The sequence below is a fragment of the Gobius niger genome (genome assembly GCF_951799975.1).
Source record: "Gobius niger genome assembly, chromosome: 15".
Classification (NCBI taxonomy): Eukaryota; Metazoa; Chordata; class Actinopteri; order Gobiiformes; family Gobiidae; genus Gobius; species Gobius niger.
The window spans coordinates 15142483-15214571 of record NC_136866.1 but is presented as its reverse complement, the minus strand read 5'-3'; the positions used below and the strand labels follow the sequence as shown (position 1 = coordinate 15214571).

Here is a 72089-nt window from a genome sequence, read left to right as displayed (position 1 = left end):
TCCATCCATCCATCCATCCATTTTCTTCCACTTTTCCGTTGTCGGGTCGTGGGGGCAGCTGTTGGAGCTGCCCAAATCACATTGCACTAGCCCCTATGGCTCCCCCTGCAGGTGGTGGGTCCACAGAAGGACGGCCTCATGGTTCTAACCGGGCCTGTTGGTCACTCATGAGGGGCTTCTGAACCGCTCTTTGTCTGACCCGTCACCGAGGACCTGATTGCCATGGGAGACCCTACCAGGGGCACGAAGCCCCCGACAACAGAGCTCCCAGGATCATTCGGGCGCTCAAACCCCTCCACCACGTTAAGGTGGCGGTTCCTGGAGGGGTACCTAAATAGCATTAAACTTAAAAGTATTAAAGACCAGACAGGTACGTATCAACTCGTCTAAGCTCAGGTAAGAACATATCTCAGTATGTAAAAAACGGTGGCCTGTTCCTTTAAAGATAATAAGTTTCCTTTACTAGCCACTTCTAATAAAGGCTGTGGATGTTCCTTGGTCTTTCCTCAATACCAATTATCTTACAAAAACATACAACAACATAAAAGTAACATAAAAGAATGTTTCCAAGATGAAATGTCCGGTCCATCCAGTGCTTTTCTTCAGGTTATCCGAGGTCGGGTTGCGGAGAGAGCAGTCTGAGCATGACTCCCAAACTTCCCACACACTTTCTGAGCCAATCAATGAATACGTCTCATAAAGTTAACTTGTGCTTTGTCAAAACTGTAAACAAACTCAGATCCTCATCAGTGGAAAGTACTTATCTGGATAGCCCATGTTGCGGTGAAACTTGACTTCCTGTTTGACACATCTGCCCATGCTAACAAAGCCTGAAGAGCCGTTTATCCGCTGTTATGTAATCAGGCTAAGTCCTGATGAGTGGAATCCACTAAAGACGGATAACACAAAGCAGATGCTCAGCCCAAAAACACCAGGAGACAATGGTGAACTTGGAGCTGGGGAGGTGTGGAGGCTGACACTTCTGCTGCTGCGGTGGACACAAGCAGTTCAAATGGCAGGATGATGGGTTGAGGTAGAGCGGGTGCATTTATATGTACAACTACTTGTGGTAGTACGCACTTCCGCTGGCAAACCAATCACCGCTACACCCGACGCTATATTAGGGGCGCAACGCACCTTCTGCCCTCCCTTTCGCCTCTGACGTCGCATAGCTTAGCCTGGGGACGGAGCTGCTGCGTTTGGCCGGCGTCTCGTGCCAAACACACGATTCAGTTGTACAAGGCGTAAGGCCGCGCAACTGAACTACGCTTTCGCCGTATGCGTCTTTGGTAAGTTTTCGTGTGGTTTTCATTCATTAAATCTAGTTCGATCTGTCCTAAAACCGTGCTGTTTGTAGCATGTTGGCGTTTCTCGAGCTCACGCCTCTGCCGTGCGCGTGCTCTACCTGCCGTCCCCGTGGGCTGTGGCGTTGGGGCTTTTCCTCGCCGTGCGTATGCTGTGCAACGCGGTCGTATTGAGAGGACCGGGCGAATCGTGTGCGGAGTGCTTCAATTGACGGTATGTTTTCACAGCGCTTCCAGGAAACAAATGTATGCGTGCTTCTCCTTCTAAAACAAGTCATATTCTCATAGGATCCTGTTCCTACCCTTCTTCTTTTGCCATATGGTCGTGATCGCTTCGAATTGCTGGTCGCTTGGTCAAAGTAAGCGCCCACCCGGCGCACAAAGTTAAAGCTGCGTACGAACTGAACTGAACTCAATTGACCAGGGCGCGAGGGCTCCCGCACCTGCGTGCGCTCCCCGCTGGTCTCACGAACTACTCCTCCACAAACAAGGTAACAAGGCTATCGCCATCTGCGTGGCCCTGATACGCAACGGCTGCTGTAAGACTTCGTTCCTATCCTGGTCTCCAAGTTGTGGAGCTTGGCCCTGAGCGCCACACTGCAATAGGATTATTAGGTTTTGTTTTGTTTTATTCATTGTTTGAGTGGATGTGGATACGAATGAGTGTGAATGCGGTTGCGTGTGTTAAATGCTTTTAAAATAGACTTACAAATTTAACAAAACAATGCTTTTCTTATAAAACTAAAATAAAGTATTTTGTATAATAACTTGTGCTGTCTGTCCATTTTCACGCTCCTCTCGAACCTGTGACCTTGTAAACAAATAATTGTGGTTCCTTGGGCCCAGAATCCAAGGTGGCGTTGTTGGTAATTCTTAAAGTAGATACACTTTTGATTTAAGTTAAGCCTCGGCTGCTACATTCTTGGCGCTGCAGGCAGGATGGACTGAAAATGGACAAAGGCAAAACGTTTCTTTTGGTGGGTTTAATCAGGGTATTTAGGATTTTGCTAATACTTGGTACTAGATAGTTGTAGCCAGTAGGAGGTCTATACAAAAGTAATTAATTCCTGTGCTAAGCATTTTTGTTTACTGCTTGAGTTAAAGCATTATTTTTGTGCATGTTTTGTGGTTTTTCATTTGATTATTTGCATGTTTTAGTTTTGCTGTGTTTCTTTTTGTGTGTAAACTATTGCTTGCAGATAGTTTTTTTTTGCTTTGTTAACACCTTTAGGTTACTACTGTCGCGGCTACCGGGATTAGCTGGTCCGTGCCAACATTCTGATACATTTTTTTGTATAGTGAACAGGATTACAGCAGTTTGTTTTGCCTTTTCATCTAAATTATGGAGGAAGCTTTACAGGAGTTGCGTGAACAGTTAGCTCAGTTGAGGGCTGACAATGAGCAATTGCGTAACGAACGTACACAACCTGTGCCGACTACTGTTGGTGATACAGCCTCAACATCAGGTGCGTCGTCAATCGCTGCTTCTACATCTAACCCAATTAATACGGATCGACTAGTTTTTGTGCCGCGGGACAGAAAATGTCCAATGTTCAAAGGTAGGTCTGGTACTAGTCTAGGTGAGTGGCTAGAAGAAGCTCAGGCGTGTATACGTGCTAGGCACTTATCTGCCGCAGATCAGGCGTTCTTTTTATATGACCATTTGGAAGGGGAGGCTAGAGAAGAAATTAAGTATCGTTCAAGTGCGGAGCGATCGGATCCCAATCGGATAATTTCCATTTTGCAGGACCTTTATGGATGCGTTGAGTCTTATGTTTCACTGCAGGAGGCGTTTTTCTCCCGACGGCAGCAAGAGGGCGAAAGTTTGCTAGAGTATTCCCTTGCGCTTATGGCTTTAATGGAGAGGGTAAAACAGCGCGCTCCCAATAACATGACCAACGCGGAAACATTGCTTCGCGATCAATTCGTCGAACAAGTCTTAGATGGCGCTCTCCGTCGCGAGCTAAAGCAATATGTCCGTAATACTCCCGCCGCCACTTTGCCCGACGTCAGAGGTGAAGCATTAAGGTGGGAGCGTGAGGGGTTGCCAGCGGGGGTGCGTGCCCGCAGTAATTCTGTCCCCTCCGCCTTTGGTATCCAGTACGCCGTTCAGGGTGGTTACCAGCGTACCACTACTGCTCCTCCGGGGGCCGAGGTAAACGAAATGAAGGAAATGTTGCGGCGACAACAAGAGCAACTTGATCGTCTGACACAAAGCATTGCCCGCTTGGAGGAATCTCACAATCCTCGTCAGCGTAACCGCTCCCCGCGCTTTGGCCCTATTATCTGTAGGCGATGTCAACAGCCTGGACACATTTCCCGGGACTGTGACAGACAACGTGACCCTCATCGTTCGCAGCTGCCGATGCAGGGGCAATCTCGGTCACATCCGGAAAACTAGTGCCCACCGGGTTGCAGGGCCACGGCTCAGGTGGGGCACTCACTGGCTCGGACAATGTTTCGAATGGTTTGGAAGACGCGCCGAAGCTCATTTCCTCCTGTCCACATATCAAGGTTTGTATGAGTGGTGTTTCGGTGCCATGTCTGGTGGACACAGGATCGATGGTGTCGACCATCACGGAACGCTGCTTTATGGAACACTTCGCACCTCTGGGAGAAGACCGACTTAAGGCCTGCCACTGGCTTAAGCTTAAGGCTGCTAACGGCTTATCCATCCCCTACATTGGTTACTTAGAGCTTGATGTTGTTCTATGTGGTAAACAGATGCCTCACTGTGGTGTTCTGGTTGTGCGGGACCCCCCTGGAAGTACATCTACACAGGCACCCGGTGTTCTAGGAATGAATATAATTCGAAAGTGTTATCAAGAGCTGTTTGGCGAGTATGGCCCCTCACTCTTTCAGATGACTCCAGATTCCTGTCCTACTTTTCTTATGGACGCCATGCAAAAGTGCCACACAGCTAGCCTGCAGGCTCCATTAGTCCATCCGGGTAAGGTGAGGGTGCGCGGAAAGCGAGCCTGTCGCATTCCTGGTGGCTCCATGAAGATCATAACGGCCACCTGTTCTGAACAGTTTTCGAACTCTCCGGTGTTGTTTGAGCCTCCTGAATTCGGCTTGCCAGCTGGGTTGCTAGCATCACCAGCCTTGGTTCATGTTGTGCGTGGTACAGCCTATATTCCTGTCGTTAATGTAGGGACTACAGAGTTGTTGCTCCATCCCCATACTGTAATGGGCACTCTTGACCATGTCAACGTGATCAGCATGCCAGCAGGAGTGGACGAGGTTCCACCTTTTTCTGCACATGTAGCATCTCAAACCGCGTCCACCGTGGCAGATCAAGTTGATGCCGTCGATTTGTCAAGCTTGCCTCAGGAGGAGCAAGCTGCAGCTAGGACCCTTCTCCGGCAGTATGAGTCTGTCTTTGCAGCGTCAGATCAGGATTTAGGTTGCACCACTTTGATTTCGCATGACATCCCTTTGTTAGACGAGGCCCCTGTACGTCAACGACATAGACGAATCCCGCCGTCCGAATACGAACTGGTGAAGGAACACATAAACAATCTGTTAGAGGCCCGGATCATTCGCGAGAGCTCGAGCCCCTATGCGTCGCCGATTGTGTTAGTTCGGAAAAAGGATGGTAGTCTCCGGCTCTGCGTGGACTACCGGCAGTTAAACCTTAAAACCCGTAAGGACGCTTTTCCGCTCCCCAGGATTGAGGAAACCCTAGACAGCCTCACTGGTGCCTGCTGGTTCTCAACCATGGACCTGGCGAGTGGTTATAACCAGGTGCCGGTTACTGAAGCCGACAGGCCAAAGACGGCATTCTGCACTCCGTTCGGTCTTTTTGAGTGGAACCGGATGCCCTTCGGTCTGTGCAACGCGCCCAGCACCTTCCAAAGGCTTATGCAGAGGATTTTTGGGGCTCAGCAGGGACAGTCACTGTTGCTGTACCTGGATGATATCGTGGTCTTTTCATCTAGTGTTCAGCAGCATCTGCAGCGGCTGGAGGGGGTGCTGGGGCGTTTGCAACAGGAAAACTTGAAGGTCAAGCTCTCGAAGTGCAGCTTTTTCAGGCGGGAGGTTCGCTATCTGGGTCACGTTATTTCCGATCAGGGCGTGTCTACTGATCCAGATAAGATCGCGGCGGTAGCCGATTGGCAGGTTCCCACCACAGTCTCGGAGCTCCGCTCTTTCTTAGGATTTGCGAGCTATTATCGCAGATTTGTGGAGGGTTTTGCCAAATTAGCTGCACCATTACATCGACGGGTCGCGGAGTTGTCCGGTCAGGCAAAGAGGAAAGCTGCTAAATGGGGGACAGAGTTTTGGGATGAGGAGTGTCAGGAGAGTTTCAGCGCTCTGAAAGCAAAGCTCTGCGCCGCACCGGTGCTCGCTTATGCCGATTTTTCGTTGCCGTTCGTGCTTGAGGTCGACGCTAGTCATAGTGGCTTAGGCGCAGTGCTCTCACAAGAGCAGGGCGGGAAAGTGCGGCCTATAGCGTATGCTAGTCGAGGCTTGCGGCCCACTGAGAGAAATATGTCCAACTACAGCTCCATGAAGCTGGAGCTACTGGCTCTAAAATGGGCCTTGACCGAAAAGTTTCGAGAATACCTGTTAGGTCATCAATGCGTCGTCTTTACCGATAACAACCCGTTGAGCCACCTCAATACAGCAAAATTAGGCGCCGTTGAACAACGTTGGGCAGCCCAACTGGCCTCTTTCGATTTCGAATTGCGGTATAGGTCAGGGAAGAGCAACCGCAATGCCGATGCATTGTCGCGCCAGCATGGCCCTAGTGTAGACCAACTGGCAGCTCTTGTACCAGGGACTTTGATGCCACCGTCTCTCCGGGAAGCTGTGTGCCAGCCGCAGGTGGAGGTAGTCCAGGCAGTAGTGGCAGCCTTTCCTGGACACCCACCATCCGACGTTCGTGCTCTCCAGGAGAGTGACCTGGTTATTCAGGAAGTGGTGTCCTTTTGGAAGCAGAGGAGACATCCTAGTTATGCAGAGCGACAGCAAATGTCTCTGCCCGCCCAGGGGTTACTCCGTCAGTGGGATCGTTTGGTCGAGAAGGATGGGCTGTTTTACAGGCAGGTGCTCCGCCCTGATGGTGGCGAAAGGGTGTTACAACTGCTCCTGCCAAACTCCCTAATCAAGGATGTTTTAAATCAGGTCCACCAGGAGCACGGCCATCAAGGCGTTGAGCGAACCTTGGCCCTTCTCAGACCTCGTTGTTACTGGCCAGGGATGGCCAGGGATGTGGCACTGTGGTGTCGTGAATGTGAAAGGTGTCAGGTTGCGAAAGATTCTCGCCCTCCGGCGCGCGCCCCCATGGGTCATCTCTTGGCGTCGAGGCCCAACGAAATTATAGCACTTGACTTTACCCTGTTGGAACCGTCCCGAAACGGAATTGAAAATGTATTAGTCATCACTGATGTTTTCAGCAAATACACACTAGCTGTCCCGACTCGTGACCAGCGCGCCACCACTGTGGCTCATGTTTTAGTTACAGAATGGTTCTCAAAATTCGGGGTCCCCATTCGGATCCATTCAGATCAGGGACGTTGTTTTGAGAGTAGTTTGATTCAACAGCTTTGCGGTTTCTATGGGGTTGCTAAATCGCGAACCACTCCCTACCATCCTATGGGGAATGGCCAGTGTGAAAGGTTCAATAGAACACTGCACAACCTGCTTCGTACACTGCCCGAATCTAGGAAGCGCGATTGGTGCTCCAGCTTACCTCAGCTATTGTACGCATACAACACAACTCCTCACCAGTCTACCGGCGAATCTCCATTCTTTTTGTTGTTCGGCCAAGAGCCAAGGCTCCCTGTAGACTTTTTGTTGGGAAGAGTTGAAGATCCTGTGGGCGGAGAACCACACGAGTGGATTGTCGAACATCAGACCCGGTTGCAACTAGCATTTGAGAGGGCTAGGGTACGCTCAAAGGGAGCTGCGGATCGCAGGAAGGTGCAACATGACCAGCGTGTGCGAGATGCACCCTTAGGAGAAGGCCAGCTAGTGTTGTTGAGAAATTTGGGTGTCCGGGGTCGGTGTAAGACTCGTGATATGTGGCGGTCCGAGCCTTATGTAGTCTTGCAGGCCCCCTCTCAGGGTGGAGCTGTTTATACAATTGCTCCGGTGAAGAATCAAACATTGGTGAAACGAGTTCATCGCTCAGTAGTGAAGCCGCTACATGGGGCGGATCCTTTACAGTTGGCTCCTTGCGATGTACCAGCGATGGTACCGCGACGTCCGTCGGATGAGTTGTCTTGTGATGGAGACTTGTTGCTTTCTGTGCCAGCTCAAGCTGCACCACAATCACTTCCAGTTCAAATAGTTGCGACACAGGCTCCGCCTGTCCAGTTACCTTCAGTTGTTTCAGACGAGCCCGTGGCTGGCCCGTCAGTGCAGGGCCCTCTTGATCCTCCTTTCATTCTTCCCGTTGACAACACAGGAGTGCGTAGGTCCACACGTCCCACGGCCGGTCGCCATCCAAACCCACATAATTTGCCGCGATCTGCCCATCCTATGTCTAGTGCAGTGTCTTTTGTTCGAGCAAGGAGCCCGCATTAGTCGTTTGGTAAGGTCGATCGTCGGGGCGACGATCCAGGGAGAAGGGGTGGAATGTGGTAGTACGCACTTCCGCTGGCAAACCAATCACCGCTACACCCGACGCTATATTAGGGGCGCAACGCACCTTCTGCCCTCCCTTTCGCCTCTGACGTCGCATAGCTTAGCCTGGGGACGGAGCTGCTGCGTTTGGCCGGCGTCTCGTGCCAAACACACGATTCAGTTGTACAAGGCGTAAGGCCGCGCAACTGAACTACGCTTTCGCCGTATGCGTCTTTGGTAAGTTTTCGTGTGGTTTTCATTCATTAAATCTAGTTCGATCTGTCCTAAAACCGTGCTGTTTGTAGCATGTTGGCGTTTCTCGAGCTCACGCCTCTGCCGTGCGCGTGCTCTACCTGCCGTCCCCGTGGGCTGTGGCGTTGGGGCTTTTCCTCGCCGTGCGTATGCTGTGCAACGCGGTCGTATTGAGAGGACCGGGCGAATCGTGTGCGGAGTGCTTCAATTGACGGTATGTTTTCACAGCGCTTCCAGGAAACAAATGTATGCGTGCTTCTCCTTCTAAAACAAGTCATATTCTCATAGGATCCTGTTCCTACCCTTCTTCTTTTGCCATATGGTCGTGATCGCTTCGAATTGCTGGTCGCTTGGTCAAAGTAAGCGCCCACCCGGCGCACAAAGTTAAAGCTGCGTACGAACTGAACTGAACTCAATTGACCAGGGCGCGAGGGCTCCCGCACCTGCGTGCGCTCCCCGCTGGTCTCACGAACTACTCCTCCACAAACAAGGTAACAAGGCTATCGCCATCTGCGTGGCCCTGATACGCAACGGCTGCTGTAAGACTTCGTTCCTATCCTGGTCTCCAAGTTGTGGAGCTTGGCCCTGAGCGCCACACTGCAATAGGATTATTAGGTTTTGTTTTGTTTTATTCATTGTTTGAGTGGATGTGGATACGAATGAGTGTGAATGCGGTTGCGTGTGTTAAATGCTTTTAAAATAGACTTACAAATTTAACAAAACAATGCTTTTCTTATAAAACTAAAATAAAGTATTTTGTATAATAACTTGTGCTGTCTGTCCATTTTCACGCTCCTCTCGAACCTGTGACCTTGTAAACAAATAATTGTGGTTCCTTGGGCCCAGAATCCAAGGTGGCGTTGTTGGTAATTCTTAAAGTAGATACACTTTTGATTTAAGTTAAGCCTCGGCTGCTACATACTCATTACACTGTGAGCAAGTCCAAGTTGAAAAAGCTTCAGGTGACTAACCCTAAATCGATATAGTTTGTGTTCTGTGGACATATATTTCTTTAAGCATGTATAAATAGTATAATCTGTTCCTTCAACCAAAGCGGGAAAGCAACTGCCTGGTGTTACGATAACCACCTTTTAGCCACGTGTGATCCTGTGTCACCCCATGTGGAGACTATATAGTCTTCCCAAATAAGAATAGAGTTAAGCCAGACAACTGCAGCCGTAAAGCTGTTGCTAATATATACATCGCATCTGTGAATGCCATCCATCTGGTACAAATGTTTATGCTAATAAACCCAGTCTCTTTGACTATTCTGTCAAACTCTCCTGCGACACGTCATCACTCTGTCCTTTTGAGTTAATAAAGGCTTTAAGAACTACTTTGCTTCTTATAACATTTTTGTGAGCAAAACATTGACAGTTTCATGTATTTTCTTCTTTTTCTATATTTGAATGGCATTTTCACATTATGTCATGAGTTGTTTCTCATAATTGATATGACAACTGAAACATAAATCAAACTTTAATGCTTCAGTCTGAAGTATAAACGTGAGCTTCATGTTCGCTGGAGTTGGAGAAAAGACGAGTCTCAAGGTCTCACTGGGGTTTAATCTGCAAAAATATCTCCATTTCAGCTGACTCTCTTGGTAAAGACATCTTCATTCTCCATTGAGAACTACAATCTCTGAATATTTTTATCAAACAGTAACTCAGTACTCACATGGTTAAGTTTATTTATATAGGACATTCACAAACAGAACTGGTCCAAACTTCTGCACACAGTACTATTTTCTCCAAGAACTTTACTACTAGGGTTATGGAGGTTGTAAATACAAAGAGCTCTTACTTGAGTAATTATTGGGGCCTTTTTACTTCAACTTAATTCAAAAATGATTGTAAAGTAACGTAAGTCTCATTTGTGTGAATCTTTTTGCTACTGTACACACCTGCCTAACTATGAGATCTTCCTATTTGTTAAAAACTTTTTAAATTTCTATCTATTGTATTATTTAAAGGTAATCAGTATAGCGTTATTCCCATTAGAAGAGCATTGATATTGGTTAAGGTGCTACTTAATAAAATGGATGTAAATAAAAATGTCTGAAAACTGTACCCCATGGCACTGCGGATGGAAATGAGCTCTGAGCTAAATCTGGCATATTTACAGTTGTCCGTTCATCACTATGCATTGTCCCATTCAAATAAATAATCAATACATGAGTGCGGTTTATGTTAAAGTTCGGGTGTACTTTGTCCTGTCAGGTGCCGTGTCACGCCCGTCCTCCATCTCCAGGTCTCAGGCACTAACCTTGAACTGACCTGCAAAATTCTTTCTTATATTACACACACAAAAAAACATTACATTTCACAGATGTACCTACCCCATCTCTAAACCCTCCTCTCATCTTCCTCTGTAGTTTCTCTTTGAGCAGATCCCGGCTTAGCCCCAACATGGCCGCCTTTATGAAGCGGCTTTAGTCTTTCATAAAATGTGCCCGTGTCCTTCGCCCCGGTGCCCGACTCCGGCTCAGACTTCCACATTCCGCGCTTTGAAGTGGGAACAACACGGAGAGGAGGAAGAGCGGCTGCGGGGCCGGTGCGATTATGGCACCCAGCTCATTTGGGTGGCTTCCTGTTATGGAGGTAGTAAACACAAGGGGCCATTATCAGACGCTTTAATGGAGTTTCCGCTAACACTGAGCGTTGGAGTTAAGGAGAGTGAAGAACAAAATGCAGCCTTTTCTGGCTTTCTCATACAATGTTACTTGTTTATTGCTTCCTTTGCTTCTAAACCTAAAGCTATAGATAAATGCACTCTCTCTCCCCTCCACCATTCATTTGATTTTGATATTAGAGCCAGTATTAAAATATCAAAGTTATGGTGTACTTTATTGATCCCATAGGGATATTTGTCCTCATGCATTTGAACCATCCCGTCCTCCGCTGGAGCGACCCATCAGGAGCAGTTGGCGACCGCAGTGCCACACCCAGGGACCCATCTGCTGATGTGGAGCCAGGCTGTGGGTCAGAATCACCTGGTTGGAGGATTTACCTAATGTATATGTTTTTAGTAGTAGAGGAAACCGGAGAATGAGACCTTCTAGCACTGAAGTACTAACCGCTGTGCCACTGTGTCATCAAGTCATGTAACTGTCAATACTTACATTTCTTTAACATGATGAGTTATTGATGATGTCTGATTGAATGTTCGTTTTGGTGACTTCTCACTCATCAAGGACAGGACGGGAGGAGCTGGGAGCAGAGCCGCTGCTCCTTCTGAGGTAGCTCGGGCATCTGTTTCGAAGGCCCCCATGAAGACCCAGGACCCGCTGGAGGGACCAGGTCTCTGAGCTGGCCACCTCTTTCTCTTGGTTAAAGGTGCATTATGCAACTTTTTATGCAAGATTTTTTTTTTTTATTTGTGTGTATTTGACCATGTAGTGACCCAGAAGCCGTCTGAGTGGTCAGCATATAGCGCCTTTACTTTCGATCATGGTGGTTTCTACAGTGCTCCAGAATCAGTTGTTTTGTAGGTTTTCTGATGAGAGTCAGCTATTTCAAAGACATATAGTCTGGGAGTAAGCATGATCTCAACGACGGCACCAACCAATCAGAGCAACGCTAGATACGTCACAGCAACAAGCGGCAGGAAGCCTTTCCAAAAACGTCCTTATTTACGAGGAACGCTTCAAACGCTGTTTCTTGCGCCGGTTTAGGGGATTACATTTTTTTTCAAATGATTTAAAACAGACCAAAGAGCAGAAGAAAACATCGTATCAATCGCCGTGCACCCCATCTCTATTGTTTTGGTAGAGTCAGAGTGTGGTGACGGCTTCCACCTCTTGGGGGAATGAAGTCCCGCCTCTCAGTGCGTGATTGGACCGATGTGGGTAAAATCGTGAAATGATAGGCTGCGAGGAGCTGTCCAGACGGTTCTTCTTTTGAACAGAAAGGAGGAGTGTCTTGCAGGCCAGGCAAGTGAAACCCAACAAACAATTGATCCTGGAGCGTCTACTGTGATTGAAAGTAAAGGTGCCATGCGGACCACTCATACAGCTGCTGGGTACACATGGTCAAATACGCAAGAAAATCTACTTTTTTTTTTCAACATTAAAAGTTGCATAATGCACCTTTAAAGATATTATCATTCTCCATTCATAACTATAATCATTTATAATATCTTCAATATTTGTTTGATGTTTTGAAATGTCTATAAACCTTACAAGAAATAAAGCTCTTTTTCTACCTCTGGAAATAGCGTGTAGTGTCACCAAAATTAGCACATACAAACTCCATCTGGAAATCTGTGCGAGGCTGTAATGGAAAATAATCCAAGACATGGGTTTTAAGGAGAAAGCCGCGCATAATATTTACATCTCCCCCCGTACTGATATGTTTGTGTGGTCGCTTTCTCTGCAGCTTGTGGCTTCTTGGTTTTCCCCCCAAGTCAAAACTGAAGCGATGATCCAATACAGCAGCGGCACGCAAGCAGTAATTTCAATACAAACACAATTAGGGCGACTCTATGATTAAGCGGTGGAGGTCAGTGTTCATTCTGGGAGCCTGGTTTATACCGTGGCTCTGGATAACATCACACTATCACTGAATGTGCAGGATGACTCAAACTTGCATGAATTAACGGTATATGCAAATGTCCACCTTTTTTAAACCTCATGTGTTTGTCACATCTCCAAACTATGAGCCCGAGGCAAATCTCACCCTAATCAGACCACTGTGTTTTACGACCAGCATCAGAAAACCTCAAAGAAAACAGAAGGTGGTGATGGATGACAAGTCGTAAATCAAAGTATTGTGTGTCAAAGATTTGCGCCATAGAGACCACAACTAACCTACAAACATGAAGCACTGGGGAGGTTTTTATTAATATGTACAAGCCAGAGCTCCCGTATCCTCTGAACCTCGTATTGTAACTCAGCACTGGTTTGAACGGATGCATTTCACACGACATGAGCTGAGTTGAGCCAGGGTATTTATGTGACGGGCCTGAGAACCGACATGAGTCATGGAGCGCAGTTGAAAGAGAGCAGCCATTTGCGTGTAAGTGCTGCTAAATTAGCTGTGCAGAATAAGCTGGTGGAAGTGGCCGGTCACAAGGCCCAGGACGTGAAGGCTGCAGTCAGTGTGCTGCTCTATGGATCACATCAGAGAACAGGAAATTAAAGGAACAGGCCACGCTTTTCCATGCTGAGATGAGTTCTAACCTGAGCTTAGACGAGTTGATGCATACCTGTCTGGTCTTTGTGGGTGCGCTCAGTCACGCAAAAAGACCAAACATGTTGTTAGCCTTTAGCCTCTCCTCCTCTCCTCTATGGGGTCAAACGGGTGTGAAGTTAGAAGCAACCAAGCTCTTCTGCATTTTCACTTTTTAAATACGGTTATGTGAGTAGTTACACAATCCAAGTCCAGTTACACAAAATGAAGCATGTCGATTTTCTAAGCGGATAAAAAGGGGCACTACACTGCGTTCCAAATTATTATGCAAATGACATTTTTCTAAGATTTTCTAAATTGTCAACTCAAATGAGAGTCAGAATAATTTTCAAGTCTTTAACTGGTAGAGGATCATTTAAATGTGGTGGAAAAAATTTCCTAGTGATAACAGTATTTTTTTCAAAAATAAATATAGTAAAAACCTCAAAATCCACTGTTCCAAATTATTATGCAACTCATCGTTTCAATACATTTTAAAGCTTGTAATTAACTGAAAATGGTCATTTGTTGTATTTGTAGCATTAGGAGGTCATATTTACTGAAATCAAAAGCTATTTCAATCAAAAAAATATTAACTGGTCAAGTTATATTTTACCAAAGGAGCCCTTGTGTGATAGCAGCTTCAAAATTCTTGTGAGTTTTTGTAGAGTTTCTGCTTGGATTTCTTTGCAGGATGTTAGAATAACCTCCCAGAGCAGCTGTTTGGATGAAAACTGACTCCTACCCTCATAGAAGTTTTTTTTGTTGAGGCTCCAAAGGCTCTCAATAGGGTTGAAGTCAGGGGAGGAGGGGGTCCACATCATGAGTTTCTCTCCTTTAATGCCCATAGCAGCCAGTGATGCAGAGGTATTCTTTACAGCAGCACATGGTGCGTTGTCATGCCTGAAGAGGATTTTGTTCGGGAAAACACGGCTCTTCTTTTTGCAGCATAAAGACAGTGGTCAGTCAGAAACTCCACATATTTTTCAAAGGTCATTTTCATACCTTCACGGAGCCTAAAAGGGCCATAAGGGGCCGACCAGCTCTCTCCCTTATGATTTTGGTCCAAAACATCACTCCGCCACCTCTTTACTGACGTCACAGCCTTGTTGGGACATTGTGGCCATTCACCAACTATCCACTACTCCATTGATCTGACCATCCAGGGTTACACGGCCTCATCAGTGAACAAGACTGTTTGAAAATGAGTCCTCATGTATTTCTGAGCCACTGCAGCCGTTTCTGTTCATGAACATTCAATTAACAGTTTAGGGGAGGCCCGGATGGAAGGTTTATGCACAACTGCAGCCTCTGGAGGGTCCTACACCTTGATGTTCTGGAGACTCCAGAGGCACCAGCAGCTTCAAATACTTGTATGCTGCTTTGTAGCATCTGTTCTCTTAATCTAATGTGTTTGTCTGGCAGAAACCGTCCATATTGTGCCTTTATCTGCACAAACCGGAGTGTGCTCTGAATCATCCACAAATCTCTTATCAGTATGATGATTATGCTTCATCTTTCATGAAATATCGAAGGTTTTCATACCTAGACCAAGGCATTCAACTATTTCACGCTTTTCATCAGCAGAGAGACCCTTTTTCTTTCCCATATTGCTTGAAAATGATGATCTGCATAATAAAGTGGAACACCCTTTTTCAGTAGTTTTTCCCTTAACTGGGCTTAACCTGAAAACTAATCATCCCAGGTCTCTGAGATTAATGTCAGTGATTCATAGAGCCCCAAGACACGATACCATCCATGAGTTTCATTATTATTGTTGTTTTTTTTTACCTTTTTCATAATAATTTGGAACGCAGTGTATATTGTATATTGTACAGGTACACTGCACGATTTTGGCCGTCTACTATGTACGATCACTAGTCGTGAGAAGAATCTTAGGTCATAGCGGAGAATCGCAGATCTTGGGTCGTACAGTGAGACAGGAACAAATATCTTAAAATAGAACCCTCGTACGACCAAAGACAAGCTACGACCCACATCAGGCAGTGTCTGATATTTTGGAACACTAGTCGAAGAGTGAGCCATCCTCTTGCTGTCAGTGTCCCGTCAGGGTCATCGCCAGAGTCACAGCCACAGAGGCTAGGCATGAGCTAGACTACACATTCTTTTTTTTTTTTTCATTCTTTTTATTGCCATTTTAGATTTAGTAAGACAAAACAAGACAGTGCCTATACCAGGCACCAAACAAAACAAAACAACAGCTCTGAATATATATATATATACAAATTATAGGAGGTGGTGGATGAAATTTACAGTGTATATAATACAACTCAATTGTACAAGAATCCTTTTAAAAGGATAGATGAAAGGTCAGGTCCAATATAGTCCAAGTACGGGCGCCACACTCTGTAGAACCGGTCTATGCTGGTGTGTATGATACTTGTCAGGTATTCCAAGGGGATAAGTTCCGAAATAATTTTGCGCCAACCACCGACAGATGGGACTTTGTCAGTAATCCAGAGTAAAAGGATATTTTTCCTGGCAGCAAATGTTAAAATATTGAACAGTCTTTTTCCAACTGCTGTTTTCACTTGTTTAGCTGAAAGTCCAAGACTACACATTCTAACAGGCCTTTCTCTGCACTTTTTAAAATAAAACCCGCTAGCATCCAGCTCTTGTCTCAGCTAAACACACGCCTTCTGAAGCCTGAAACTGCTTGGCTACGATTGTCTCTTTGAACAATCACAGAGTGGAGACGAGTCAGCTCACGATTTTACCATCCACCGTCGTGCAATGTGACATGTAAAAATGTTATATGACCAAAAAAAGTTGTGCAGTGTACACCCATTAGGAGCGCTTTAACGTTCGGGCAGTAATGTCTTCACTCCTAAACAATTCTGAAGATATTAAATAGGGAAAACGTGGAAGAGCTTTGTCGCCCCCGTTTGGCCCCATAGAGGAGAGGAGGCTAAATGCTAACAACAACTGTCCCTGTCCAGATCATTGTTGTTAACCTTAAATGTCATTTGAAAGCCTAATAATAGACTAATAGAGAATAGGCAACCGATTAACTAGAACTGTATAGATTTTAATTGAACAGTTTGATCAATTGCACAGCTCGAGTTTGCCCAGAGTTGACAAACACTCGTGAGCCGGGGGACTCACTGGAAGAGTTTTAGCTCATTTCACTGACGACAGCTCCAGTTGCTCAGTGCTGTGTGCCAACGTGTCCAATGTTTTTACACTCGAACTGCTATATCCTCTATACATCTTCATCTGTCATGCTACAAATACCTTTTGCACAACAACACTACCTCCTCTGGCTTCTGACTATTAGTTCTCCTGCCAGTGCCCGCTCTGGCTTCTGTGGAACTGGCGAGGATTAGTTCTCCTGCCAGTGCCTGCTCGGACTTCAGTTCCACAGAAAGAGGAGAGCATGGCCCGGGGCGTTGCATTGACAGTCTTTGATTCTTTGAGGACCACCTTTAATGGCACGCTTCCCGAACAGCTGAACTTTTGCTAAACCAAACCGGCATTATCCACAGATCGCTGAAATCAATCAACATTGTCAACGTGAGATGTAAAAAATGATTTGTGTAAGTCGAATGTTATGAACACAGAGCGAGACACGATACATAACGAGACAGAGTGCATAATAGGCTGCCTCGTAAAGTGATGAAACATGTGCATCGTGCGAGCACTTGGAGATGGAAGTCATTAAGAAGTGCAATACATTTGGCTTCCACTGAAACCTTCACTTACATGCAGTGGTGGAAAGTAACGAATAACCTTCGTCTACGATGGAAAACTTCCAGCGTGAGTGAGAGCTTTTCTGTGATTCAACCGTCACAAATCCATCATTGTGGTTCCAATCAGCCTAGAGTTGAATTATTGTTGATTTGATGTTTTGATTCAGTACTAAAATGGAAATAGCTTTATGAGTCCTCTTCTCTGCTCAGAACCGACTGCATCTTGTTCTCATTGTGCGCTGTATTGTGCGAAACCTTAGTCACTCCGAACACTGCGCTGTCATTGCGCTGTAATACCACACAGCCCTGGTTCCAGACGCCCTCGCTGTGAAGATCTGAGAGGAGATGTTACTGATGGTTCTCTGTGGGGGCGACTCATTTTTCAGACGGATTCCTGCTTTGATGAGACCTCGCGCTGAACAGCTCCACGGGCTTCGAGAGCGGAGCAGAGCAAGGACTGGACCTCTGCGATCACATCCATATGAGAAAGAGGGGATTACGCAAGTTGTGAAGGTCAGACTCGGATACTGACCTGGGACCTGACGAGCCGAGGCACTTTACAAACAATGAAAGATAATACACACATACATAATATACACTTTTACTCCACTACATTTGAAAGATGAATAAGACTTTCTACTCCACGACATTTCTATAAAGGTTCCAAAGTAAAAAAAAAAAGAAAAAAGGAAAACTGTCTATTTGTTTTGTTCATTTTAAGAGTGTAATAATGCACACTCCAGAACAGGAGGTGGTGCTGTGCAGGTGTGCTGTCAAATACCAGTGACACACAACAAAGAAGGTTTGTCCCCATGATGTTGCCATACAGAGGGTGAATTTGGGGACAAGTTTCGTGTTTTTGAAGCTGGAAAGTTATTATTATTCATACCAGTTATTTAAACAGAATTGTACTTTTAATTGTGCTTTTATTACTCCTGTATTTACTACAGCAAATATGTCAGTGCTTTGACGTGAGTAATAATTTGAGTCAGAAACTTTTAATTCAGTTGAAGTAACATTTGACCAGTAGTACTTTTACACAAATATATCAAACCTGCCATTCATAGGGAAAGTCCTAGAGAAAGTAGTTCATCAGCAGCTCACATACTTTCTCCTGTCTAACAATGTGTTTGATACTCTCCAGTCAGGATTTAGGCCCCACCACAGCACTGAGACAGCTCTGATCAAGGTGACAAATGATACCCGCATGAACACCAACGCAGGGAAGGTCTCAGTCTTAGTTCTGCTGGACCTGAGTGCTGCCTTTGACACAGTGGACCACGGGATCTTACTTCACAGGAAAGAAAACTGGGTGGGAATCTCTAAACTGGTTCAAGATCTAGTTAAGGCCTATTCATACTCCACAAGACGCGAGAATTTGTTCTTGCACCTGTTTGGCAGCTCTTGCTGACACTTCGACCCAGCAGAACTTTGTTCGGCTGGGCTGCGAGAACTTTGGCTGGATTTTTAGTGGGCGGGGTTTTTTCTGCGGACGCAAGAATCCAATGTTTACGTGTCCTAACACCGGTGCGGAAAACGGGAGACAACATGATAGTTTTTAGGCACTGCTCGCGGCAGTAAAATACTTTGCTGAAGGATTACAAGGACACGCAAATAGCAAAAAAGTCCTGGGGAGAAACACGTGGATGTTTTGGGCAAGGACGAAGAGGAAGCAGAAGAGCCTGGCACTACCTGCGTGAAAGAAGCGAGTGATAAATAAAAAGTGGTTCAGGCTCGTGGACGGAGGGATACCAGGCTTGTACACCTTAGACTCTTCATCAAACACCGGGAAACGTCAACCAACATGTTCAGTCAAGGTTCTTGGATGGACAAAACCTGGTTTTATTTTGGTCATTCCTTGTTTGTTTCGGTCTCGGTCTCTGCACTGGCTTCCTGTCACTCAGAGAATAGAATTTAAAACAGCTCTGCTTGTGTACAAGTCTTTTCATGGTTTAACGCCGAAGTACATCTCTGACATGTTACAGCTGTATGAACCATCTTGGGCCCTGAGAACTTCAGGGAGGGGTCTCCTGGTGGTTCCCAGAGTCAATAATAAACATGATGAGGCTGCGTTTCAGTTTCATGCAGGTAAAATCTGGAACAGTCTTCATGAGGATGTGAGACAGGCCTCAACTCTGACAATGTTCAAATCCAGGCCGGAAACAGTTCTTTTTACAACTGAAAGTGTTTTATCTGCACTCTTGCCTTTTACTGTAATTAATGAATTTTTATGTTGATGTTTTATTAATTTGATCTGTTTCTTGTAAATGTATGCAACTGTGAAACACTTTGAAATGCCTTGTGTATGAATTGTGGTCTACAAATAAACTTGCCTTGCCTTGCCTAGAACGTCATACACACATTTTATCACCAGAATGAAGTCACTTTAGTGTTTGCTTCCACCTCAAGTCACCAGACACCAGCCTTTGGGATAAAAATTAAAGTCAAACTGTAAACTACTCTGCCATTGTGTCCAGTAGAAACTGAGATTGCGTTGTCAAAAAGTCATGTCAGAACGTGAATAATAATAATGGAGCTTTCCTTCACTATAGAGTGTAACAGATGTCTCACCAGTAATGACCCAGCACTTGTTTACTTTTTTGTATAATTTTCCCCAGCTCGGTGGACGTTGCATTATACACCCTAAACCTGTTTGCAATCTCTGTCACGGCTGAAGACGGCATGTACAGAGCATAAATAATAATAGCTTACATACAGTCCAAATAATGTGCTCTCTGGTGAATCCTGCAGTGCCTCTATAAAAATATCAGTTTTCAAAGGAACAGGCCATATCTCTATTTAACAACCAGCCTAGCAGCTGGGGCACATGTGGCAACGTTATGCAATATGTGCCTATCCACCAGTGAGGTAGTACTTTTATAATAGATGCAATTGTGTGGATGGCAGGTATTGGGTAAGCATTTCAACACTACCTTAGACTTGGCTGGTTAGAAAATGCTGTATTGATCTTCCGGGTTTGGTCAAAGATTTGCTCAAAGTGAGAAGACGAGAAGAATGATTGCATTTGATTCAGAATAATATTATAAAAGTAGTGTGTCTAAGATCAATCTCATACTCACAATTCCCATCCGTGTCTAGATCTTCATGCTGCGGGAGGAAAACCAAAACATGGATAACAATAAGTTACAAGAGATAGAGGATAGATGAGGACAGTGACCTGAGCTGGCTGCTGTTTTCTTTTCATGAATGTTGATAGACTTAATGCTTTGGGCAAGACCTGGATTAGGTCGGAATGGAGACTTCAAGGAACCAAAGATAAAGGCATTCTGTCATTACTTTTACATTCACAGAGCCATAGTGATCCAGTCAGCACAAAAAAAGTTTACAAGGAAAATACTAATTGATCTATATCTCTGAGTGACCACTTAAAACAAATCATGAAATGGAATATTGTAGTGGTAAATGGTTTCCACTTATATATAGCGTTGTTTTCCACCACATTAGGCACTCAAAGCTCTTTACCTCAGGGAACCACATTCACTCTCTCATTCAAACACCAATGTACGCAGACACTGGAGGCAAGGAGGGTGAAGTGTCTTCCCCAAGGACACAACGACAATGTGCACATTCAGGATGTGGGATTCAACCCCCCCGACCTTCCGATCATGGGACAACCCGTTCTTCCATCCGTGCCAATAATTTTGTAATTTCACATGAGCATCTAAATTGCTGTAAAACTCAAACCGTCAACAAACATGATGAAAGTGATGCATAATGTGTACGAGCTCATGAAGTGGGTTATCAGAACATCCTCATGTCAGGAGCATCTTCACGGAGAGGTGATGGTGCTGTCCCGCTCCCAGCGAGAGTCTGGTCTGACACTCAAAGATGCTGTACATTGCATTATTCATTCACTCCATACTCAGTGGTAAGCTACTTTTGTAGTCACAGCTGCCCTGGGGTAGACTGACAGAAGTGAGGTGACCAGTCTGTGCCATGGGGCCCTCCAGCCACCAACCACTCACACTACATTCACCCAGGCTTCCTGTTGTTTAAACAGTCTCCCATCCAAGTGCCAACCATGTCCTCCCAGCTTTGCTTCGAGATCTGACGGGATCAGATCTCGAAGCAAAGGCAGTATGACCCACTACATGCCTTTCCAATCATGCGCAAAGACGTCTAGTCTGGTGGTTGGCATTATCCCTGTGAATGGGAGAGGACGGGATTACAAGGCGGATTAACCAATCAGAGATATGCATGGTCTGTCCAACATGGCAGGTTTCCGTGTGTGAAAAAGTCAAATCAACTAGAAAGACATCATCTGCCAAATCAACAGGCGAACTCCATGCATCCATCCATCCATTTTCTTCCGCTTTAACCGGGCCGGGTCGTGGAGGCAGCAGTCTCAGCAGAGATGCCCAGATTTCCTGATCCATGCACCTCCTCCAGCTGTTCTGGGGGGACTCCGAGGCGACACCAGGCCAGCTCGGAGACATAGTCCCTCCAGCGTGTCCTGGGCCTTCCACGAGGCCTCCTCCCAATAGGACATGTCCGGAGCACCTCCCGAGCGACCAGGAGGCATCCGAAACAGATGCCCGAGCCAACTCAGCTGGCTCATTTCTATGTGAAGGAGCAGGGACTCTACTCCGAGCTCTTCATAGGTAACTGAGCTTCTCACCCGATCTGGTGAGAGAAGTTATAAAAAGAAATCTGAATGATACACGAGAGTCTTCTGCATTTGGTACAACCTTAGAATACCCAAGTGCCCTGCAGTTGAATAATAATGCATTGGTTTTATATAGCGCTTTTCTGGACACTCAAAGACGCTTTACATTGCACTATTCATTCACTCCATACCCGGTGGTGGTAAGCTACTATTGTAGCCACAGCTGCCCTGGGGTAGACTGACGGAAGCGAGGCAACCAGTCTGCGCCATCGGCCCCTCCGACCACCACCACTCACTCACTCACGCATTACATTCGCTAGGCTTCCTGGTGTTCCCAAACGGTCTCCCATCCAAGTACCGACCAGGCCCTTCCCTGCTTAGCTTCCAAGGTCTGACGGGATTGGGCAGAGCAAAGGCGGTATGGCCACATGAAGATTGAAGATTACTTTAGGACATACTTATCTCCTCATGATGGTATCAGAAGTTTTGACTTGCTTACATTACTTCAGGCTATCAACCACATCACCCCACAAGATCCATGAAGACATTTATCTGGCATGTTCTCACCCAGTCACGATAACTATCCTCAAAACAGTCTTCAAGTACTTACCTAAACCTGAGGTCAGATTCATATCGGGAGGTCACAGCGGTCCGTACTTTTCCCGCTTGAGGCTAAATCCCCTTTCAAACTGACAACGTGAAAAACAACCTTCTTTTTAGCCCGACTTAAATCATTGAAGGGGGCTAAAAACTTGCAAACCCAACCAGAAACCAGAGATATTAACAAAACAGGCTTCCCTAGCATTCTTTACACCGTGACAAACCCGTGTAGACTCCAAGATGGCTTCCAGAGGCTTGAAGTGATCCATCTGAAAACAAGTCAAATCTTTGACCAGTGCAGGAAGTCGATTGGAGTGTGTAGTGGCGATATGGGTGTTATCTTAGGTATAGAACATACGCAACACCCGTGAAGGGAGATTTTAGGATTGGGAAAGGATATACACAGCGGGGAGGGGATAAGCAGAGGTTATGACCCCGAGAGAAGAAAAGACTGGTATTGTTGAGCCTACGTGGATGATGTGAAAATAAACTCGCGGGTTGAACGAATGAGGAGCGGAATCCCAAATAAACGCTATGACAAGGCACCACTGTTCTGCTCATGTATAGTGTTAATGTAATAGATTTTTGCTTATTTCAGTTCATAGAGTTATTGTATTTAGATTGTATAAACATGAAATATAACAAGTGTAATTTTAGCCTGAAACCTCACACAAACTAAAGTACCGCAAGGTAGGGCTGATTATTTTGGTATCGATTAATCTACCCATTATTTTTTATGATTAATTGATTAATCGCTTGACTGTGAATGGTGTATGAACATTTTTTTTTTTCAATCGCATAAAGCTAAAGTGGTGTCGCTTGAGAACATGTTGATGGAGTAGACTTAAAGTGAGTGTTTTTGGAGACTCCTAGTGCCAATTCTGATTTCTGAGACAAACACAGCCAAAAACCACAGATGCAGTTCGCAGAAAAAGGTTAAAAATTCAGCTGTATCAGAAGAGAGGGAGGTCGCTTCCTGTTTTCACATTGCCATGAAAAAAGCAGAATGAGTTGGACACTTTGGGTTGCCAGATTCTATGACTCAAAACAGTATAAAATCGTATTGAACATGAATATTACCATGAAACCATCAGTGGCCTGAGCCCTGACTAACAGCGCCTTGTCCCTCAGTGAGAGTGTGTGAGGGGGAGGTCTGTCCTTGTGCTGTAAATCCTCTTGATGCCACACAAACATGACCTCTGTCACCCACCACCGCTCCCCAGGCCGCGGACCAACACTGAACTCAACACATTACAGAGCCATTTCTCTGAAAGCTGTGGCGTCACTGCCAAACCCGTTTCAACGTCAAATATTTAACTGGCCTGGTCACTTTGCGGCGAGGAAAACTAAGGATAACAATATAAGAGGAAACTGCAGGTTCACGTTGGAGGTGCCAGACTTTTCAACTGAACCACCAACCTCTTCAGCGAGATGTTTCCATAATAAAACCTGTCACTTACCATGTGCATATTACCCAAAACAATCGCAATATGTGGCTGGCTAAATGATGTTAGTGCAAAAATATTCATTAATTATTGCATTTTTGGGGCCCTGCTTTTACAATATGCGGGCGGACAAAACAGACTCCATCCCACTTCTAGGAATTGATTACTTTTCTTCAAAACTAACACAGCATGTTTTGACAAATTCTGCCCCCCCATTTTGACGATACGGCAGAAGTGCAGAAGGTTGACACAGGCCAGTCAATAATAAACCGTTAAAATGATGAATGTCTAGTTCATGTGTGGTGACCTGGTGACTTTTGCCCTGGAGAATGCGCTGAGATGCCTGGGAGAGGGAGAGACGGCGAGGAGAGGCAGGTGTTGCTGTTTGAGCTTCACACGCAGGCACTTATTCAAAAGGTTCGAGATGACGTCTGGGGCTGCCGTATATTTTAATAGGAAGAAAAGAAGATATGTTTGTCACTTCAGTGTAAAGTGAGTGGCAACAATGCTTTAGTATTAGCGGAAGTAGCTGCAGTAATAGTGCAATACAAATACATATCAGGAGGAAGCTGAGTATGAAAACGAACATGGCGGCGACCTGTTTCCGAGACATTAGCGTGCGTCAGCGTCCCGGTTAGGCGAACACAGTAAAACAATAACAGTAAAAACTTCATCCCCCGTCTCTGTACGACCTCCTGTGTAGAAGATGGATGGATGAACAGCTCACATGAAAGAGCTACAGACATGTCCACACTGACCCAGAGACATAAAGACTGACACGACAGACTGTAGTGCAGATCAGCCATGCGCCTCGGGGCACGGCCTGAGACTAGACTGAGGGGTGCATATCAGTGTAGCCTTTTGGATGTACATAGTCAACAAATGTGTTAGGGTGGTAAGAGTGGAGACTGCAGGCTGCATTTCAACCTGGATGGACTCAAACAGACAAAAGCAGCGACTAGGAAGATTTATTGACATGTGTATTAGTTTTGGCGATCAGACCCCAGTGAATCAACATCTTGGAATTAGGGATGTCTCCCCCCGGAGCCTGGATACTGGTGGTGGTACGGAAGACCTGTGAAGATGCAGCGGGGAGAAGCTGTGGACGGAAGAGGCGGAGATGGGGTGGAGGTGGGTCGCAGCGCAGCTAGGAAGCAAACAATGATTACTAGGGCTTAAAAGCGGGACCGAGGGCGATGATTGGCTGCTATGGAGGTGCGGCTCTTACGCTGATGGGCTGAGGTGGAGGTGTGGTCCTCTCGGAGGCGATCATTGGCTGGAGGTCAGTGAGGCTGAAATCAGTCTACCAGGTTGAATTAACGCTTAGGCTTCATTATCTACATTACATTGCAGGGACACATTATGAGAAAAAAACCTCTGAACCCTGCCTTAATGTAGCAGATTTTCTCCAGTTTAGCATTACCCAAATAAAACCTTCTTGAAAAAAGCGTCAAAAGAGCAACAAAAAGATGACAAAAACAAGATGAAAATGAAGACGAAAATACAACAAAAAACGTGATGAAAAAGCTACAAAAACAGGACAAAAACGAGTATGGAAACACAACTAAGAAGCCACAAAAAAGCTACTAACACGGCAACAACGAGAGGAAAAAGATCTGTTTGAATCAGTTTTGCGGGTCTTGGCTTTCAAATGAGTCACTGGCCTATTGGCTGTAACCTTGTAGATTTGGGTAAAGCCGAACTGGAGAAAATGTGCTTTGTTAAGGCGGAGGTAAAGAAGTTTTGTTGTCAAATTGTCTCAAAGCGAAATCACCTTTATAAAGCTTTTTTTTAGCTTGTTACAAAGTTGTTCTCTCATCAAAACATACCTGGAGTTGTGTTTCGAGCCATTAGCGCATCTTTGAGTAATCTCTGAACCTTCCCCAGTGGCTGTCTTAGCTTGCGGTGTCAGCTTCCACAAAGCTCTTTCACAAAGCTCTTTCCTCAACTCCCCATCTCTTTCTAAGTCCTTTCATTGCGGACTGACATTAATCTTTATTGATACAGCTGCACAGTGGTAGGAGGAGCTTAAAGTTAGTTGGCTTGAATGAACAGGAAGTGAAACTAGTGGAGACAATGGCATTGAAAGAACTTAATGCCATTAGTTCTGTCAAAAAATACACATGATCAAATTTACTTTTTACTCTGGAGCCTTTTTAGAAATGTAGTGGAGTGGAAAGTATTATAGTTTTTTATCTCAGATGTAGTGGTAGTAAAAAATAACAAACCAACCATCTCCACATGGGTAAAATCATAATCATTTAATTGTTACGCCTCTGTGGTATAAACATGTATTTACAACATGTGAACCATCAAAAGCGTCTCGTTGGCCGGGGTTGTCAGGGTGCACACTTGTGTCTTCTAAAAGCACGTGTGTACATATCAACATCTCTCGCTCTGCTCTATGTGTCTTTAATGGGGTCGCCTCTCTGCACTCTCCTCCCAGTGTTACCGTCGCCATGGTATCCTCGAACACAAAACGCCCTGGGATAGGTCTGGATACTGTTAGCCAAGACCACAGATACTTCTGGGCATGGATTGGTGAAATACCCAGTAAATATTTGGTGCATTCAAAGGAAGTATGCAAACTCCCAGTCCAAGGAAAGCAGGTGTTTATCAGGAATGGAAGGCTTAGGAGAGTGGGCAGGGCCAGACTGGACTCACTGAGTTATTTTGGGCTATCCTGACAGCCCAGAGGAGTCAAAATATAGATAAAGCTCAAGTTCAGAAAAATACTCTTTTGGGACAGCAGTTGGTGTGTCAGGGGAGAGTAAAAGGACGGGTAAATATAGCAATACCAGTGTGATGGTAAAAGGTTCACCAGTGAACAGCACATTTGTCCGAGGGCCAAAATCTTCCTCAGACACTAAAGTAGCCAGCAGCACTCACGACTTTTCAATTTTTTTTGCTGTAATACAATGACCTTTTATTTTATAAAATCCATGTTCTGCTCATGCTCAGGTTTTAACTAACGAACAGGACTTGCACTGTTGAGTCCAGACTTTTGGACATTCTGTTTGGTTTGGTCTAAAGTCCGACATGTGAATGCTCCTGTGGACTATGGAGAGGCCAACTTTGTGGTCTCGGACAGTGATTCTTAACCTGCAAATTCTGGGGGGTCACATGTAGATAAAAAAATTAATAAAAATATCTGTATTATTTCATTGTAGCATGTGTGCGCTATTTTACCAGAGTGTCATTAAATAAATAAAATCTTAATTTGATTTAACTTTTCCCCCCTTTTTTTAAACAATAATATAGGCTAAAGTCCCCGTTTCCCACAGTGTGGCCCAACAGCAGGAATAAATAACATAGATTCAGACGAACGAGAGTCACGAACCCCATTCATTGTTGTAATGGGGGTCGCGGCTCCAAAAGGTTGAGAACCATGGGTCTAGTTCAATAGCTGCTGGTTGCACTGCTTTAAAGGTGCGTCCACACCAAATATGGCCAATCGTCAGGTTTACATTGAAAGTACATGGAGGACGTAGGTCAGGCAGCGTCAAGAGGTTCTGCAACGTGTCACGTTTTGAAACTTTGCGTGCATGGTAAGCTTTTGCCATACCTCCAGCGCAGCCGACGCTAGTGTTGGGAAATGTTGAACTTTTTGGAGAAATTTGCGAGGGTCGACCAATCAGGAGCTTTCCCCAACAGTGATGTACGTTGTAGCTGAGTCACCGGGGCAGGTGCTATGCCGGCCCACAGATGTAAACAAGTCAAGGAGGATTAGCTTCATTGTGAACCGGAGCTACAGCAGCCCAGGATTTAAAGACCCAGGATAATTTAAACACCCAAGATTTAAAGCGGTGACAAGAAATCATATTTCAGTGGCTGAATCTGAGTTGGGAATGTGTTTGGGCCTCAAGGATGCCTGTTGTAGCATTACCACCAGAGAAAGCTAGTGCTACAAGCTAAATCTCCTTTAGACCACGACGCTAGGGGGCCGACATTGTCCACCATTGCTGCAGTACCTCCATATGTGGGCGGCAAAACAAGCTAGTTTTCCATTAGATAGCATTGCATTTTAGACACGTTCTAAACAACTGTAAAGCCTGGTGCCTAATTTGTAAAAACTTTCTACAGCTAGATATTCCTCCTGTGATAACGCTGGGTTAGTTACAATTAAAGTAACCAGGCGGGTTTTCGTAAGAAACATTATTGAAATCTTGTATACCAATGAGGTCCGGACTTTGATTGACTGAAATATCATCACCATTATTGTTAGACATTTGAGCTTCATTACTCATTTCAAAGCTCCAACCACCGGCCTCATTATGCCCTCCATGCACCGCAAGTATGAGTACTGTATTTACATCTCCATAAACTCCATAAACAGCCTGTTCCTTAATGTATAATGAGCTCACAGACCACTAGAAAGACTCTCTCCATTTCTCAACTTCTGCCTTTTGCTAAATCTCCGGGATGTTCGCCAGCATTACCGCTTTTGTTTTGATATACAATGTTGTTTGGAAGCGAGAAGAAAGGCTATGTGTTTCTGCTAAGCTAAGCCTGTATTTGTTACCGAATGAGTCTAGCCTATACAAACATTAGCACAGTAGCTAGCAGTAAGCCCCTTTTCATACTAAATCCAGCAGACACAATGCCAGACATGAAACTCCTCACGGGGAAGCGCTGTGTAAACACGCTACGCATTGGACATTTTAAAACTCCGTGTTTAGCCAGACTGATTTGGTAAACAATGGGTTTTAGCCGCTGGGAGCAAACATAATGTGCAGTTCTCAGCATTTTTGAAAAGACATATTATGCACGTTGGTCCGAAACATAGCATGAAAGAAATAGCTGCGCCGAATGCAGGAAGAGGCCCCCTGTACAAATAACTTTCCAAACATTCAATGCCCCGTGGTGCCGTTTTCCTCCCAATAACAAAGGGGAAATGATAGAATGATCAAAAAGTACAGGATATTTTGACAACATACAATGCGAGGTCGGTTTGCAGTGGAAGCTGCTCGTCATATGAAGTGGCCGTCTTTGTCGCATGCTGAATGGGGTGTTTCAGCGTGTTTACAAAGATGAACCTGGAGGTCTTAACTGTCACGAGATTGATGTATTTCAAGTAGCATAATAATAAAATTGTTCTATATGTAAGTAGAGGTTTGGAGGATCTGTACTTTCCACAACATTTGGAAAAATATGCCTTCTACGCCACTACATTCCAAAAAAGGATTTTGAAGCATATTTTGCCCCAAATTCTGCAGGACAGAAGGGGGCGCTGCACACGTGTCCCATCAATGCTACAAACTTGGGACAATGAAGAGGGTTTGTCCCCGTCGTGTTGCCGTACAGATGGTGATTATGGGCACGAACTTCATGTTTTTGAGCTGCAAAGTTACCCTTCAAAACACTGAAAATGATGTGCCCTTCCTTCTTTGAATACTTTGATCTTGTCAACAGGACAAGATCGCGCATCGAAGCGGCTGAAATGAGCTTCCTTCGCAGGGTAACTGGGCGCACCCTTTGAAATCGGGGGAGGAGCTCTGAGTAGAGTCGCTGCTCCTTCACGTCAAAAGGAGCCAGCTGAGGTGGCTAGGGGCATCTCGGGAGGTGTTCCAGGCATGTCTTATTGGGAGGAGGCCTCGTGGAAGACCCAGGACACGCTGGTGGGACTATGTCTCCGAGCTGGCCTGGTGTCGCCTCAGGGTCCCCCCAGAACAGCTGGAGAAGGTGTGCGTGGATCGGGAAGTCTGGGCATCTCTGCTGAGACTGCTGCCCCCGCCACCTGGTCCCAGATAAAGCGGAAGAAAATGGGTGGATGGATGGACTTTGAATACTTAAGTACACAGCCCGACCTTGAAAAAGTCCATACAATAAAAGGTCACATACGGTATATTTGGTTGGATTACTGCACACATTCGCCGTGGCGTTGTTTCAATAAGCTTCTGCGACATCAACTGTGCAAAGCCTTCTCACATCCCAAAGATTCTCAGTGGGGTTGAAGTCTGGACTCTGTGGTGGACGATCCATGGGTGATAATTATGTCTCATGCTCCCTGACCCTGAACCACTCTTTCACAACGTGAGCCTGAAGAATCCTGGCATTGTCATTTTGGAATATGCCTGTGCCATCAGGGAATGGATGGAGTAACCTGGTGAATGACCAGGTTACAGGTTATGTTCAGGTCGTCAGCTGATACCATTCTTTGGGCACAAATAGTGTCTCTGAACCTAGACCTGACCAAGTGCAGCAACCTCAGATCAGAACAGTTAGTTACATCCAGGTGGACTTATTTTTTTTTGCTCAGGCAGTGTGTTTTCTGCAGTAAATATTATGTATTAGTATGACAGAGTAACTTTTATTTGTCTTACTTACTTTACTCTGACCACCACTGACTGCTGTCCAGTTCCAAAAAGCTGTTTATTTCCTTGGCTGGAACTTTGACCTTTCTGTCATCAAAGGTATGGTTAGTATGGCTAATACATCCTCTTGTGCAGAGGCTCTTTACTTCTCCTTGACTCTACTCACTGCACCGTCACTGGGTGTCTCTTGAAATGCCAAATCAGCAGTGTCTCATCCTAAAATTCTGCATAATGTGCTAAGTATCGATACAAAAAAAATGTTTTCGGTGCATGCAAACTTTATGTCATTGAGTGAAACCATTACAGGGGTATGATGTAAACAGAGGAGGATGCCAGCCCGGGGAGTGCCCACACCTGCACACGCCTCACACAGGAGAGAGTTAGTCCTAATGATGGGTTATATGCTCTAAGTTCACACAAGTCCACACACAGCCCTCCTGTTTATCTACAGGCCACTTTCCCATCACGACACTTCTTTGGAAACTCATTTAGAAAGACAGTAAACAGACACAAGATTTTCCTAAACACAAGTCGAAAATGGGTGGAGTGTAAAAACAGAGTGGAATTCAGTAACTTGTTGCTTTGGGAGTTTTCGCTAAATCATGGTGAACCCATTGCTGGCCTGTTGTTTGACTAATTTCTTTAGACCTCTTGTCACCAGACTGGCAACACTCATACCTTTAAGTGTGTTCTACGATATGGCCATACACTGAAAGGTTTGGAAACAAATGACATATGAAAACAAAATGCCCATGAAAAATAGCAGCGACGTCTTTAATGAGAAATGTGCAGCTGTGGAGTTCAGTGGTGGATAGTGAAGTGAGCCACATCTAAGTGGCCTGGATCTGTGTCGTTCAGACTGTCATGAAAAGATCAGATACAGGTCACATATAGGGCAGGGAAAAAATTACCAAACCTGTTAATGTAAACCATCTTTTCCCCTTAGCTGCTATTTTTTTATATAGGGAAAAAAAGTTGTTTATCTCTCAATATTGACGTATGTTACAGGAGTATGCCAGGTATGTGAAGATGGCAGGTGACCCCGAATCTCCAAATAAGGCCCTCTGACAGATGTTTATTAGTGCTCCCGCCCCCGGTTACCGCTCCCGTATTTGCGTACAGGAGGAATGTGTGCAGCCACAGTTCGAAACGCCCCAAAATGATAGAAAAAAAAAAAGAGACTGAGCGGTCATAGGTGAGCGGAAGGACAGATGAGAAAAGGTCATATGGATGGACCATGGGTAGGATTGTAGGAAGTGAGAGACTGGGCTTGTTAGGATTTCAAGTCCATACGTCTTTACCGGACACCTTCAGATATTTTCAATGACCAAATTACTTTCAATTCTCCGCCAACCAACTTGAGAACATACGTTTCATAAGGAAGGTGTTTATATCTATATACAAATTAATGACTACAAATTAATGACTAGACATGCAAAGAGTTCAGCTTCCCGATGCCTTGTGTATGAAACTGTTCTTCAGTCGACTGGAATTGACTCGTAAATTCCGCAGTCTCCTCCCTGAAGGCATTTCCTTGAAGAGACTGTGTGATGGGTACGACGGGTGGAGTACATGTCCTTAATAGATGGGAGAGGGCTCCACAGATCTTTTTCTGTTGTGTCGTCTAAAACTTGATGAAGAGGTTTGAGTCGTACTTTGGAGTGCAGTCATGGGTCAGCAGAGTGAACAGGACCAGCACACAGCCTTGGGGAGCCCCCATGTTCAGTGTGATGGTTCTGGAGAACTTTCCACTAACACAGAGCCTGTGGTCTCCCCGTCAGAAAGTCCAGCAGCCAGTTGTACAGGATGTGATGTATTTAAGTTCAGGAGCCGGACCACCTGCGGGTAATAGCCTTCTTTTAGTCTCTTTGGGTGCACCAGCAAAACTCCAACAGCAGCAGTTGGAAGTGTGCGTGAGTTGGGTGGGTGTAGTGAGGATGCTGTGGGCCTTCCTCAGACACTGGCGGATGTCATGGATGGTGGTGAGACTGCACTCAATGATCTGTTGAGCAGACTGCCCCACTCTCTGTAGAGCCTTACGACTGGCTGGTACTGCTCCCATACCACACTGTGATGCAGCCCGACACCATTGGTCAGGATGGTGGTGTTCCGACTTCAGTTTTCTCGGATGTAGAGCCTCTGTCAGGATTTCTTCACAACAGTCTCTATGTGAAGAGTTGACACGGAGCTCTATCAGTGCTGCCATGGTGCGGTGAAGCCTCATGACATGAATTATAGAATATGCCAAATGTTATTACTCACTGGCAGTGGCACAATTTGAAACAACACAGGTGGACTTTTCATGCTTTTTGGCAGCGCCCAAACCGCGCGTTTGCACATTACGTGTCAGAGCTGCGATTGGATGGGGCTGAATTTCCCCTTTTACTCTGTTTGAAATCAAACACAAGTCGACTTTCGTAATGATTAGGAAATAACATCAGATTAGGCCACAGGCAGGCTGATTAAAGCTGCCATTTTAGCAGCTCCCGACGCAGCTGTAACAACCAAATTAGGGGAAAATATTTCAGTAAAGGCCTACACTGCAATTAAACCAAACGGGGGCTGCAGTAACGCTCTCAACACCGATTAGATCAGGCCAAGTGAACACCCAAACATCTCCTTTCCCTGTACGCGGCGGCGTGGAGGAATGCAAATTACATTGTCCAAAGTGGGGCATGAAACGGAGCTGGCATTCCGTGACCTGCTGATTGTCCCCGGATCAAGAGTGCATTCCTGAAGACTGTTAGATGTTTAGGAATCACGCAGTGGAGAAGAGGGAGCAGTAGATGTCTGTACTTGAATGGGTAACGTTTTTGTTGGTTACAGTTTTGTTTCAAAGTTCGCCTATAGGCATTATATGTTTGTTAAACCTGTGTTTAATTGCATGAACAATTCAGGAGTAAAAAGATCTGGATTTATTCATAGTGAGATCTGGTTTAAATCTCAAAGGGCCGTTCAGAAGAGCTGAATCGGTCATGAACGTCATGTCACTTGTTGGAGAGTATATCCTTTCAATTCTCTGCGATGCATGTGTGAAACGGACGATAAAGCCGACTTTGATCTTTGACTAGATTTATTAAGGAAAAGACGACAAAATGTATTGTTTAGGTCACAAATCTTTTTCTTTTTTAAAGAAATAGGAGAGTAGTAGTAGCTGAATTGAAAGTACTGTAGTAGCCAAGATGATAGTGAAGTCCAAGACCAAGAAGGAAGTCACCTAAATGTTTGTGCTCATAACCCAGAAAATGCATCTATTACAAGAGTTGTTATGGCAAGACATTATGTAGAAATATAGAAGGCCTTTAAGCAATAAATGTTTCAGTGGCTCCCAAATAGAGACATTCAAACTACGAGTCAGGCGGTTCAAACAGAAGCCTCTATCTGTCTTCTTTATCAAGACCCTTCATCCCCAGCAAATACTACCATTGTTTTAGCTGGAAAACGTTCACTAGTAACTGTGTACAGAAGTGAATCGAACGAGAGCCCAAGTGAAATGACTGGCGTGGTCTTTGGTGGGTACTGACAGGTGTATCATTGGAGCGTCGAAGCCGTTCTTTGTGCTTTTAACAGAGCGTGAAGACCGAGAGGCCCCTCTGGTACATCAGCCTCACTATGGACCTCTACAGAAGAAAGACTAGGTGACCTCAGATAAACTGTGACCCAACTCAACATCTTATTCCACAACGTCTTCCAAAACAGCAGCGCAACAATGGATGTAAGGCTGTATTCACACAGAGACAAAACATTCTCACATTCATCTGCCAGGCCTGTGTGAGGCGCTGTGACGCTACCACCGAAAATAGAACAAGACTGTGGATGGTTCATGCGCTGTAAACTTTCTGGAATTAAAACAACAGCGCGGTGAATGTGAAACTGCACCGTGGATTTACGATCTACAGAAGACGAAGTGAAGTGATGTTTCAGACGCCGCGGGACTAAAGCCGTGATGCTGCCAGTGAACCATAGACTGTAAAATTAAGAATGGACTTATGGTCGACTTCCTGTAACCATAAGGAAATGGCGCCTGAATCTGCACGTTGCTGGCTTCTATGGACTTTCCATTGACACCTTTTTGCCTCTTTTTAAGTCTTGTTCTTCTTACCTTCACATGTTTGTCTTAGCATGCGCAAAATCGGCCTCATTTTTATCTGTTTACAATCTTTACTTCTGCCCTATTCTAGATAATGGATCTGCCTCATTGAGGCAAATTGCTAGCATGAACGAGCTATGGGGGAAGCCTCGCTCCCTCAGTGCATTCTTAGTTTTACAGTCTATGCAGTGAACGGACAAACACAGACTCAATGGAGGCTAAAGGTGCATTATGTAACTTTTTATGTGAAATAAAAAGTTGATATTTGTGCGTATTTGACCTTGTTGTGGCCCAGTGGCTGTATGAGTGGTTAATGGTGCCTAACCACTTAAATTGTTCGGAAGGTTTTCTCTGCTGGCGGAGCCTCTCACCAGAAAACCTACAAAACAATTGATCCTGGAGCGTTGTAGAGACCACTGTGATGACCACTCGTACAGCCGCAGGTCAAATACGCGCAAACCTTTTATTTTGCATAAAAAGTTGCATAATGCACCTTTAAGGTTTTACACTTGTCTGCAAGACAAATCCAGACAAAACGATCCACAATTGTGTTTCCTTTGGGTCAAATTCAAACATAAAAGGAGGGGTCATAGAAAAAAGTAGCAGCAACTGGACTGGGTTGTTTGAGTTGACATTATTTCGTGTCTCATCCAGGAAGCTCTTTTTTTTTACTAGTTAACGCTATGCATGTTCTAGGTTGATATGGTAAATAGTGGATGTGTAGGATTCAAACCAACACAATGCACTCAAAGACACTTTAAACTGCGTTATCCATTGACTCCATTCTTCTGTTTTGGCTGGATTGTCGAGCTTAAATCTTTAAGTGATGCTGTGCGTGTTAGTACAAGCATCCGATTAACATCTATTAGTTGAGTCAGAGGAAAGTCAGCCCGTGAGAGGTGCTGTCAATGGGCGCGTTCATTGTGTTCCAGAGAATGAGACACGATGGAAGGAGCACATCTAGGAAGCAGTTTTTAAATATGACTTCCAGGGGCTATTCTTGCGTATGGTGAACTTTGTGAACTACTCTGCGCGCCCATGTGGGTTCTCTCGTCATTCATAAAACAATGGCACAGCGGTTCCCAATAGAATACTGTTTCTCAAAACAGAAATGTGCTTAAAGAGGTTCTCTCTTTAACCAATCAATCACTGTTTATTTGTAGAGCACTATTCATACAACAGTAACTCAAAGTGCTTTAGAGTTAAGAGTAAGAGTATGAATTCACAATTAAATACAAAAACAGACAGGAAAAAATATAAATGAAAAATCACAAGTAGATAGTCATTAAAAAAAAACAACAACACACACACATCTTAGCAAAGCCGTTTTTAGCCTTGTTTTAAAGATTGTCACTCTGGACAGTTGCTTCACATCAGGAAGACTGTTCCAAATTGTAGCGTTTTGTGATTGTTTTTGAGTGTGTTTAGTCCTGACTCCCTCACGTTTCAGAGCCCGAGATGGTTCAAAGGGCTCCAGCGTAGATGTACCTATTGTAGGTGCTAGAGTAGACCTCTAAGAGTCTTGTAGTCTATTCTCTGAGCGACAGGAACACTGGAGAAAGAATCATGATTTTAAGGAAGAAATGACATAAATCTACTTGAGATTAAATCTAAAGTTTGAGTGGATTTGGTCTGGTCTTAGATAAGATAAAACCTCTTATCAGTGGAACATTTTTTCCTTAATTCAGATAATCTTTTGTTCAAATGCAAAATTACAAAGCCCGCCAGGGGACATGATGAGAAATGTTTCTATTTGCGTTATTTCGCAATACTTTGCGAAATAACGATAAAACGCAATAATTATTGCGGAATAACGCAATCATATTTGGGTAGAGAACGAGGCTGCTTACAGCGTCTTTGGTGTATAGACAGTGCTATCATCCTCCACACACTGGAGCATGAATGGGAATGAAATGGTGCGCGCTGGGAGATGGACATTTCGTACTCAGACAGGCCAAACATTTAATTCAAGAGTAGCCAACGCTTCTTGACGGGATGGGTTGGAAGCGCTGGAGTATTTCGGGATGAACCTGGTGCCTCTCCGTTTGCTGGTGCCTCTGACACTGCTGCACTGGGTAAGATGCGTAAAGACGCCCCGCCTTTACGCAGCTGTTTGGGGACAAGTGACAAAATTCACCCTGGGGTCGGTGGATAGTTGATCGTAAAATCAGGCCGGTTTTGTCAGCGAGATATCGGTAGGGGAGTGACCCTCTCTCCTGATCTCGGGGCCTGGCTGTGCTAATCTGAAATCCTGTAACAATTCTGTAATAAGTAATAAGATGTCTTTCACTTAGGCTACATTAATACCATGTCTGTTGGCCAGCACTAATCTTAAGTCTATTTAAAATCCAATTCAAAATAAAGGTCAATTCATTTCCACAAACTGCCCATGAAGGCCATTGTTATAAAAGTGCTCTCTTCCCTCTTCATGTCCTGCTGTTTCACACAGGCCTCCAACGCTCTGCTACCCCGCAGCAGCAAAAGCGTCAGCCTCTCCAGCCTCTCCAGCTCCTCCTCTTAATCCCCGCCACCAGCCCCCGGAGACCCTCATTAAGATGTTTTCCCCCACAAATCCACAGTTGTCTCTCCCTACATCACATCAAAGTTCATCCACTCATTGCACCTCCCTCATTCGTCGTTTACGGTCGTAATGTTTCGTTGATGACCTTCCGTCACCCCCATAGTCATTACATAATTATGGAAAATGCTGCTTCTCGGTTTGTTTGATATGTAATACAAACAGTGAGCGCGGCGAGACTTTCCTCTGATCCTTCTGCTTACACTGTGTCCGGCCAAACGCAGCGGCACATTCTTTCTCCGCATGTGTTTTCTCCCGCGCTGCTTGGGTGAGATAACACTTAGCACTGAAACAGAAGCAAAAAATAACAATTGTGTAAAATTCAAATTGCCAGCTTTGATTTGACATCTTGACAGAGCGTTTGCACTGGCAAGGCTCGTATATTCTACACTTTATTTGCGTTTTCAGTCGACACTTTGATGGGTGTTTATGTGACCCTTTTGGAAATCACATGTTGTCAATAATAATAAAGTATTTACTATTGCACATGGCCGTCCTGTTTCTATGTTTAGCTTTAAAGCATGTCAGAACAAGTGGGTCTGTTTCGGTTACAGCTCCACACGATCTTCAGCAAAGGCACAATGGTTAATTGACACAAGCGCAGATCTTTTATGGGGCTTAACCCACAGTGGGAGAAGAAAGTTTGGGCCATTACAGGGATTAAAACTAACACCCGGCTGTTTTATGCCACACTTAAGTCAAATGATTGTAAATCCTATCAAAGGGACGTGGGGCTCCGTTATCCAGATGTCAATAGCATTTTATATGAGAAGCTCTTTGTGTCGGGAAAACATGAATGCAAGAATGGGTTGTTTTTTATTTGATTTATTCCACTGAATGGAGAATGGGAGCATGTGGAGACTAACGGGCTTTTTCCATTGTTCAAAACTAATGGTTAGCATTCTTCTCCTTTATGAATGTGTTGAAGTTTCTAGTATTTTTTGTTTATTTAGTAAAGGGGAAGTACATGCAAATGAACACACATGAGGTTGGTTCATGGAAACACATCTGCTCATTAACATTTGTTCTCAATTATATAACATATTCAGCAGGTGAAAAAAGGATTGTATGATTGTATTTAAAAAAAGACCATGAAATAACTTGGATTTCAGAGCAATTTCAGTTTCATGAGAGTGTGTTTTTGAATCCAAGTGAGGGAAGCAGAAGGAAATTAGACAATGGCAGCAGTACAGTGTGGAAAACATAGCACTCGTAGCAAAAAACTTGAGGCCAGTGTTGGGACTGAACCTGCACCATAAGGTCTTGTTCCCACCTCGGCTGGCTAAAGCTCGAATCAAACCGTAAACCATTGGATTGACGGGCGAGTGCACTGCCGTGAAGCCACTGTCGCAGCTGAGGCTCCTGTCTGTGAATAGAGAATAACGACCAATCAAGTCAACAGTGACATCAGAAGAGACTATGCAGAACCATTATTACTCAGTCACTTTAAACCAGTCCATAACAAATGTGTTACCATGTTTGGAGTTATAGATTACCAGTTGAGTTGCTCTTTTCTTTTATATGTAATCAATTGAAAAGCGCATAGACTATTAGTATCAGCAAAAGAAATACAGCACTGTTACAGGCTCATAAGTGCATTATCAGCCATACCTCACACCCTGTTATTGCTCTTGCCTGCCTTTCAAAAAAGTGTGCATCCTATTTGCAGTAAGTTCTTCCCCGTGCATTCAAAGCACAATGTTTTAACAATAAAAATTCTCAAACTCAACTGTGTTGGAGTCTTCCTCTTTTCCTTGAATCCATATCTGCCTGCGTGCTGCTGCTGCTGCTTCTGTGGATCACGTTGGCCCCTAGTGGCTGAAGTGGGGAGTGCAGGTGGCCGCTCTGCAGCAGCAGCATCCATGATAGAAGAAACAGCTTCTCTATTTCAACTTTTTAAATTACTTTTTTCTTCTTCTTCTTCTTACATGCTTGTGCTGGATGTCTAATTATAACAGATCATAAAGATAGCGTCTGAATAAAAATAACAAATTGTGAAAAAACAACTTTACATGCTTAAAGGCGTTTTAGTCTGCATTTTCTGCCTCTGGACAATGACCCATTGGCCAGCGGCGCGCATTCCCAGTAAACACCTGCGCGCACAAGGCGGGATATGGCCCCAAACAGTGCGGTGCCTGTACCCGGACACTTTTTTGAATTAGTGAGATGGAAACTCCGACATGTGAGCGTGTACGGATGATGGATAGACACGCAGAGAGAGGACGCAGCAAAAAAAAAAAAAAAAACACATGCACGGAGGAGAAACTTGTGTCTCTCTCTCTCTCTCTCTCTCTCTCTCTCTCTCTCTCGCTCTCCCTCCCGTAGCCCGACCCTCTCCTCTCCGCGCGCCGATTGGACGAGAGGACTTCTTAGGAATGGCACCAAACTTATTTAAATGGCACTTTGTCCTCCCGAAGACTTAAATAAAGAGAGTGTTTTTAGCGGCACGTAGCAGGACGCACAGCCTTTCGTGTTGGGGAACTACTCATCACTACACGTGTCGATAAAGAGGATTATTATTGGATTTCTATCGCTTCATTTGGATTGTATTTGTTTTAAGATTTAAATTTGGTCTGCTGTTTGATATCGCAGGTGAGTGTGCGTAAATGCCACGCGTGTTTTATCGTTGAGCCAGAAGAATTGTTTGTCTGATTTTTGTTGTGTGCACAATTTAGTTTGTTGAACGCAGTTTACTCTTATTTTAAATATAATTTCATATGTGTTTTGTTGACAAATTGTGGCACATGTTCTTACCACTTGTTGTTTGGCTTGCAGACAGCAGATCAAGATGAAGTTGATGGGGATATTTTTGCTGTTGATGCTATGGACGTGCGACGGTGCCATGGTTGCAGGTGAGTTTGACCTTTTGGGAGTCACTTGTAATGCGTGATTGCGAAAGTTGGATTTTGCTGCAGTTTAGAGTTTGGACTGATATTCTATTCTATAGTCAACGTGACCCGAGCTGCAGACACAGGAGCAACCAAGAGACGCACTGAGTTGCAGGGGCGTAGCTAAAGGGTGGCCTCTGAGGGCAAGACTAGTAGTATCTTACACAAAATGTATGGGAAAAAATACAACAATTAATTATACAGTTAAATACAGTTATATCTTTACTTATGTAGGTGGTGCACTTTTTCCTTTTGTACACCAGGACAGCAAGGCAAGAACAAAATCTTAAAAAAAAAAAAAAGATAAAGTATCACCAAATGTTAAATCCACTCTTATTTATCGCATTTTCTGGACAACTACTTTTTACTTGTACTTGAGCAATGGTAATTTGAATCAGCAGGTCTTTGAACTGTTTCCGCTTCTTTTGAGTGAAGATATCAGCGGCAAAAGCTTTATGTAATGCATCAGTCTGAGTTTAGATCCAGTTTAATCCTGTTTCAGATTAACTTGAATCATTCCATTATTTATTTAGTCCTAAATTAGATCTGGTTGAATTGGGAAACCAAATACTGTCTGGGATGTTACTTATTGCAATTTTTTTTTTAAATTCTTTTATGAATTGGTTGTTAGCAGTAAATATTTAAATGTCTGTTTGTGCATAAAAAAGTATATTTTCCCATAAATATGTAAAAAAAAAAAAAAAAAGGAAAGGAAAGGTCTGAATAAAATAAAGGTTTTTTTCATCCCTAGAAACCCGAGACGACAACGATAGTGTGTACGACCTTTTTGAACTGGTCCAGGTCCCTAAGAAGAACCACGGCGTGACTTTGGTGAAGGGAGACGACCCGTACAGCCCTGCCTACAAGATCCTCAACCCCGACTTGATCCCTCCTGTCCCCGAACAGGCTTTTCGGGACCTCATTGACACCATCCACGCCGACCGGGGCTTCTTACTCCTGCTGAACTTCAAGCAGTTCAAACGTACGCGCGGCAGCTTGCTGACAGTGGAGAAGAAAGACGGCTCCGGACCTGTTTTTGAGATCATCTCCAACGGGAAGGCCAACACTCTGGACATAGTGCTATCCACGGAGAACAAGCAGCAGGTGGTGTCCATCGAGGACGTGGACTTGGCCACGGGGCACTGGAAGAACATCACCTTGTTCGTGCAGGAGGACAAAGCGCAGCTGTACGTGGGATGTGTGGACGTGAACACGGCGGAATTGGACGCGCCCATTCAGAGCATCTTGACGCAGGCCACGCCCACCAACGCCCAGCTGAGGATCGGGAAGGGGGCGGTGAAGGACAGGTTTATGGTGAGTCAAAGTTATTTCCTTCCTTGTACATCATGATACTGTGTCCTTTAACCAGGCGATACACAAAGCTTGGGCGATGTGCGTGAGGTGCAAGGAGTACTTTAATTGTATGGAGACACTTCTGTTTTACTGTGTTTCTACCTCAATGGTGGGATCAAAACCCTCTGGGGAAGGGATGAAAATGGAGAGGCTGAGGAGGCTCGTGGTTCTGCTGCTGTGGTACAGATCGAGAGAATGACTTGAGCGGTGACTGTTTTCGAGGCAAAGGCAGCAGGCTGTGATTGACTGACATAAATAGACACATGTTTTGTCTTTCTGGTTGCACATCATTTTTCAGATTTTAGTTTGCCTTTAAATTGTATTTATTATTATAATATTGTGTAAGATAAAAGAATGTTAATAAGTGACCTAATGAATTCCAAAAGAACATAGAATGACTAGGAAAGGCCTTCAACAATTTGTAGACTGGAGTTTAGAAGCTGGATTCTCTATTCTATTGACAATCACTCTTCATAATGGGATTTTATGTCACATCATGAATCATATTTAGTCAAAGATAGAGATAGCCTTTGTGATTGATATCTCAGTCTAAACTCAGCCTGGATGAATGCAAGCTTGTACTAAATCAATGTCTGATTTAAACTAAGTCAATACAAAACACTGGTGGGGGTATGATTTCCTTTTACCCAGATAAGACCACAAAACAGAGGAAACAAGATAAAAGGATATTTTCTATGTTGGATGGGCAAGTGTGTTGTAATGTGTTGGTCTAAATGCACAGTATCACTGTACTACACTGTAATATGAGCTCAAAGGGCATGTATTGTTCAAAATCCTTATCTCCATTAAAAAGAAATCTCCCTCTTTGGCACAACCTCATGTAAAACCATGTTACTCTACAACAAATGTTAACTCGCCCTAATGAAGTTTTTCTTTTTAGGGGGTGCTCCAAAATGTGCGGTTCGTCTTTGGCACTACGTTGGATGCCATTCTCCGCAACAAAGGATGCCAGAACAGTGAGTAATCAGCCTCAATAGATTTTTTTCCCCCCTTTTTTTTACATCAACAGGACCGATCCCAGAGCTTATCAAAACCATACAGATGATTTTCCCATTAGACTTTCTCTCGAAGGCTGTTAAACACTTATGACAAAGGAATGCACGATGATATCTCAAAGCACTGCGGTTTTGTAAGGAATGCGGCGCATTAACTAAACGCTGATAATGTCTTTCATGGAAATGTGTGATAAACAGTTATCTCAATGTCTATGACACATACAAGAAATAAGTTTACAGAGGGACACAGACCAGTTATACCCCTTTACACTAGACATGTTTTTTATTGTGTTTTTAGTATGGTTTTAACTGGTTTTAAAATGGAAAATGCTAATTTAAGTGGATATTTGCAACCCTTACATTAGCACTCATTAGCAACTGTTAGCTTATCTTCATATGTTGTCTTTTAGCAGCTTTTTCTTCCTTGTTCGACTACTTTGCCTGCTTTGCGTTGCTTATTTACTGCTTTCCCAATTATTAGCACTGCTAATGTTAGCTACAGCTCAATACCTTCATACGTCGTCCTTTAGCGCAGGGTTGCCAGGTCCGCGGTTAAACCGCGGAATTGGGCGTTTTTTAAAGCCATTCCGCGGGTGAAAAAAACTGTCTGCTGTTTTTTGCCTTGCTGTAATCAATGTTGAATTGATCAAAATCACTATTTCAAAGGCAAATCCAAGGCTCTGTGAGCTGCTTTTTCAATAAGGGAGGGGAGTAGGGGCGGTTTCTCATCATCGTAGGAGCACATGGGCTCTGTTAACTAGTAAACAATATTGAAAATTCTAGCCACGCCGTATGTCCGCGTGTTTTCTGCGTGTTCTGCGTGTTTTCAGATATTTTTGGGCGGGTTTGGCTGCCCATACCTGGCAACCCTGCTTTAGCTCCTTTTTGGCCCCTTGTCTTAGTAATGTCTTAGTAATGCTTATAACATTGCACTAACGTTAGCACTCATTAGCAGCAGTTATCTTCATATTATGTCTTTTAGGAGCTTGTTTCTCATATTTGGCTTTAATTTACTTCCTTTCTGGTTATTAAGGCTGTTAACCTTAGCAACAATTAGCTTGCCTTCATTTTGTTGGTCTTATACTGACTTGTTTACTCTTGCCTTTGGCTTTGCGCTAATGACTTCCTAAACACCAATAAAAACCGAGTTCACCTCGCGGCCGGGCTTTGTTTTAAAGGTGGTAAACCGCCATAAAGTAAGCAGCAAACATCCTCTGGCTTTGCTATTGTTAATCTGCATTTGGGTCTGCCATTACCGACCATTAAACAAAGGAAGAGCTGTCTGGAAAGGAATCTGTTATAAAGAGAGTGATTTATGTTTTGATTTTAGGTCTAACCAGCGATACGTTGCTTTTGGAAAACATCAACGGCTCCTCAGCGATTAGGACTGAGTTCACCGGCCACAAAACCAAAGGTAAATCTCGATGATGCTAATATTGTTGATGATTGTCCGTTTTAATGTAAGGAAGTTTATCATCTCTGTACCTTCTTGGTGTGAAGACTTGCAGATGGTGTGTGGCTTCTCCTGTGAGGACCTGATCAGCATGTTCAAGGAGCTGAAGGGGCTCGGTGTGGTGGTGAAGGAGCTCTCCAACGAACTGCGCAGACTGGTGAGGAGAAATTCTACTGGTGTTGTTACATTTACTGTGTGGTGGTAGCTATTGTAAAATTGTCTTTGTTGTATGCACACTCAAAGTATGTCAGCAAGCAAAATCACATTAGAGGATATGCTCATTCTATTTGAATCTAAATAGAAATTGAACCTCAAATGGTCTCTTTTCTTGATGTTAGTTGGACAGATCAATATATTACCTCCAATATCCATCCATCCATTTTCTTCCGCTTTATCCGGGGCCGGGTCGCGGAGGAGCTTTGGAACATTGGAGCTCCAATGTAGTTTTCTCAATTGATGCATAGCCAAATAAACTTTTAAATGTGAAATTTGTCATCAAAATTGCACACACAGGGCAGATGTAAGCAACTGCACAGCGAAACTCCAATCAATCAATGTATCTTTATAGAAACTACAGTTGCTAAGTATAATGTGCAAAGCCTTTTGTGTCAAGTTCAAACGTGCTCTGACAAAGAGATAGTGGATTATGGGGCGCTGTCTGCCAACTAAGAGATGTGGTCAAGGTTTTAACAGTAGAGTCATGTTTTTGCGAAATTACCCTAAGTTGCATTTAGACTCAACTACCAAAATACATACTTTGCAATTGCTGCTGTGTTTTTCAATCAGTGCCTACTCAGAAATGTGCTTATGTTTTATGAACCTAAAACATGTCTTTACTAACATCTGTGTCACCTCCCGTTCTTCTCACAGACTGACGAGAACAAGCTGATAAACAACCGCATCGGGATCCACAGCGGCGTCTGCATCCACAACGGGATCGTGCGCAAGAACAAGGACGAGTGGACCGTGGACGACTGTACGGAGTGCACTTGTCAGGTGAGCTCCTCCTTTAACCACCACCTTCGGAGCCAGACACACTTCAACACACCTCGTCTGGGACTCCTTAACACCCTAATTTGTCTCGTAATGAGTGTGTTGTGTACAGGGGTAAGACAGACAGGGTAATTAGGAACAAAGTTTTGGCAGTAAGAAGTGCAAAGGGGGTGGTTTAGGGCCCCAACCTTTATGGTTTTGTCTACCGCACGAGGGTTTTTGCCTACAATCTTTTCTTCAAATCCTGTTATAATAAAAGGGGAATCAACTTGTTAAAAGGCCAGTATGTATAAATGTAACCCAAGGAAACACAAGGTCAGACGCTGTGTAGCTGCCATAGAAGCTCTCTGCTTTTCGTCCAGATGTACTCTTCTTCTGTACATCGGAGCCATTTTCCATTGACGGAGGCTCCTTTTTTCTTTCTTTTTTTTTCTTTGCATACTTAAAGGCACTTGTTATCCCCAGCAGCGCAGCCACACAGGTCGGGCCGGCAACATGAGCCCGGTGCAGCTCAACACTAAAGTCCTTTATGCTTGGTTCATTCCTGGCTAAGTGCAGTCAAAGCAGGTGGTTGTTTGTAAGAGGTCTCCGTTGGCAGCGTTTCGCCCCGGCTTTCTGGCACTGGGGCGAAGACACATGCGAGGATCGGGAGGTGTAATGAGCTGGTTGCACGTACATGGAAAAAAAGAAATGAATGGATACTAAATAAACTTGGAAGATGTCGGAGGGGATTGCTGTGAATCAGGGCGGCACGAATGAGTGGGCTTTTTGTGTTAGTTCAAAGTAGAGGTGAGTTGTGTGGCAATAAAAACAGAAACTGATGAAGTGGCTTGGTTAGCTTGGAAATGATGGCTTTTTTTTTGTCAGAAGGATCCATCTGCTTCATTAGACTTGATAGTTGTAAATACACCTAGCTGGGATATTATACTGCCTGACCAAAAAATAAATACATTCGCTGCCTGAATGTAACTAACTGTAGCGATCCAGATTCCTTGGAGATGTAGTTTTACCTCAAACAGTGAAACAATATTTTGCAGTGGCACAGTGGGATGAATGCCTGCCCAGTGTCTTAAATGTAGTGACTCTTTTCTCGTATTGACCGCTACAGTCACAATGTAGCACAAATTGTGTTGACCCAGGACTTCTTTGTAGCAGGTTGAAGCTATTTTGCAGTCGTTATGTGCTTCTCTAATGCCCCGTTTATCCTAATCCCTCTTTGTTTGTTGCAGAACTCGGCTACCGTGTGTCGTAAGATCTCCTGCCCCCTGATTCCCTGCGCTAACGCCACTGTTCCCGACGGGGAGTGCTGCCCTCGCTGCGGCACACGTAAGTCACGCCCCTCATCTGAAAACTAACCGTATACTAAATAGCTGCACCAGAGTCGCTCCACAACTACTATATCTTTGAAAGTCCTGTGCCAGTTCTTTCCTCATAGTAGAGTAATAGTCATTTGCAGTACATTGTATTCACTGACACTTAAGTCTGTATTACTCACCTATTTTATGGATCACAATAGTAGCGCTGATGTGGTGTAAGTGGGCAAGGAGTTGTTGAAGCAGCTTTGTTCCCTGAAAGATGTGAAATATGCTTGTAAAGCTCATGATTGTGAAGTATAGGGATGTTTGAAAAGCAGAAGGAAACTTTTAAAAGTCCAAAATAGTGCAAAAATCATGAATTCCCAATACAAAACATCTGCAGACTAAACTTTCTTAATAATAATGCTTTGGTTTTTTATTTTATATAGCACTTTTCTGGACACTCAAAGACGCTTTACATTGCATTATTCATTCACTCCATACTTCGTGGTGGTAAGCTATTGTAGCCACAGCTGCCCTGGGGTAGACTGATAGAAGTGAGACTACCAGTCTGCGCCATCGGCCCCTCCGACCACCACCAACCACTCACTCACTACATTCACCCAGGCTTCCTGGTGTTGCCAAACGGTCTCCCATCCAAGTACCGAACAGGCCCTTCCTGCTGAGCTTCCAAGGTCTGACGGGATCGGGCAGAGCAAAGGCGGTGTGGCCACATACACAGTTAAAACTATTCTAAACCAGGCTGTCTTGGATCGTAAAAGCAGTCACCAATGTTGTGAATTAGTAAACAGACACCACACTATTTCTATGAATGGAAAAACTCAGTGAGGAATAAGTAGGGCCACTGTCCCTGAGGCCAATGGACTCCACAAAGAATGAATGACGTTTTCTTATGGAGGAAACAGATTGTGAAAACATGACCTCCGGGGTGTGTAATGACTATAACAAGTGCCTAAAGTTAGTTTTACTTCACATTTATTTCGGTTTTAAGAGGGGGGGGTCAAGAATATGTCTCTGTTATAGTGCGCACTGAACAGAAGGGCAATTTTCCATTTCTGCAATTTTGGTCAATTACATTTAATTCAAACTCAGGGCATTTGCCAAACAACAGTTCAGTGTTTCTCGTGTATACTCCGTTTTACTCCAACATAAAATGTTATTACGTTTAGTTTTATGTGGCAAAAACTGTGAGTTATACTGCAGCATAAGTTCCAATCTTTTAAGAGAAAATAAAGTCCGTATTACGAAGCCTGTACCAATAACGTTACGTCGCGTATTGCCTGGTTCATTGTCTAATTCCATCGGCTTTCTCTCCCTCTTGTGCCCAGCGAGTGACTACGCCGAGGACGGCTGGTCTCCCTGGTCTGAATGGACACATTGTTCGGTGTCCTGCGGGCGGGGCATCCAGCAGAGGGGGCGCTCCTGCGATCGTATCAATAACAACTGTGAAGGCACCTCAGTCCAGACGCGCGACTGCTACCTCCAGGAGTGCGACAAGAGATGTAGGTCCACACAATGAATCCAATATCTTATGTGTAAGCACTTTAACCAAGATAGTGATAAAAATGTGCTCGAGATTATTACCAAATTGATAAAAATCTACTTACTGCTCACACTCACAATATTGCAATCTTGTTTTTTATCTTTCTACGACTTGTTTGCCTCAATAATGCATTATTTCTGTTTGTATATCTCACAGTCAAGCAGGATGGCAGCTGGAGCCACTGGTCGCCTTGGTCGTCCTGCTCCGTCACCTGCGGGTCGGGCGTCATCACTCGCATCCGCCTCTGTAACTCCCCCACCCCGCAGCTGGGGGGTAAGGAGTGCGTCGGAGAGGGCCGCCAGACCGAGAAGTGCCAGAAGTCCCCATGCCCCAGTGAGTCCAAAAGTAATCACCGATCTACTGGCTTAAACCGCGGCATATCTTAACTTTATCTTCGTTGAATTCTCAGTCAACGGAGGCTGGGGACCCTGGTCGCCGTGGGATACCTGCTCGCTCACCTGCGGGGGCGGAGTCCAGATCAGAAAACGCCTGTGTAACAATCCCCCTCCCAAATACGGCGGCAAAGAATGCGTCGGAGAGGCTAAGAACACTCAGATGTGCAACAAGAAGGCCTGTCCGATTGGTGAGGCTTTGCAATACTTTTCAGTTCATTTTGTTTTGTATTCACATTGTAATAAATGGAGTTTATTTTTGTATTTTATAGATGGTTGTCTGTCCAATCCCTGCTTCTCTGGAGCTAAATGCACCAGTTTCCCTGATGGCACCTGGAAGTGTGGAAAATGTCCCGTTGGCTACTCCGGCAACGGCATCAAATGTAAAGATATCGATGAGGTAATTCACTTCACGTACTTTCCTTGTCTGGTGTCTTTCTGACCCTTTTTATTCGCCGCCATTGTACACAAATACACACATTATGAATGAATGGATGGAGATAAAAGCCTCCGTCCACCTGCATCCACTGTGTTTACTGTATACCCACTTATCCAATTCCATAACACTGTTCCTTTTCCCCTCATAAACAGTGTAAGGAGGTTCCAGACACTTGTTTCGAGCTGAACGGCGTGCACCGCTGCGAGAACACCAATCCCGGATACAACTGTCTGCCCTGCCCTCCCCGGTACTCCGGCCCGCAGCCGTTTGGCAAAGGCGTGGAGCAGGCCGCGGCTAATAAGCAGGTGAGTGCAGCCGCGATTGTATAAAGCTAATATTTAGATTGCTTCAAAGGATGTAGGATTTGACCTAAGAGGTGTAAACAGCGATTGGGGAGATAATGAATGTTGTCTGCTGTCACGGATGAGATATTAAACAGATGCATATATATGTGAGGTTTGTTTGGCCTTGCTTTGAATAGATGCCTTGTGTATGAAGTTTAAGATGCATCACTTTGGCTCCTGTTTCCGATTTGGATACTGAGCTCTCAGATACACATCACAAGGGTTGAAAAATGACAGTAGTAAATAAAAACGACGGCTTAAAGACTGAAAGTGGAGTACTGTGTGCTCTGCTGTACTTTGGAGCATGTTCGGAGTGAATTGGTTTCAGTGGACTGGTCTGCACAGAGGTTATAGAGGAGAGCAAGTCAGCACCATTTTTCATAACCTCTAGTAAACTTCCTATACAGGATTTCCTTTGGTTGCAAACAATGAAAGTGGGAGCGAGTAAATTAAAATGTCATTCTTTAAGGGACTGGATGCAAGTTGGTCATTTTCATACTCACTACTGCCACCTCAGGTCTTACGTGTAACTGCACCTTCTATATTATATTATTATATGTTATATACTATATATATTGAAGGCACTTCGGACCCGAATTGACACCTTTTTGAGTGACAGTGCAGGATTTTAGAGGCAGTTGTGGTGAAAAGGTCCGGGCTCATTCTACACATTAGGACAATGCTGGAACATGTAGGGGAGGAAAATACTTCATTTTAACATTTTTAAACTCCGTATAGTCCTTTTAACTTAACCTAATTCTTTACAGTGCACTGTGTGTTTGACAACTGGCAGGGTCACTTTTTAGGGCCACTTTCACCAAAAAAAAGAAAACTATCCCGTAACTTAATGAAATTGATACAAATTTGTAAATAGGTACACAGTATTTTTTTATTTTAAGTTCACAGCAGGGGCCTCCAACCGGTCTTACTTTTATGCAAAAACATTGAGCTACAGATAATTTAAAGATACTCATGTAAAATGCATCTTAGGTGGAGGTCACCCGGGATAAGACTTGAGTTTTGTCCGTATTCTTTCTATATTGAGCCAAATGTGTGCAGATTGTGTTTAATATGTGCAGAACAAAAAGAAAATGCATCTAGAAAGTGTTTGACGAGCTACCTAGAAAGGGCTGGTATAAGTATAGGGCATTTTAAATACCAATTTTAAGCAAATTGGTTTGCGAAAGGTGTGTGATGAGGATCTGGCAGCTGCAACCAAAGAAAGTAGTTAGTGAAGTATGTGGCAATAAATAAGAAAAAAAAAATGAAGAAGAAGAATGCAAATGAAGATGAACTCTCTTCTTTGCTCAAATTCTCGTACTTTTTTTCTAACATCTAAGAACTTTTAACGCGCACTCTATTCATTTGCAGTCAATAGTTAGATATTCTGCTTTAGTCCAAGTCTAGTCCTCGTGCTCATGATATATTACCTATAATCCATAGTAATCACTGAAGTAACACCATTTCAATCCTTAGGTGTGCACTCCTCGAAACCCCTGCCTGGACGGGAGCCATGACTGCAACAAGAATGCCCGCTGCAACTACCTGGGCCACTTTGCGGAGCCCATGTACCGCTGCGAGTGCAAGCCTGGCTACGCCGGGAACGGCCATATCTGCGGAGAGGACACCGACCTGGACGGGTGGCCCAACGCTGACCTGGTGTGTGTGGAGAACGCCACCTACCACTGCAAGAAGGTACGGGCCAGTGCGGAGCCATTCATACTGATCTAAAAGAGAACGTATTAAAGTGTCTGCGATGACTATTTTCTCTTAGAATTGTCAACATGATGTAAAAGAGGCAAGCACATCTAGCCCTGGGCACCATTACATTTTTTTTTTTTTGATACCAGTACTTAAATTATGCTTTTTCCAATACCTACAGTATACTAAAATATTTGTCATCTAGAACCAGAAAACAGAACAATGTTTGGAAGATATGCAAATTTCTAATATCAGGTTCATCTCCGGCGTCAATAAATGTGTGGAAAAAATTGAGAAAATGGGGCAAAACTTCAGATTTTTTTTTGGCAAAAATAAGAAAAAATGGGGGGGAATCATTTATTTGAGCTGAAACAACCAGTCACTTCCTATAATGCTGCCCCTGGACCAACAGCATCAAAACCTTTTATCCTTTTCCCGGTACCTTTTATTTTTTCAATACCAGAAGAACCAAAACCTTCTCTTTCGATACCATACGGTATCGTTGAACGGTACCCAGCCCCAATCACATAGGAAGCTGCAATCTTGCTCAGCCGCTCATGCTACATACAACTGCTATGAGTAAATGTTTGCAAAGAGATTCTGAAAAAAAAAAAAGTTGTATACTCATACCCAGACTATAGTGTATTCCATGTTGTTTCATAATGATATGTTTTTTTTTAGGATAACTGCCCCAATCTTCCCAACTCTGGACAAGAGGACTACGATAAGGACGGGATTGGAGATGCTTGTGACGATGATGACGACAACGATGGTATTCCTGATGACAGGGTGAGTGAGAGAGAACTGCCTATTTTATGGGATGGACTTAAATGGCTTTGAAATGTGATTTAACATTTGAAGTGTAGCATTTGTATCTGTATCTTTGCTGTTTGAACTTCATCCAATTCATTCAACACACTTACCCATACCTTTAAGCCCTGATTCATTGAATTAGGAAGGTCAGCTACACAACCCATCTTTATATCTGTCATTTCTGTGACAGGACAACTGCCCGTTCATCTACAACCCGCGTCAGTACGACTACGACAGAGACGACGTGGGAGACCGCTGTGACAACTGCCCCTACAACAGCAACCCTGACCAGACCGACACGGACAACAACGGGGAGGGAGACGCCTGCGCTGTAGACATTGACGGGGACGGTAATTAACTGACTAACTAATGCACTATTCCTTATTGTTCATTGACTCCGTTTATTTGATGTAAAACCTTCCATTGTCGCCCAGGCATCCTGAACGAGAAGGACAACTGCCCGTACGTGTACAACGTGGACCAGCGAGACACGGACTTGGACGGCGTCGGCGACATGTGCGACAACTGCCCCCTGGAGCATAATCCCGATCAGGTGCGCCATTTACTTCCACCTCGAGCAGCAGACACAATACCCATTCTCCGCTTTGTGAAGCTCAGCGTACATCTCTGCGTCAGCCCGGTTAGCCTCCACACACCGCGGAAAAAAGCTCCAGGGCAGATGGGTTCAATAAGGCGTGCAGGGGGTGTTTTCAATGGGCCCTTTGACGCCAGCTCGCCCCCGGGGTGGAGATATTAGCAGAGCGCACAAGGTTGGCTCAGTCCACCTGTGCCATGCTACAGTGGGGGATAGGAATGTGATGAACAACGGGGCAAAGCGGCAGTGAGGTCGGGATAGGGAGGGAGGGAGAAGCTAGACCAGTGGCATTTAAAGCAGAGGGTGGAATTTAAGAAGCACAGACGGGAGATAAGGTAGTCCTGACCTTTTGTTGTTTTTTAATAAAAGATTGATAGCTGTTGAAAGTTTTGATCGAAGGAGTACAGTGTTTTTTCACTTTTTAAAAGACAGTGGTCAATCCAACATATGAATGAATATGCCTGAAAATGTATGTAAGTTTAGATTTTTTTTAGGAAATTATAAATGATCCTCAAGAAATTTTAGTCCAAACCTAGACATTCAAGCTCATTGGTACTGTCTATTGGTGGAAAGGTCTCAGCCTTTCATATCTTGGCAGTGGTTAGGACACTGAACACCTTGTCCTTTCAAGACTGTTGCATCGCTCTGACAGCATATACGGTATAGTTAACAAACTTTTCTACTTCCTTGTGCTCTTCTCTCAGGTGGACTCAGACGACGATCGCGTGGGGGACAAATGTGACAGTAACCAGGACATCGACGAGGACGGACACCAGAACAACCTGGACAACTGCCCCTACATCCCCAACGCCAACCAGGCCGACCACGACAAGGACGGCAAGGGAGACGCCTGCGACCACGACGACGACAACGACGGCATCCCCGACGACAAGGACAACTGCCGACTGGCCTTCAACCCCGACCAGCTCGACTCTGACGGTGAGGAGATGCAGGAGTTATGCTGTTGAGAATCCTTAGGCAAATAAGTAACACTGGATTACTTGTTCTCGCAGGGGATGGCCGTGGAGACGCCTGCAAAGACGATTTTGACCAGGACAATGTGCCGGACATCTACGACGTGTGCCCGGAGAACTTTGACATCAGCGAGACCGACTTCAGGAAGTTCCAGATGGTTCCTCTGGATCCCAAAGGCACCTCTCAGATCGACCCCAACTGGGTGGTCCGGCACCAGGGCAAGGAGCTGGTGCAGACCGTCAACTGTGACCCTGGCATCGCCGTCGGTGAGTTAGACGGGCTTATGTTATGTCGTGAATTAAACTCCATTGTTTAGTAATGATGTACAGTAGAGAAGGACAAGGTGAAAGACTTCATCTGTACTGCAGTTTAAGTGTTGGTGTGTGTTTCGCCTCTCATCCAAGGAGCTTCATCAGACTAATGACCTTCAGAAGGAATGCAATGAGCATATTATTAGAGCAGTGGTTCTCAACCTTTTGGCGCCGCGACCCCCATTTTAACAGTTAAAGGGGTTTGTGACCCCCGCTCGGGTCACACAGTGAGAAATAGAAATAGTAGCCTACATAATTCTTAAAAAACAGCAAATGGCTAAAATGAAATTCATCAAACTACGAACAAATAATGGCACTCTGGTAAAATAGCAAATACATGCTTCAATAAAATATCAGATTATATGCTAATGAAAATATGGCTACTTTATCTAAATGATCTGGCGACCCCCCAAATTTGTCTCGCGACCCCCTTGGGGGTCCCGACCCCCAGGTTGAGAACCACTGAATTAGAGAACCTGCAAGAGATTGTAAATAGATTGTAGCGACATTGTAGAGAAAGCTGTAGTGGTCCTCAATGAGCAGTTAATCTCCATCTTAAGGCCACAAACAACTGGTATTTTTGTGAAGAACCAAAATCCTGTTTTAAATAGAAATGGGGGCTGTGTCCAGGTAATGAGCAGATCAATAGGCAGGTCAGGAGCTGTCATCCAGGCAAACAGATCATTGGTTGTTGGCCTGTTACAAAAAACTAAGGTCATTAATGATGACGAAGCTTCTTGAATGATAGGAACCTTTGTCTATGAAAGTTCTATAAAATTATATTTAAAAAAATGGTAAATTCCATTAATTCTCCCAATACAGAACGGTCTCTCTTTAGTGTGACTCTTTTAAGAATAACACTTTAAGAACCTCAACATAACATAAATGTGAATACTTTCTGAACCCGCTGTATATTATATTGCTTATTTAGATTTTTGCATTTGTTACTCACTTTGACCCGTTCTCTCCAGGTTACCACGAGTTCAACTCCGTGGACTTCAGCGGGACGTTCTTCATAAACACCGAGCGAGACGACGACTACGCTGGCTTTGTGTTTGGCTACCAGTCCAGCTCACGGTTCTACGTGGTGATGTGGAAGCAGATCACTCAGACGTACTGGTCCAACAAGCCCACCAAGGCCCAGGGATACTCCGGTCTGTCCATCAAGGTCGTCAACTCCACCACGGGCCCTGGGGAGCACCTGAGGAACGCCCTCTGGCACACTGGCAACACCCCCGGACAAGTGAGTCTTGTCATAGCTCATAGGGTCTTCAGTGATAGAGAGTTATTGTCTGAAAGCTTATTTAACAGGACTTTTATTTATGCTGTAATTTTTTGGGTAAATTGAGTAAACCTGCCTCATTGTAATCAAGTCATGAGCAAAATCTGACAAAGTTCTTCACCTAAATGTACTGACTATGACAATTCTCACCATGAACTAGGTCCGTACTCTGTGGCACGATCCTAAGAACGTGGGCTGGAAGGACTTCACTGCCTACAGGTGGCACCTAATCCACAGACCCCGAACAGGGCATATCAGGTGAGAATTATCTCAAAATGTTTAAAAAGTGCCTTTTTAATGTTTCTCCTGGCGACATGTGATTTTGACCTTCTCTCTCCTCCGCAGAGTTGTGATGTACGAAGGAAAGAAGATCATGGCCGACTCGGGCAGCATCTACGATAAGACGTACGCCGGCGGGAGACTAGGGCTCTTTGTGTTTTCACAAGAGATGGTTTACTTCTCAGACCTCAAGTACGAGTGCAGAGGTAAGACCCAACACATGTGACAAATCCGGATGATACAATCATCAAGGCATTTTCAGAAATTGGTAGTAATGGTTTGTCTTGTTTTCCCCTCACAGATGTATAGACGCCGGGCGCGGGTTAGCTCCAAGGAATGCACCTTTTTTTTTTTTGTACAAATTTGGAACTTTTGCTGAACTGATATAAAGTCCAGGGACCTATTTCACCTCTGCCACACGGGGAAGGGCAAGGACTGAACAGTTAGCCCCCCCCCTCCCTGTTTAAACAGCCTGCGCCCGAGTGAGGGATGAAAACATGTTTCCACCAATGGGACACCTTTTTAGCCCCGCTCTCCTTTCAAAGACCCCATTCATCTCCGCACGGGACGGTCCCAAGAACAACTATGCACTTCACAACTTTTTTTTTATTTTCTCTGTTTGTCTGTGTGATTTCTGTAGCCTTCAGACTGGACATTCCAAAGACAAGACATGATTTAGTAGATTGTAAGGACTTTTGTGGATGAAGATGCAAAATTTTGTTTTATTGTTGTTGTTTTTTATCAAGAGCTGTTGGACGGATGAGACGAGAAGACATAAGGATCAAGGAAGTTGAAGCGTTATCATTTTGTTTTGAATATGGATTACTGTGCAAAAGTTTTAAAGGAGCAGTGTGCAATTTTAAATATTAAGTATTTTTCTCTTTTTTTCGGGGGGGGGGGGATCAATGTTGATCAGCGACAAATTTTATTTTTTTATTTTTTTCATTTTTTAAGGATGTTTAGAACTTTTTTCAGCAGGGACGAATATACCTGTTAGCAAATATGTACTGCATTATTGCGTTAATTTTGCAATTGTCCTCAAATACATCACTTTTCTTTTTTTGTGTTTAAAAACAAAAACAAAAAAACTTTTGCACAGTACCATAAATGTGTTTTGCTTGGCTTGGTTGTCCATTCTCAGGTGAAATTTTTTATAGGACATAAAATATCTAAAAGTGTAGGGTTAGCTGACTCAAAGCCAGTGCTCCTTCTAAAAGCATTTGTCGCTATCCTCGGCTTGAGAGGATTTAAAATTGAACATTGTGTAAATACATGTAATTTATTTGACACTTGTCTACAATGTAGGCAGTTATGGAAATATAAATATCACCGATACAAGTCAAAGTAACCAGGTACAGCCAGCAGGACGTCTACTGGGGCTGCATGTTATTACAAAAGCATATAATGTTCAATACCTTTTGTGATGGATTTTTGTTATATTTTTATATAGGCTACTGTTCTATCATGGCAATTCAATAGCAATAATTTGATCGAAGTATTTGCTTGAGTACATCCAAACTTGACGACCAAACAAGGACTAAAAGAAGAATTACATTTGCTTTTCTGCGCGGGTAATATTTTGCTTTATGGGTGAATATGTAACTGCGCAGGGGCGTGTCAAGACCCATGTCCCAACACATTGCAAACCTTGTCCCACTTTTACCCCCCTCGAGACACGCCCCTGCTTCTGCACCACTGTTACAAAGGGCTAAACTGGGACTTCAATAGCGTAAATCCTCACCAAAAGTACATAATTATAACTGTTTGATGATAAACGTATTATTATATTATTCCAACTTATCTCGATCCTTGAACTTTTGTTGATATTGCGATCTTGCTGACTTGGCCATGTTTTGTACAGCCCTACAGTCTACTGCTGTCTCCACTCTTTTAAATCAAGCTTGGCTGTTGGTTTGACTTGTATATTCAGATAGAGAAATGCAAACATGATGTACAAATATTACCTCAATGCCGTTGTACTATTTGATCAAACAAAAACATCAGTAGTTTCTTTTTTCCATTTTGGCGTTACTGTAAGTTGTAAATAGTCAAACATTTCCTATTTTACACATGAGAAAAAGGCGCTACAGGTACCTGTATCCACCCCATATCAAAATGTTTTATGCAGTTTTAACTGGTAAGTTATTGGTCTTTCGTCTTACCTGTGCATGGATGGATTGTGAATGCGTGTGCGACTATAGGTATGTCTAGGTATTTAAATAATTTATCAGATGTCGGAGGCGTGTGTGAGGCGTGTGTGCGTATGTATAAACGGTTTGCACGCTGACACGAGGATGTGCTGTTTGCTTTTCATCGTTTCTGTTTTTGTGTATCGTCTCCATTATTTTTTGTACTAGTAGTTTTTGTCTATCTCGTCTTTTAGCTGTACAAAGCAAAATGCTGTTTTTATTCATAGTGACTATTTTGTTACCTACTTCAACAATAAAAAGTTGTTAAAATGTTCAAGTATGGCTTGATTTGTTCCTTCACACCTAACGCCTGTAGACTCGACACTATGGGGGTCATTTATCAAGGCAGGTGCTAAATAGCGGGTACAAGCTTAAGAATAAAATATGCTAGTTTGTGGGCATGTTGCACTTAATTTACAATTTTCACCAGCTTCCTCTTGTACATGGTTGTTCCGATGCTACTTTTTCTGATAATTTAGCTCGATGCAGCTGCCAAGTACCAGTTCAAATGAAAATGGAGGAGTGAGCGCTGTTATGGGTCACAAAAGTAACCAGTCCACATGTCCAGGTGCTCTGTAAAAAAACATTACATTCACCCCAAGAGCACATGGTTACTTAGATGTAAAAAATAACTTTGCTCAGAGGTAAAAGCTAACTCAAATGCACTGTGTTTCATAACACTGACAATAAGCTAACATGTGAAATGTTAAAATGACTACCTGTGCATGTTCTCCCTTTCTATGGGTGCTAAGCTAACACAATAGGTTATTATTAATACTGCAGTTAGGTATTTCTGACCATGAACCTAACACAAGATGTAATTGGGGCCCAAGCATTGATAAGGAATACTTTCACATTATTAAAAGTAGTCAAGTAGATTATATTCTACATGGATTATACCAGTTCCCCCCATGTCTGGATGGGTTTCCACCTCCACCCAAAACATGCACAATAGGTTAATCTTTCAGCTCGGTACTGTCTTGAATATCGGTGCCAGGATGACACTGTTTTTAAACCACTATGTTCAACTGTGGTCATCTGCAGTGAGACACCAGACTCCGCGAGCAAAGTAACTGTGTGTATAGTGAGCAAAACATGAGGAATGTGGCAGAGACCTTAGCCCTGAAGCTTCATCTTCCTGTCACCTGTGACTTCTGCACTCAGGGTCAAACAACACACAAAGCAAATATTAGCCTGACAGACACGTGCGCTGTTCTCAAAGCATGAAATGATCAAATAAATGATGATATTCCAAACCTCTAGCCAAACTTTTGAAATGCATCCAAAGTTTGGCTAGAGGTGGTGCACGCGCTGCTCATTGGCTGCTCAGCCGCATGTCCCGCCTCCCCCGCTCTCTGATTGGCTTGCAGCACAGGCGTGAGTTTGTTGACATCAAGAGTGCGAGTTTCTGTCTGTACTAGCGAAAACTGCAGGATACAACATTTATCTTCTAAATTGCAATTGAAAGCATAGACCTACAGCAGTAAGACTCCTCTGGGCTGGACAAAACTGGATGAGTATAAGTCTGCAAGTCTGCATGCAGTGAGAGAAGGCCTAATGGAAGACAATTTTCTGAAGAGGAGTTCGAGCTAAGCTACAAGTCGTAAGCTACCACTCAAACACGCATTTCAATAAAGTGATTAAGCAAGAGATAAAAATCATTTCCTAGACATGACTATCCCATTCATTTAGTGAATATTTTATCAGGAGCAAAGAGCAGAAGCTGGCAGTGGAAACACCAGGGTCCTCCTAGCATGTGACTACAGCTGAAGATGATGCTAAAGGAGGAGCTACAGTCTGTAAACCTGCATCTTCAAGGTAAGACTGGCATGATGAGTACTACAGATGAGCACTACACTGATGACACTAAAACACACCTGAACAGAGAAATAAATAGTGGTGGTATAGTGATGATATGAGTGAGTCTGGATGAAAGGCTCTAAGTAGTTTGCTACAGCAGTAACAGATTTTTCTTTGTTTTCCTAACCTTGAATGGGAGTGCACGACTTTTGGATTTATAGAAATGTTTCTGTGGTTGTTTATGCAAGGGCTGAATTGGTTTGGTTATACAAAAAGATATAGATCATTGGTTGTTGCTTTTATTTGTCTGATCATGGGTTTAAAATGACTGGCGCCTATCAGTTTTAAATCATTACTGAATGTACTGCCTGCACTTTTTTTTTTTTCGTATCATGAAATCAATACGAGCGATTGCGAGGTTGTCACATCCAATGGCCGTGGTAGGCATTTGACGTTTTAAACAGATAAGAATCCTATGATCGGTAAAACGTCTGAGCTTCTTCAATAAACTACTCCTTCTTCTGCATGTAATTTATACATTACATAACTAATTGTGTGTGTAGCCAAAAAGCCCAAAGTGCTTTGGACCTGTTCAATGAGAGCTTTATATTAAACATCAGCACTGCCCTGCGACATTTAACTGTTGAGATCGAGGAAGTCTGTCATCACTTCAGTCTTATGAACCCCGACAGGCCAGCGCAAGCTTTTAATGGAGCATTTTGTGGAAACACTGGGCGAGACGTCAAAACATTAGCAGCTCTGACTTTTAGACCTGGGACTGATGCCTGTTTGACGCACTACTACTACTACTACTACGGCATAGGATTGGAAGGTCTTTGGTTCGACTCCTGGGCCTTGTGTGCTTGGAATCTCTTTGGAATTACTCAATCTCCAGACATGTTTCCTGTTTGTTCATAGAATATTTAAACACTTCTTTCTTTGTCTCCATTACACATTCTGACACTCTTTTAATTCTTTTGGCCACATTTTTTTGTCCACCAACATCTAATGCCAGGCTTCCGGTCCCAAGTTCCTTCAGTCATTTTTCTCCAAACACACTCCCCAAATAATGACAGCCCAAACCTTTTAAAACGTACTGCTCAATTACCCCTAACACCTCTAATGGCTCTACAAACAGTGGCGCAGTTAAAAACGGATACACGCTTTTGGCCTTGAAGTGCTCTCTGACAAACACAGACCATGACTGTGAATGGAACAAAGGCCCTCTAAAAACTCCAGTTACAGTAGCTTTATTTAGCGCCTGTAATCTGCTCGAGTCTGCACCATTTGCAACAAAACGTAGCCACCGTAGCCGCCTCAATTGCCCAAGCCCCAAAACCACAGACGTCTAACCAGAGATGGTTCATTTGATCCCGCCTTGGTCGGTCATTCAACACTTCTACGCTAACTGCCGCGGTGTGTGGAACAATTAAGTGTTATGGTAACACAGAGGCCCCCCACGTGGATGATCGCGTAAGACCGTATCCCGAGCTAAGCCTGAAGGAGCAGATGGAGAGGAGGCCAATTCCTCTGCTGCTTGCAGTTAAACATTTAAAGGTGTCTTTTTGAGTTTCAGTCATTACTTGGTTCATGACAACGCTACCTGACCAATATTTTTTTCTGTGCCTATACCATTGTCAGAACAATAAAACACTCATTTTCAGTTCATACGTTCCATAAAAGACTTTTATTCACTGATATATTTGAACAACAAAATAACTTTCTTTAGTACTGTTTCAGAACCCATCAGGCACCAAAAGAAAAGTCACTTTTTTTGTCACTTTTTCGTCACTGTTTTGTCACATTTTTGTAACCTTTTCGTCACTTTTTCATCACTTTTTTCATCACATTTTTGTCACATTTTTGTCAAATTTTCGTCACATTTTTGTCACTTTTTGTCACTTCTGTTGCTCTATGCTTTTTTGTCACTTTTTCATCTTCGTTTTCGTCTCGTTTTTGTCGCTATTTTGACACTTTTGTCAAGAAGCTTTTAGATTTGGGTAAAGCCGAACTGGAGAAAATGTGTTGGGTTAAGGTGGGGGTTAAGAGGTTAAACGGGCCGTGTTGGGTTTAAAGCTATTTCACACAGTAAATGTAAAACACAAGCATTACATTCATTACGTTTTTTGTTATTGGTGAAAAATCTCCTCCGTAATGAAGAATCCCCGAGATGGGAAGTGAAAAGGCGGCTTCTCGTTTAAATGTATGTTCAGCTCTTTCTTCTGAGTGAGTATTAGAAGTTTGTTTATGTTGTTGGCATGTTGGGACCGTTTAGTTTGAATCAACATGATGCTAACAGATATGTTTTGTAGTGAAGGTAATTGTTGTGTGACTTTATATAAGATTTTTATTCAAAGTTGTTTGTAGTAATATAAACAACCCATACCTCGGTGTGGTCAAATGAAGTATTAGAAATGCACCGTCTCACATTTCCTCGCTGCAGTGACATTATAAAGCCGTAAATCACTCTTCCGTCTGTCAGTGCGAGTGGAAAACCGCTCACGTCTTCATTTGAGCCCGTGTGTGAGCGCGTGGTATGAGAGCTATGCATTGACAGCTAATGACCAGGACGTGTCGGGGTCCACTCGTGAGGGGCTGGAGAGGCTTGCTGTTTGTTTTTCCGTTCACACCCGAAGGAGCCTGGATAATGGAGCGAAATGTTCCAAAACAAGTCTACACGGACGCGGACAGCCTCTGGTCTGGCGCTCGCTCTTTTCTGTTTTTTACGGTTTCGTGAAATTTGCCAAAAGCCTGTTTTGTCTCAGCGCACGCTCCTCTCAAGTGCACACGCAGTACTCCATTATTTGGGTTAACCGCGTATGTCTTTTTCATATGAGGGATATGATTAGAAACAGTAGCAGTAACAATTTGTAAAGAATTTTGAGCAATTGTTCTGTATGGCTTGGTTTGGAAATTGTGTAGTATTATATTTATTGATATAATAATATATAACTTTTATGTAAAGATTGGAATAAGATACACTTAAGTGTAAGTAAAATGTTGTGACAAACCTGGTCAAACACAACATGCAGCTCTCTGTATGATGCTGAATGAAAGTGCATGTGAGCGGGAAGTTAATGGATGACTAAGAGCAGCTCTCGGAGTTACTTGAGACCTTGGCAGGGTGTACTTGGAATGACCTGAAAAAGTGAAACTGAGTAGAGTTTCAATATTACTTTTAAAGGAACAGGCCACCATTTTTCCATACTGAGATATGTTCTTACTTGAGCTTAGACGAGTTGATACGTACCTGTCTGGTCTTTGTGCATGCCCTCAGTCACGCAAAATGACCAAAAAAGATGTTGTTAGCATTTGGCCTCCCAGTGTATTCCTATAGCTCCAAACGGGGGTGAAGTTCGAAGCGACCACGCTCTTCCAGGGGCACACAGACCAGACAGGTACGCATCAACTCGTCTAAGCTCAGGTAAGAACATATCACAGTATGGTTCCTTCAAAGAAAAGTTGTTTTTAATTATGTTTTTCAGTAAAGGTTTTGACTTTGAGAGTACTTTAGCTATATTTGGAACATAACACTACTAAATACTTAACAATGTATGTTTAGTTGCTCACTTTGTTAAAATGTTGGCAGGATCCCCGAGGATAGGGAGTTCTGAGTATAAATGCATGCCTCAAGGGGTTCATGGGACAAACAGGTTAGAAACCACTGCTCCAGATGATGGGCCTCCGACCACCAACAATTACCCCCTGGCACACCACATTCAGACAAGAAAGGTGTCTTTCCCAAGGACACAAAAACAGTTCCAAACCACTGACCTTTGCATATGTGGACCACACCTCAAATAGAAGAACCCTCAATCTATTCTATGCCATGTCTTCACTTTACACATTGTTCTTGGCGCATGTGGTTCCTCTCATCTCTCCATCGGGCCGGAGTGGTTAGCACAGCACAGTGAGGAGGGCCCGCCCCGGGGTGAGCAGACAACAGCTGAACACCAGTCATTAACCGGACCGGCCCGAGATGAGAGAGAATCAGCCGAGGAACAAGAAGCTTTTAATTTCCTACAAGAGCACGCCCTTCTGTATTTGGGACGTCCTGTAATTCCTCCAGGCCGGTCATGGGGAAGGGACATGGAGCGTGGCTTTGCTGTGCCCGAATCACAGATCACGCTATAGGCTGCTTTAGGTCTGAACAAGGCCACGGGTTCGAGTCCTAGTCATTACTTTAAACAAGCCCTTGGTGACATCTTTCATCCTTTCCCCTCTCCTCGTCCTCTGCCGTTCTCCATCTCGCTCTCCTCGCTCTCCTCACCAGTCTGTGAAATATTCCAGATATTTGCGGGACAGACGGACTTTCGCAGGGAGACAACACTTCAGTACAAACTCTGAGTAAACAGTCTGTTCAGAAGCACCTGTGTCACGCTGTTGCTCACTCGACTTTGTCCAAACTAAGTAGGTCAGCACAGTTCCGTTTGTGCGGCTTGTAGTGACCCGATCTATTTACCTTTTGGATTTACAGAATTAGAGTCAAAATTATTCATCCTGGAAGTGGGGAAATTGGAGGACTCTGAGGGTTTAGGCAGGATTCAAGAAATATTTTTATATGGTCGCTCCTACTATTTCACTATAAATCTTTCAATATTACATGGTTTCAAAAGCGTCGCCTTGTTCTGCACAAAAATGTGGTGGTGTTGATTTTCCTCCAGATTTATCCTGTGTCCTCTGTCAGTGTTTGGTACAAAAGCTGCTGAGTAACCAGAGCTGGAGGTAGAGTGTCCCAGGACGGTTGAAAGAATGGGCTCTTTCTGCTGGTGTTGGCGCAGAATCTTTCCCCCCGCACAAGAGCACTAGCCTCTCAGAGATGTAGAAGAAGAGGGAGATAGAGACACTTTGGGACATTTGGTGTGACTGACAGTTCAGATGTTCAGAGGACGGGTTTGTGACCTGTTTCCTGGGCGTCCTCGTGCAGGTCTTTGTAGCTTCTTGTGTTGTTTTATTTCCGACTTCCATGTCCTTAATCGACTCACCAGCATTAGAATGGACATTAGACAGAGATGTCTCAGTGCTGGTGATATGTGGCTGTTGCTGATGAAGCTTGTTGTTTCTGTTTAAAAGCTCGTAAGTGTCGACGCTGTCACAATAATTACTCAACTTATCGTTCAATAAATAACAGATAAATGATGTATTTTGGGCTCAATATTTTTCTTTATAAAGCTAAGATTTTTAACTGAAGCAAATTGGATCACAATATAGTGCTCCATTTTATTGGTATTTTAGGATATGATTATGCACTTTTAGGATAAAGGTTTCTTGTCATTTGTTTGTTTTAGAGTTAACCTTTTCCCCCTGTCTTAACCAAGTTAATTTTCTCCAGCTCGGCTTTACCCAAATCTAAAAGCTTCTTGACTGGAGAGCAACAGTGTAATGCCTCATTTGAAAGCTAAGACCTACAAAACTGATTGTAACTTTTTTTACATCCTCGTTTTCATCTCTCTATTTTGACGTTTTTTCCAAGAAGCTTTTAGATTTGGGTAAAGCCAAACTGGAGAAAATGTGCTCGGAACAAGTCGGGGTTTAAAAGTATCGAGTATCAATATCGTTGATCTCAATATTTTCATGCCTCAACATATTGTGACAGGCCTCTGATCGCCTCACAGCTCAGGATTGTATCGTCACATGGGCCAAGTATTCTGGAAAAAGGATTTTTACTACAATCTTTAATAGTAAACCAATGAAAAGCTTGATGTATTAACCAGTAATTTATTATTTTTTTCTTTTTGCTTTAAGCTAGTAATAGTCTACAGACAGTGTTTGCTTATTGCTCAAGTGGTTCTCAGTTTCCAAAATTGTCCTGAATATTCATAGTTTCAACTCTTCCTTGAAAATGCATTATATTTTTGCTTCGGGACCAGCTGCAGCTAAGACTGAATTGATTATATTCACAATAGTTCCTTCACTGTTCTGGCCGTGTGCTGTTCTCCTCTTTGCAGCGTACAGTGCGCTCACTTTGGTTGACCAGGTTACCGAGCACCAAAACACTTGACTCTTGCAGTAAAATTAATCCCTACCACTTAAAGCCGTTGCAATTTGGACTTGAACTTTGCCATTAAGCAGATAAGACAGTCCATTTCAAACCTCAAAATGACTTGGGGATTTCCATATTATGTCGTACATAAGCATTTATGAGTCCTCCACCATTTGGGCAGTCCTCAAATAAACTTATTCCAATGGTTTCTGCAGACCGACACTGACCAAAATGAGAGTTTATTGTGTGGATGATTTTGAAATAGCATTTTCAGATGGAAGCTGATAAAATGAGCTCTATAGTTTATGGGGTCTCACCAGAGCAACAGAGACAATATTTGAAGCAGATTAGTAGTAATAGTGCAGTTCTGAGGGTGAAACTGGCCACCTCTGCAGCACACAGATGCACCTGTGTCCCACCCCACTATTCTACGACCAGGCCCCACGTGCCCAAGAAACTCTTTCCTTACCTTCCCATCTCTTGCAAAGCTCATCCCTCCATCACAGAGCTCCGACAGACAAAAACATGTGCGGAGCTTCACTGTCAGCATAATGGCAACAGCCCACTCTGTTCTATAGTTTTCTTTTGTTTTTAATGTTAATAGCTTTTATTTTGAGGGAGAAGGAGGGGCTTAGAGTGTGCCCTTGTTGGACCAGGAAGAATGGCTAAGGGAACATTTGTGTAGTGTAAGATAATCGTCCAGATGTCATTGAGATTTTTTAATTACAAACAATAAAAGAGGGAGCCAGTAAATGAAATTTCGAGTTGAATTGTTAGTTAAACTAATTCCTAACTTTCCTAACATTATTTGTATGCTTCATGATTGGATCCACAAATGTCTGAGTTTATAATATACTGAAGGAGAACAAAACACTACAAGGAAAAAAAATCAGGTGTAGTGCCTTTAATAATTAATAATAATTAATAATAATAATTATTATTATCATTTTTTTTTTATAAACTAGACACTCTAATACACCTTATGTGTGGCTTTTTTTTAGTCCGAGGGGGCGTGGTGTTGCGTAGCTTGCGAGCTTCTCTCGCTCTCTGGAACAGTTGAGATTTTAACGTTTCTCTGAGTTTTTAAATGGTTAAAATCGGTCCTAGGGCGGCTGAGAAACATCCAGTTTAAGTCTTCAATCTGTGATTTAGATCAAAATTAGCGTCTGTTTAGCTTTGATTTCAGGCACGTAGAATGAAACTGTTTTCACCTACGGAGAGCTTAGAGTCTCAGCTTTCAAAGAGCCATAGCATATAAGCTGTGCTGCTACAAATATCATGAAAAATGGTCTGGATTGTTGGCACTCAATGTGTTAAATAGTAATTGAACTCATAGTAATTGTGTAGCAAGTATAATATAGTAGCAGCTGAAGCAACAGCAAGTGTATGTTTTCTTAACTTGATTTAAACAGAGGGACATAGTGGAGACATTTTCCATGAGTGCTGTGTTTATTACGGAGCTGTCATTACATTGTTATAAAACAAATACACACGCCTTAAAAGTCACTTTTAAACAGAAGCGCAGACAAAGTGAGTATGAATCTTTCTCCAGAGATAGAAATGGTTTCAATTGTTCCACAAGACTAGGGGGAAATGATGCTTTTAATAAGTAGAGGACGCTGTCATCTACCTGTCGGAGCGGGCGCTAACGCACCTGGAGCACGCCGGGAACGCTGTGAGGGTCATGTTCTTTGACTTCTCCAGTGCCTTCAACACCATCAGGCCGGCGCTGCTGCGGGGGAAGCTGGAAGACGCGGGAGTGGATGGACATCTCTCTGCATGGACCATCGACTACCTCACGGACCGACCACAGTATGTGCGGCTGCGCAGCTGTGAGTCTGAGGTGGTCGTCTGCAGCACCGGGGCCCCTCAGGGCACCGTCCTCTCACCGTTTCTCTTCACCATCTACACATCGGACTTCACATACAACACGGACAGTTGTCACCTCCAGAAGTTCTCCGACGACTCCGCCATCGTGGGCTGTGTGTCTAAGGGGAACGACCTGGAGTACCGGTCAGTCATCATAGACTTTGTGGACTGGTGTGAGCGCAACCACCTGTGCTTGAACATCAGTAAGACGAAGGAGATGGTGATCGACTTCACGAGGAAGCCACTACCGCACACACCGCTGAACATCCAGGGGGAGGACATTGAGGAGGTGGACAGTTTCAAGTACCTGGGTGTTCACCTCAACAATAAACTGGACTGGTCCCACAACACCAACTCCCTGTACAAGAAGGGCCAAAGTTGCCTCCACCTTCTGAGGAGACTGAGGTCCTCCGGAGTGAGCAGGCCTCTGCTCAGGACTTTTTATGACTCGGTGGTCGCCTCTGCTCTCCACTACGCTGCCGTGTGCTGGGCCCCGGGCAGCACAGAGCGGGACAAGAACAGACTGAACAAGCTGGTCAGGAGGGCCAGCTCCGTCCTGGGCTGCCCCCTGGACTCTGTGGAGGAGGTGAGGGACAGGAGGGTGTTAGCCAAGCTCACCTCCATCATGGACAACACCTCCCACCCACTGCACGGGACTGTAGAAGAGCTGTGCAGCTCTCTCAGTGGCAGACTGAGACACCCTCAGTGTGGGACGGAGCGCTACCGCAAAGCCTTCATCCCCACTGCTGTCAGACTGTACAATAAGACTGTAAAGTAACATGTGCAATAATCTCTGTATCAGCTGCACTTTATTAACTCTGAGTAATCTTCTTGAATGCCGACTGTAACAAGTGAATTTCTCCTTTGTGAGATCCATAAAGGATTATCTTATCTTATCTTATAACCTTGATGAGTCGTGTCAGAATCTTACTCTAGTGGCCGGTCCCTTTGCTCACGCCGCACAGAGCCTCCCTCCAGAGCGGCCGGTAAAGTCGCGTTTTCCTGCGGATCTCCTAAGCCGCACGATTACTGAGCTAATGACTCACATTCCTGGGCCAACTTACCCACTACTGCTCCCAAAGTGGCGGCTTATACCTGAACACTGGTCTCCTTATGTCGGCCTATGCACAGACAATACGCTGCTCTGTCCGGGCCTAATCAAACATGCACGCTTCATAAAGGAGGAATGAGAGGCATATTATGTTGTATTGAGTTACAGATAAATGTTAAAAGCCACATAACACGGAGGTTTGGGCGAGGAATGCACCTGTGTAGAGGAAAGAAACCACAAAATGACATTTCATAGAAACCACTTCTTCTCCACAACAGGCTCAGATATATTATAAATAAATAAACGAAATACCAATTTACCATATGAGTTTTAATCTGTATCAGTTGTGTATGCACTATTCAGGTAAAATGCAAACAATTTGAATATACACTGCGTTCCAAATTTATTATGCAAATTGGATTTTTGTGTCAAAAAGGTAAAAAAAAAACAATAGTAATGAAACTCATGGATGGTATCGTGTCTTGGGGCTCTATGAATCACTGACATTAATCTCAGAGACCTGGGATGATTAGTTTTCAGGTTAAGCCCAGTTAAGGGAAAAACTACTGAAAAAGGGTGTCCACTTTATTATGCAGATCATCATTTTCAAGCAATATGGGAAAGAAAAAGGATCTCTCTTCTGATGAAAAGCGTGAAATAGTTGAATGCCTTGGTCTAGGTATGAAAACCTTTGATATTTCATGAAAGATTAAGCATAATCATCATACTGATAAGAGATTTGTGGATGATTCAGAGCACACTCGGGTTTGTGCAGATAAAGGCACAATAAGGGCACGGTTTCTGCCAGACAAACACATCAGATTATGAAAACAGATGCTACAAAGCAGCATACAGGTATTTGAAGCTGCTGGTGCCTCTGGAGTCTCCTGAACATCAAGGTGTAGGACCCTCCAGAGGCTGCAGTTGTGCATAAACCTTCTATCCGGGCCTCCCCTAAACGGTTAATTGAATACTGAACGGCTGCAACGGGCTCAGAAATACATGAAGACTCATTTTATTCACTGATGAGGCCGTGTAACGCTGGATGGTCAAATCAATGGAGTAGTGGATAGTTGGTGAATGGCCATAATGTCCCAACAAGGCTGTGGCGTCAGTAAGGAGGTGGCGGAGTCATGTTTTGGGCCAGAGTCATGGGGAGAGAGCTGGTCGGCCCCTTTAGGCCCTTTTAGGCTCCCTGAAGGTGTGAAAATGACCTTTGAAAAATATGTGGAGTTTCTGACTGACCACTGTCTTATGCTACAAAATGAAGAGCCGTGCTTTCCCTAACAAAATCCTCTTCATGTATGACAACGCACCATGTCATACTGCAAAGAATACCTCTGCATCACTGGCTGCTATGGCCATAAAAGGAGAGAAACTCATGATGTGGACCCCTTCCTCCCCTGACCTCAACCCTATTGAGAACCTTTGGAGCCTCAACAAAAAACACTTCTATGAGGGTGGGAGGCAGTTTTCATCCAAACAGCAGCTCTGGGAGGCTATTCTGACATCCTGCAAAGAAATCCAAGCAGAAACTGTCCAAAAACTCACAAGTTTAATGGATATAAGAATTTTGAAGCTGCTATCACACAAGGGCTCCTATGGTAAAATATAATTTGACCTGTTAATATTTTTTTGATTGAAATGAAGCTTATGCGCAAATTCAACCTGGAAGACCTACCAGCTGCATTCATTCATCACCTCATCACCGGCAGCGCACTCCAATCATCCAATCACGGACTCCGATCAAGCCGCACCTTCACAACAGCCAATCACCGCAGCTGCTCATCCCCTCAGCAGCCTGTCATCGCTCAGGATCCCCTTTTTCAGCTTCCTGGTCAATCACTCAGCCGTGCTACGACCCTCCTCCACCCCTTTCTCCGCCTGGCTCCTCCTCGGCTCCGCTCATCAAGTGGCCAACCCAGGTCTCTTCCACCACCACCAGGGTCCAGGCTCCGGGGAAGATCATGGCTATCATTCGTCAAAGCCATGCATTCCATATCGTTCGTTCAGTCTTCCGCCGGGGTCTGAGCCCCAATAATAATTCATGTTCATTAATAAAACACTCATACCGTCATTCTGTTTCTGTGAGTCTTTTCAGGTTGAAATAGCTTTTGATTTCAGTAAATATGACCTCCTAATGCTACAAATTCAACAAATGACCATTTTCAGTTAATTACAAGCTTTAAAATGTATTGAAACGATGAGTTGCATAATAATTTGTAACACTGGATTTTGAGGTTTTTACTATATTTATTTTTGAAAAAAATACTGTTATCACTGGGAGATTTTTTCCACCACATTTAAAAGATCCTCTACCAGTTAAAGACTTGAAAATTATGCTGACTCTCATTTGAGTTGACAATTTAGAAAATCTTAGAAAAATGTCATTTGCATAATAATTTGGAACGCAGTGTAAAACAAGCATATGTGTAAAAATCTAAATGTTTTAATTATACCTGATGGAATCAAAACTTTAATTTACTTACCTAAAAGACATAAGAAAGTAGCATTCTGGGTGCATAAGTAAATTAGTTTTCTTACCTTACAATCTTCAAATTTAGCAAAAAATATGATTGTAGGGATGTCCATGATTAACCAATTAACCGGTTAATTATTACTTATTGCTTCATTCTTTCAACGTTTTTTTAGCCTTTACAAATATAAAGTTTGCCGCCAGTTTTACTCTTCTAATCAGCGGACACTGACTGACATTCGGCATCTATACGATTCTCTCACATAAGAGCGCCCTCACCGACCCTTTCACTGCCGCGGCCTGCAGACACATCCAGAACACAACCAGATTTTCTTTCTAATAGTGAAACCAGTTTATTCTAACTCTCTTCATGACCTAAAGAACCTCAGCCTTCTGTTCTGAGGAAAACTTATGCAGAGAACTGCATTATGGGAGTTGTCAGATGACCTGCTCCTGCCCAAATGACGTCCTCCCTCCCTGTGTGCAGTACACTGTGCGGCCACCAGAGGGCCCCTACTGACATTCTTGCTTGGGGCCCCTTTGTTCCCTTGCTTCGCCACTGGCTAGACCTGCTCATAAACACAAGGAGCTCTAGCGTGTGCGCAAAAACATAAAGCTAACGAAGAAATGGCATGATACAGTGTGGTCATAATCACTTCATGTCTCCAGTCTGAGGCACACATGAACTAACGAGAGCAAAGTAAGTCAAGATGATACACGTGCAGAGCTTGGAGAGGTACAGGGTGCACGCTGACATCAGCTGGACTGCGCCTCAGACTGTTGCTTTGGACAAACAGCTGACTGGAGCTCAGTATTAGACACTCCAGGATTGAAATGTGGAGCAGGAATCACAACCAGGCACTCCTTAAGCGAGTCACCTGGTGATCACACACTTAAGCAAAGGGTTCAGTTTCTGTGCAGAGATTAAACAGTTCACCGATTAAGGTTATGGGTTAAGGGCTCTGACTATCGGTTACAGTAAAATGGAAAACGTGCGCCCCCATTAGAAAGACACCTGTAGTTCACTGATCCCTGGCAACCATTTTGGATGTCCCAATAGTGCATGAATGAATTCTGGTGGTTTGCCCATGCATTACAAGTATATGATTGTATTGGACAAAAGGAAAGGGCTTTATTTGTATAGCACCTTTCACAGACATGATCACGTAGTGCTTTACATTCACGTCATACTCTGCCCTGGGGTAGACTGACAGAAACAGGGCTTTGACCACCACTAGCTACTCACTCTCACATAGGCCCTAATGTACACGGGAGAGGAAACCGGAACATCCCGAGGAAACCCCCACAGACACGGGGACAACTTATAAACTCCACACAGAAACGTGCCACAAATTATACTGCCATTTGATTGCAGCTCTTCTTATTTGAAGGTGGGTCCAGTTGAGAACCACTCGCCTACAAGATATGATATTGTGCAAACGATTGGTTAAAAAGCAAAGCCAGAATTATCTCTTCAACTCTGAGACATTGAGATGTATAGTTTTAAATTATTGGTCATTTGAAAGTGCATGTGTGGGATCTTATTTTAGTTGTAAGTGCATGTTCAGACTACTTGATTTAAGGGACACCCAGTGTTTGACCATTTTAATCCATGATATCACTGCGTAATGGCTTTAAAATGTTCCAAACATGTTATTATTTTTGATAGAAGGAAGTTTCACAAAATTTGCCAAACTAACCAAAAACCGGCGGATTTATTTACGTTATTTCAAAAAGGTCTTTGAAGCCTCCACTGAAAAGCTTTTGGAAAGTGAACTTGACTCCTCCAGCCTTTCTATGTTTCGTTGTGTGGCTGTGAATCCAAAGAGTTTCTTCACGTCTATAGGAGTCAGACAGCGTGACCTAATTCCATAACGTCAGGTCGGCCGACGCAAATGACAGGGCTGAACCGGTAAACAGGCCACAAATGTACAAGAAGGGACTCTCTCTGTCATCTATAGTTTAGGCTTACGGAGTTTACTGCGATAAAATTAGGAGGAATTAGCTCCAATGATTTACAGCTGTTTTGTAAAAGACGTCATCTCGGCCCGGGAATTTAGAGATTTAGACCGGCCCATTATCCTATAGAATTATAGCTCAGTTATAGTGCACTGGTTTCATGTAGAGCTAGCTAGTTCAAATACCGCTTTGACCATTTTCTAACGATTTCTCTTTTCACATACAGTCTTTACAGCAATATGTGAATTTCTGCCATCTTTCAAGTGGCCTTAACCTTTTGATCGGGACTTGTTCTTGATCCCAGAAAGTAGTGTGGTCTGTAATGAAGGATCTAATGATATTCATTTGGTGATGAGGAGGCTGATGGTTCTGCTGCTGCAGTAGAGAGGCAGATGAGAGTTGAAGACT

General features: G+C 43.9%; 1 protein-coding gene across 1 annotated transcript; it reads left to right on the top strand.

Annotated features, from left to right (window-relative positions):
• The first annotated feature begins 39114 nt into the window (after positions 1 to 39114).
• On the top strand, positions 39115 to 55195 carry thbs1b (thrombospondin 1b). The gene is made up of 23 exons (XM_079572658.1): positions 39115 to 39253; positions 39437 to 39513; positions 40301 to 40863; positions 41804 to 41879; positions 43249 to 43332; positions 43419 to 43528; positions 44242 to 44367; positions 45594 to 45690; positions 47009 to 47182; positions 47380 to 47556; positions 47633 to 47806; positions 47888 to 48015; positions 48207 to 48359; positions 49875 to 50093; positions 50781 to 50888; positions 51103 to 51262; positions 51347 to 51465; positions 52212 to 52446; positions 52521 to 52748; positions 53765 to 54036; positions 54236 to 54333; positions 54421 to 54560; positions 54656 to 55195. Exons 2-23 carry the CDS (start codon positions 39450 to 39452, stop codon positions 54661 to 54663), a joined length of 3513 nt encoding a protein of 1170 aa, XP_079428784.1. The 5' UTR covers positions 39115 to 39253; positions 39437 to 39449; the 3' UTR covers positions 54664 to 55195.
• Positions 55196 to 72089: the final 16894 nt, after the last annotated feature.

What these genes read in the sequence shown, in the direction of transcription:
- thbs1b (XM_079572658.1), top strand. Translation starts at nt 39,450, where the DNA reads ATGAAGTTGATGGGGATATTTTTGCTGTTGATGCTATGGACGTGCGAC. An exon ending in CAACAAAGGATGCCAGAACA is followed by an intron (nt 41,880 to 43,248) that starts GTGAGTAATCAG and finishes TTTTGATTTTAG; the next exon opens with GTCTAACCAGCGATACGTTG. An exon ending in CTGGCAACACCCCCGGACAA is followed by an intron (nt 54,037 to 54,235) that starts GTGAGTCTTGTC and finishes ACCATGAACTAG; the next exon opens with GTCCGTACTCTGTGGCACGA.